The sequence below is a fragment of the Babylonia areolata genome, chromosome 2, assembly GCF_041734735.1.
Source record: "Babylonia areolata isolate BAREFJ2019XMU chromosome 2, ASM4173473v1, whole genome shotgun sequence".
Lineage (NCBI taxonomy): Eukaryota > Metazoa > Mollusca > Gastropoda > Neogastropoda > Buccinidae > Babylonia > Babylonia areolata.
Window position 1 is genome coordinate 4,105,562 of NC_134877.1, and position 72,089 is coordinate 4,177,650.

General features: G+C 40.5%; 3 protein-coding genes across 5 annotated transcripts in view; all 3 read left to right on the plus strand.

Annotated features, from left to right (window-relative positions):
- Positions 1-8,306: 8,306 nt before the first annotated feature.
- Positions 8,307-14,763, plus strand: LOC143296576 (apoptosis-enhancing nuclease-like). The gene is made up of 4 exons (XM_076608602.1): positions 8,307-9,241; positions 10,771-10,940; positions 11,721-11,886; positions 13,671-14,763. The coding sequence occupies exons 1-4, from the start codon at positions 8,551-8,553 to the stop codon at positions 13,913-13,915; spliced, it is 1,272 nt and encodes a 423-aa protein (XP_076464717.1). The 5' UTR covers positions 8,307-8,550; the 3' UTR covers positions 13,916-14,763.
- LOC143296558 (autophagy-related protein 9A-like) lies at positions 9,452-56,678 on the plus strand. Of its 2 annotated transcripts, none has more exons than XM_076608592.1 (22): positions 9,452-9,479; positions 26,823-26,974; positions 27,978-28,086; positions 29,214-29,351; positions 30,342-30,483; positions 31,127-31,229; positions 32,153-32,252; positions 32,939-32,988; positions 33,551-33,641; positions 34,727-34,826; positions 35,419-35,459; positions 36,058-36,120; positions 36,540-36,614; positions 37,495-37,604; positions 39,084-39,124; positions 39,481-39,615; positions 39,995-40,174; positions 41,842-41,934; positions 43,116-43,182; positions 45,353-45,462; positions 47,223-47,453; positions 49,190-56,678. In XM_076608592.1, the coding sequence occupies exons 2-22, from the start codon at positions 26,842-26,844 to the stop codon at positions 49,508-49,510; spliced, it is 2,433 nt and encodes an 810-aa protein (XP_076464707.1). In that variant the 5' UTR covers positions 9,452-9,479; positions 26,823-26,841; the 3' UTR covers positions 49,511-56,678. The 2 variants fall into 2 exon arrangements, with proteins under 2 accessions (XP_076464707.1, XP_076464699.1); XM_076608584.1 differs by lacking the exon at positions 9,452-9,479 and adding an exon at positions 21,847-21,998.
- Positions 56,679-63,838: 7,160 nt separating this feature from the next.
- LOC143296623 (corepressor interacting with RBPJ 1-like) overlaps positions 63,839-72,089 on the plus strand; it is a 24,793-nt gene continuing 16,542 nt past the window's right edge. For both annotated transcript variants that reach the window (XM_076608656.1, XM_076608660.1), the window contains exons 1-5: positions 63,839-64,011; positions 66,828-66,922; positions 67,840-67,918; positions 69,026-69,090; positions 69,810-69,961. In XM_076608656.1, the coding sequence (XP_076464771.1) occupies positions 63,940-64,011; positions 66,828-66,922; positions 67,840-67,918; positions 69,026-69,090; positions 69,810-69,961 (463 nt within the window). In that variant the 5' untranslated portion in view covers positions 63,839-63,939. The remainder of the gene's footprint in view (positions 64,012-66,827; positions 66,923-67,839; positions 67,919-69,025; positions 69,091-69,809; positions 69,962-72,089) is intronic.

Below are 72,089 nucleotides of genomic sequence, written 5' to 3' on the forward strand. Positions count from 1 at the left end.
GCATCTGCCTGGCAGATGTGGTGTAGCGTATATGGATTTGTCCGAACGCAGTGACGCCTCCTTGAGCTACTGAAACTGAAACTTTCATCCAAGTTACGCTGTAACTTAGAACTGACCCCCTTGACATAAGGGCTGTAGGTAAGCCAATGTCAATAACAAGCGTCTGAAGCGTCTCTGTCTTTGTGTCTCTGTCTGTCTGTCTCTCTCTTTCTGCTTTTCTTTTTTCTCCCTTCTTTCTCTCTCTCTGTGTCTGTCTCTGTGTAACTGCCTCTGCTTTGGTCTTCTTCCTCCCTCTGTGTGTGTGTGTGTGTGTGTGTGTGTGTGTCACGCTCTCTCTCTCTCTCTTCCTCTCTCTCTCTCTCTCTGTCTCTCTCTCTCTCTGACTCTCTCTCTGTGTCTCTGTCTGTCTGTCTGTCTGTCTGTCTGTCTTTCTTTCTCCTATCTATCTATCTGCTTATCTGTCTATCTGGTAATCTCTCCTATCTAACTTATCTATCTGTCTGTCTATCTATCTGTCTATGATCTGCCTGTCTTGCTTATAATTAGGTCTGACAATCTATCTTCCCCGATCGTATTGACATTTTCTGTCAAATAAACTGGTTTCATACAGAGCAGATATACATGAGGAAAATACAAATAAATCAACAAACAAACAGAGAATGATGGATGCTTCCAACTGTGTGTGACATCTAATCAGTTTCATCTTCTTCTTTTTTTTTAATTTTTCCCTTCAGTTTGGGTTTTATACCGGAACTGGCAATTTATCAAACTAATTAACAAGACATGCACGTTAATGACAGCCGATGTAGTTTGAATGTGAGGGGAAACACACAAGCACGCACAAACGCGCGCGTGAGCGCACGCACGGACGAGCATACTCACGCACACATAAACGTAAACACAGAGACACACAGACACATACAGACGCACACAGACACAGACACACACACACACAGACAGACAGACAGACACAGAGACAGAGACACGGAGAGAGAGAGAGACATACAAACAAACAAACACACACACACACACACACACACACACACATTTCTCTGTATATCCCCCTTTAAGTACCATCCCCACCACACTCCCATCTTCTACACACACACACACACACACACACACACACACACACACACACACACACACACACACACACACATGACACGTCTAATATCACTCCAATTGAAAAGACGTTAAAGTAAAGAAAGAAATTATTGAAAGAACAGAGAGAGAGAGAGAGAGAGAGAGAGAGAGAGAGAGAGAAAAGATATACGGAGAGTTATGGGGCGATACACGATTTTGCGCGTGCTCACCATTTCTATAAATGTGATATTGGATGTTATTACCAGCAACAAGTCTCTCTCTCTGTCTCTGTCTCTCTCTCTCTCTCTCTATCTATCTATCTATCTATCTATCTATCTATCTCTCTGTCTCTGTCTCTCTATCTATCTATCTATCTGTCTCTCTCCCTTTCTCTATCTGTCTCTCTGTCTGTCTGTCTCTCTGTGTTTATGTCTCTCTCTCTTTCTCTGTGTGTCTCTCTGTCTCACTCCCTTTCTCTCTCTATATATGTATATATATATATATATATATATATATATGTATATGTATATATCTGCCTCTCTCTCTCTCTCTCTCTCTCTCTCTCTCTCTCTCTCTCTCTCTCTCTCTCTCTGGCCGTGCGCGCGCGCGCGCGTGTGTGTGTGTCTGCCTCTCACTCTCTCCCTCTGGCCGTGTGTGTGTGTGTGTGTGTGTGTGTGTGTGTGTATGTACGCGCGTGCCCGTGTGTGTGTCTCTCTCTGTTCGTCTGACATTTAAAATCAACTGATTGGTTGATAATTTATTAATCTATCGATCGTTCGATTGTATACATTGGGGAAAGACGACACATCGATTCGTCGTCAACAGCAGTCTATCTATCTATGTATCTATGTATCCATGTATCTATCTATATATCTGTGTGTGTGTGTGTGTGTGTGTGTGTGTGTGTGTGTGTGTGTGTGTGTGTGTGTGTGTGTAATTATTTTTTTCTTGTTTTTAATAACAAGAAGAAAGTCCACCATGTTGGCAATGCTGTCTCTGTTTCCTGTCGACGAAACTCCAGAGAGACGGAAACGGAACTAAAAAAAAAAAAAGGAACTTCCGTCACTACCCTTTGCAAAAATCTAGCAGCGCGGGGTATCGACGGAATGATCGAACACTGCCAACGCCGCTGATGGGAAGAGAATTGCTTCAGTGGGCAGATCTGGCCTTGAGTCAACTTTTCGCCAGCTGAACACTTGTTTGCCCAAAAGCCCTGAAGAGACAAGAGTGTCTTCAGCCATGCTAGGGATCGAGTTTGATTGACATTGAGAATGGACAGGCGGCTGACTATTGAGACGGATTTCTTCAGCACACGCAAAGTGAATGGAAAAGGGGGGGAAAAAATGGAAAGGGGAGCTCCAAATGAAACAAAGATGATGCGATTCCTTAAGCTGCTCAAAGGAAAACGAAGATAATGTGATTCTTTTGGCTGTTCCAAGAAAAAAAGTAGATTATGTGATTCTTTGGGCTGCTCAAAGGAAAACGAAGATGATGTGATTCTTTGGCTGTTCCAAGGAAAAACAGATGATGTGATTCTTTTGGCTGTTCCAAGGAAAAACAGATGATGTGATTCTTTTGGCTGTTCCAAGGAAAAACAGATGATGTGATTCTTTTGGCTGTTCCAAGGAAAAACAGATGGTGTGATTCTTTTGGCTGTTCCAAGGAAAAACAGATGATGTGATTCTTTTGGCTTGCTCAAAGGAAAAAAAGCTGATGTAATTTCCTTCTCAAGGACTGACGAAAAGAAGGGTGGTTTCAGCTATGGTGTCGGTTTCATGGAAAGGGCGGAATGTCCGAGTTTGTGATTTATTTTGAGGGGGATGGAGACGTGAGTAGTGGTGACTGGGATGAATCAGATGGTGGATTGACGGGCGCAATAGCCGAGTGGTTAAAACGTTGGACTGTCAATCTGAGGGTCCCGGGTTCGAATCACGGTGACGGCGCCTGGTGGGTAAAGGGTGGAGATTTTTCCGATCTCCCAGGTCAATATATGTGCAGACCTGCTAGTGCCTGAACCCCCTTCGTGTGTATACGCAAGCAGAAGATCAAATACGCACGTTAAAGATCCTGTAATCCATGTCAGCGTTCGGTGGGTTATGGAAACAAGAACATACCCAGCATGCACACACCCCGAAAACGGAGTATGGCTGCCTACATGGCGGGGGTAAAAACGGTCATACACGTAAAAGCCCACTCGTGTGCATACGAGTGAACGCAGAAGAAGAAGAAGAAGATGGTGGATCAAATTACAACCAGTTCCACGATGGTGTTTCATCTCGTCTGTTGTTTTCTCAGGTACAGGTACAGGTACCTGTACCTCGGGGTTGTTCATAAATGGGGGATGTGGCGAGCACCGTTACCTGCACGCACCGCACGTCCATAGTTTTGTGACGATGAATAGAGAGACGTGTGAGTAGGCCGACTGATACACACACACAGACAGACAGACAGACAGGTGGATATAGACTTGGAAAAACAGACAGACAGGTTGATATAGACTCGGAAAGACAGATAGAGAGGTGGATATAGACTCGGAAAAACAGACAGATAGGTTGATATAGACTCAGAAAGACAGACAGGTGGATATAGACCCGGAAAGACAGACAGACAGACAGGTGGATATAGACCCGGAAAGACAGACAGACAGACAGGTGGATATAGACCCGGAAAGACAGACAGACAGACAGGTGGATATAGACCCGGAAAGACAGACAGACAGACAGGTGGATATAGACTCGGAAAGACAGACAGGTGGATATAGACCCGGAAAGACAGACAGACAGACAGGTGGATATAGACCCGGAAAGACAGACAGGTGGATATAGACTCGGAAAGACAGACAGATAGGTGGATATAGACTCGGAAAGACAGACAGACAGGTTGATATAGACTCGGAAAGACAGACAGACAGGTTGATATAGATTCGAAAAGACAGATAAACAGGTGGATATAGACTCGGAAAGACAGACGGACAGGTGGGTATAGACTCGGAAAGACAGACAGGTGGATATAGACTCGGAAAGACAGATAGACAGGTGGATATAGACTCGGAAAGACAGACAGACAGGTGGATATAGACTCGGAAAGACAGATAGACAGGTGGATATAGACCCGGAAAGACAGACAGACAGGTGGATATAGACTCGGAAAGACAGACAGACAGACAGACCTGTTGCGAAATGTAAGTTGCACAATTCATTCCATCTTCATTAAAATATGGAAGTTGACGAATGCGAAGATGGCTCTAATTCCAGAATTTCCAAAATAATAGATACAGGTTGAGACAGAAAGATGGGGGTGGGGAGGAGAAGAAGGAAGGTATGGAGAAAGAAGACAAGACAAGACAAGACAAGACAAGACAACATCTTCAATAACGAGGACAACAGAAAATCAATAATTGCCTGCATTTATCCCCACCACCCACCCCCACTCCAACCCCCTACTCCCCTCCCAATTTTTTTTTTTTTTTTTTTTTTTTTTTTAAATCAGAGAACTGGTATTAAACGTCAATGAACCATTTTCTTGAATTCATTCCGGCAGACATTCATTTACACACATTTCCACACATGTCCATCAAACCCAGTTTTCCAAGGGGACGTCATCATCATTACCATGATCGTCGTTATCGTCGTCGTCGTCTCTCTCTCTCTCTCTCTCTCTCTCTCTCTCTCTCTCTCTCTCTCTCTCTCTCTCTCTCTACTTTTTTTCTCTTTCAAATTTCTCTTTAGTTTTTTTTTTCAGCAATCACGATGACAAGGAATGGTTTTTTGGGGTTCTTTTTTTTTTTGTTGTTGTTGTTTTTTCAAAAACAAAAGCAACAACAAAAAACACACACACACACATAAGGGGACTTCACCCGCTTTCGGAAACATTGCGAGAGTTTTGTCTGGACACTCTAGATTAAAAAAAAAAAAAGAAATAAAAAATTTGGAGCTGATATTTTTGCATCCCCACTATGGATCACACCAATGTGTACAATACACATCAGAAGAAGAAGAAGAAGAAGAAAAAAAAATCGAGACGAAAAACATCGACGCCAGTGTTCTCGAAAACCGTTTTTGTCAGTCACTTTGACCACTGTCTTTGCTCCGGCGGAGATCTGTTCAGGCCCGGAACATCCACACGGGCTTGACCCCTGGACTGACCCCATCCCTTCCCCCCACCCCGGAACACTCCCCCTCCCCCCCACCCCCCCCCACCCCCACCCCCCTCCTCCCTCCTCCCCCCTCCCCACCAGCCCTCTTACAGTATAAATACTCCCACGTCAAGTTCTCCTGCAGTGGAAATTCTGTGCAGGAAATGTCCTCTTTTCTGTCGCCGGTTCTCCTTCTCTTTCTGGCTTTCCAACCCCTCCACACACACACCCCCCCCCCCCCACCCCGCCCCCCGGTTCTTTTTCCTGTCTCAGTTCTCCCCCTTTCCAATCTTCTGCCTCGCTGGTCCATTCAGTCAATTATGCTTTTCTTGAAAGCCTTGCCCGGAATAATCTTTGTCTGTTTTTGGACTAAAGTGATAATTGGAGAGTGTGTGTGTGTGTGTGTGTGTGTGTGTGTGTGTGTGTTGGTTGGTTTTTTTTAGTTGTTTTGGTTGTTTGTTTTGTTTTTTTAATTTCCCATCTGTTATGCGGCATTTCTACTAACACCATGTTTTATCTGTATTTAGTATTGTGTAGTGTAGTGTAGACCCTATTCAGGGCGGGGACTGGATGTAAATTAGCACACCAGTGCTTATCTGTCATCCTCGAAATAAAGAATTTTGTCTTGTCTTGTCTTGTATTTTCTTGACTGTGTGTGTATGTGTGTGCCGTAGTGACGGTGTGGCCGGTGTGTGAGTGTGTGTGTGTGTGTGTGGGTGTCGGTGTGTGTGTGTGTGTGTGTGTGTGTGTGTCAATGTGTGTGTGTGTGTGTGTGTGTGTGTGCGCGCGCGCGCGGGCGTTACCCGTTTGGGGTTTGTACAGTATTCCTGTTATAATAATTATTTATAATTACTTTAGTAAATTAGTTGTTTTTTTCGTCAGTTTTCGTTTTTCTTTTTTTTTCTTTTTTTCTTTCTTTCTTTCGGTTTTTATATATATAATTTTTATCTCTGATGAAACGAAATGGAATGTTCAAAATCAGAGGCATGTCCTAGGCCGGTTTATGTGCAGCTTACACGTACGTAATTCTACCTATCTTTTCTGTTCTAGTTTGTTGTTGTTGTTGCTGTTGTCGTTGTTTAGGGATGTGTGTGTGGTGGGGGGCTGGGGGTCGGGTTATACGGCCACGGGATTCAGTGCCTACGGTTGTTCATCCCTGATATTGCCAGTCAGTCCTCAGTGTGTGGTCGGCTAGGCCGTACTGAGAAAACAGTCAGTAAGCAACTCCGTAAAAAGATGAAAATGAATGTCACTGTTTTTATGTTTCTCACTTGTTCGTCATGATGGCAGACACAGTAGCCGGGAGCCGCGAAAACTCCAGACCCGTCTGTGAAGCGAACGGAATGAAAGCTGCCGGGATGTTGTCAGTGTCAGATGATCATCATCATCAGTAGTGGGGAAATCCCACTGATTGCCGTGACAGACAAAGCTCAACGCCCGCACGGGGCTCCGGTGTCTGAGCCCTGATAGTTACCATTGTTTGCGAACTATGTTCCTGAGCCGATTTCCTTGGGGAGTGCCGCGGATTGGCCCGGATACGTTGCTGAGCCGCTATTTGTCTTTTGTTATTTTACTTGACTCGGTGACCCCAGTAAGAAGGCCACACAGGGTCTCACGTACTATATATAGGCTTGACGTTTATCCAAAGCTTATGCCTGCTTATGGAGGAAGTCACCATCTCTAAAGACCCTCTACAGGCACATAGACACACACGCCGGCAAACACTCACACGGACGTTGGCACCCGTGACACAGAGACACAGACACACTGACAGACACACACTGACACAGACACACACACACACACACAGACACACACACACACACACACACACACACACACACACACACACACACACACACAGCGCCTACATATAAAAATAATAATAATAATTAATTAAAAACTGAAAAAAAGGTGGTAGCACGGGAGACTAATGCCGCTTGACTGATTTGATAGGGTGTTGTTTTTTTCTAGAGTTGTTTCCCGTGGACCGCTCTTCCGCTTGGACGGGACTGCAGGATCTGGTTATTCGATGTGACTTTTGAAGAAAGAAAAGAAATAGTAACGCCCGATGACGTCACTACAGCTTACCCTAGGAAAGACCGGCTGTGTAAAGCATGTGGAGTTATAGAGGATGAACTGCATTTTCTGGACAAATGTAGCCTGTGCGAACTCTGCCGGACTCAACTGACTTGAGATCAGTCTTGCCTACTAACAGTTAATTCCCAGTCTTCGAATCATTGGCCAGATGGCACTGGCAACACAATAATCCAAAGGCCGGGTTCTCTGTTACCATTAAGTTATTTCCAACCAGAACTGGCAAAATATACATATGAATGCTTCAACTGAGTTCGCAATCCATAAGTATGTCTTGTGGAATATTGTGCATGTGCTCCAACTTATTGCTTTTATTTTTTGTTTGTTTGTTGTGTTTAGTTTATAGTGTCCATAATTCCTATGATGGGTTTTACGGCAATTAAGTGAGTTCTGAGTTCACACAGCGCGCGCATTTAAGACTCAGTGAAAAAGCGAGCCGGTGATAACACGGGAGACTAACGTTGCTGGACTGATTTGATTCTGGAATTTCTAGAGTTGTTTCCCGTGGACCGTTATCACGCTTGAACAGAAGGCGAGGCTCTGATGTGACTTTTGAGAAAGAAGAAAAACAGTAGCGTGCACGTATGCACGCACGCACCCCCACACCTACCTTACACACACACGCGCACGCGCGCGCGCGCACGCGATAATTATACGATTTTATTTTTTACTAGCTGTTGGGTGAATAGGGAGAGACAACGCTCGGGAAAATGGAAACGTTATAAACGCCAACATCAAACAACTGTGTGTGTGTGTGTGTGTGTGTGTGTGTGTGTGTGTTATTGTTGTTGTTGTTGTTGTGTTTGGTGTTGTTGTTTTTTTTTTGGTTTTTTGTTTTGTTGTTTGTTTGTTGTTGTTTTTTTTTGGGGGGGGTTGTTGTTGTTGTTGTTTTATACGACATTGGATGATTTGGAGGTAACTGTAGACTGAAGAAAACCACATCTACTTTCCGAGTGAAACAATTGGCATTTCCGGTTTGGAACTTCCGTTTGTGCAAGGAGGACATGTGGCACGAAGACTACATCTGATCGTGACATAATGAGATGAAATTTCTGTGTCACGTTTTGCTTGTCAAACAGATTTACGCGCGAAACTTGTAGCATGTAATCTCCAGTCTACCGTTTTGTTTCGCATGGGCGTTTTCCAAATGTTTACAGTTGTGAGCAATGGCAGACTGAGAAGTTCTTGTGAGTTTTAACATAACCAGTTTACACACAGTAATACTAATATCGATGGATCAGGGTCTGTTTGTGATGGTCGACAGTGATATCGAGGAGGAAGAACTAATGTCTTTCATCTCCCAGAAGCGAATAAAAATGAAGAAAGCTTGCAGACAACGGACAGTGAACAAAGACAGCGAAAAGATGTCGTCTGTGTCTTCTTCTCCAGCATCATCATCACCACCACCAGAAAGCGATGATAACGCTTCAACATGTTCGTTGTCATCTACAGGTTTTGTCCCATTTCATGTGACACAGAGCAAGCTAAAAAGACAACGCATAGATGATAACAGAAATGAAACGGTACAACGCAGTAAAACAATAAGACTTGACAATATTTCATCTGCTTACTCTGACAGCAAGAACAGAGAAGTGATAAGGAAAACACCAGCCCCAAGCTCTTGGCACAGTGTGAATTCATCTCATTATATTTTCAGTGATGATGATGATGATGACGATGATGAAAATAACAGTGTGTGCAAAGTCAGTAACAGAAATTTCCTCCCAAAAAAGCACAAAACTTCGCTGAAGACTCATGGTGCTAGAAATGGTCTTCAATCATCATTGTGCTTGACTGGTTGCAAATCATGCAAAGAATATTCCTTGCCAAATGTTTCTGAACAGGAGAGCAATGAAATGGACTGTTACCTTGCTCTGGATTGTGAGTTTGTGGGTGTTGGACCCAATAATAAGAGTGCTCTTGGTGAGTGAATCAGTGGTAGTTGGTATTTTAGTTTATCACTATCAGACAGTGATTTAGTTTTGTGTCTGGACTTATGGAAGTTATGCTTAAAAATTCACTTTTTTCAATTAAGAACTGTGAGTTTAACAATAACAAACTTTTTTTTCCTGTAGTTTCATTTTCTCCGCATAGGCGGATAGTAATTTGCACAGGCAGGAAATGTCAGACCCCTGCCGGAGTCTGCACTAGTTGGGTCACGGTAAGTATGTTATTTAAACGTACTTTTAGATAGAAAATTTCCTTTTTCTTTTACAGTTTGTTTTTAGTACAAAATCAATGGATGGCATTAAAATGGGACATATATATTTGGCTGTTTAATACTTATCACTTGATAGCTCAGAGTTACATTTCAATCATCAATTGTAAATTCTTTTAAAATAAAAAATAAAAAACTCAAGGATTTGGAGGCTGTTTTCAAGTAACAAAGTTCTCATATTTTGTACACCATTTGTACAGATTTTGACCCTGTTTTGTTTTGTTTTAATAAAGATAATATACATATTTTATAGCAATAATCCTGTGACTACTTTTTTTTTTCTTTTTTTTTTTAAACTTTGAGCTTGACTTGACATTGAAACTGGCAGCTCACAAAAATGTGTGTATGATTACTTGTGGAAATTTTGACATTTTTCCATTGTTCAGATATATTCGATTTCAGTTCAGTTCAATTCAAATTACATTTTTTTCATCTCACATGAAACAATTTTACAATAACTACTATTAACTAGAAAGTAATATTAGTAGTTAGTACTGGCATAGTTTACTAGTACTACTGTGTCACATTAGTACTACATATACTGGCACTAGAACTTAATTGAAGTAAATTATTTGAGAGGTACACAGTCACCACCCCACCACCCACACACCCATGTACACAAATCATGTTATATTGCACACACATGTCAGCAAGGCAATACTATATTATAAACAAAACCACAACTGTGTCACACAGTCAGATAATGGCATATTCCTTATGCATACTGACATACTTACCTAGATATACATGCAGTGATGCATACACACAACATATATATATAATTATGATTTTATATACACATAATACACATAACAAACGCACACATTTATGTGCTTACTTATATATACCCCCTCGTTTATACAGAACACATACACACAGTGACACACACACACACACACACACACACACACACATATATATATATATATATATATATATATATATATATATATATATAATCTTTAGCTTAATCACCAGAGAAATGTGCAGATGAGATCAGATAGAAGTATAGTAATTAGTACATTTGAATTTTGATATTGTGATGTAGACAACTGACCAAGATGATTTGAACAATTGAAATGGCATAACTGATTAACTCATTAACTGATAATGATCAAGCGAACACTCATTTGTCTGTAGTGTAAACAGTGCTTAATACATGTAATATATAATTCTGAAACACTGCTCAGCAGTTATCTGTCTAAGAAAAAAAAGTGTTTTTTTTCTTTTTCAGGTCGTTGCAGCATTGTGGATCACCGAGGGCATATTTTGTTTGACCGGTTTGTGAAGCCTCCAGATAAAGTCACCGACTATCGCACACGATGGAGTGGGCTTCGTCCTCATCATATATGCTCAGGAATTCCTTTCATTGCTGCCCAAGAAATGATAGCGGCAGTCATTAAGGTAAAGCGCTGGTGGATGTTTACGTTAAAGCGCTGGTGGATGTTTACGTTAAATGTAAATTGATTTATGTGGGTCTCACTCTCACTAGTTAATATTACTGACCATTATTAGTATACATGTATTACCATGTCATTACCATGTCCAGTAATCAGTATTAGCCATGTCTTTATGTTGAATCACATTATTTATAAATATAAGACACACACACACACACACACACACACACACACACACACACACACACACACACACACACACACACAATGGGGACCTTACTTTTAAAAAAAACATCAGTTACGGTAGCCTTTCATAGAGGAAACATAAAGGCTTGTTCATTTTGAAATGCAATATTTCCACTTAATCAATCATGTTGCATACAGTAAAGTAGTTTAACTAAAGGAGTACTGGTGGTTCTGTGTTTCATCTCTTTTTTTATATATTAAAGGAAGCTGGTGTCTGTCTTGGTCTTGCTTTCAAGTTTCAATTCAATTTGAGGATGTTTTCAAATATTCTATTTCTGTATTTTCATAGTCTTGACATGAATTTTTGTTTCAAATTAAACTATATTACATTGACAGACCAATGGTTGGTAGATAGACAGATAGGACAGAGTATATATCCTAAGATATATTAAAAGAGAGAGAGAGACAGAGGTATCAAATATATATATATATAGAGAGAGAGAGAGAGAGAAAGGTAGACAGAGAGAGAGAGAGAAAGATCTATACAATGTAAGTGAAAGACATAAAATTAACACACACTGTTTTTTTTTTGTTTCAGGACAAAGTGGTGATAGGCCATGCTGTACACAATGACTTCCGAGTGATGGACTTGAAGCACCCAGTACACCTAATCCGAGACACTGCCAGTTGCAAGCTGCTCCGTGAAATGGCCAACCTGCCCAGCAATGCCTCTGCACTGAGGAAACTTACTTCGGCCTTGTTAGGTAAGTGTGAATGTCTCAGTATTGAGTTTATAAATACTTAAGAGAAATAGACATCTGTTTTAATGTCGTAAAAGCGGATTTTATAGACTCTAAGAGTAGTGTGTGTGTCATATAACACCGCAGAATTTTGGTGGAGGGTTGGGGGGGTTGGCGGTTGTTGTTTTTTTCATGCGACACGGTAATACTAGTAGGTCACAGTTTGCAAGAGACCAATGCTGAAGATATGAAAGCAGACCATATTCAACATTAGCTGAGGAATGACTCACTGTGTGTTTAAATCCACTCCCATGTCACAGTGCAACAGTTTGAGGTCACAGGTGGTGCAAAGTCCGATCAGCAGACTCAAATTCATGACAAGGAAAACAAGCTGCTTCTGTTGAGTTTGACTTTTTAAGTATCAGGATTACTATAAAACAAACTGTCGACAATGTCACAGTCTCTGAGTCAGAGACTGTCAATATATTTCCAATAAAACTTTTGAAATAGGAAGCTTGCCAAGAGGCAGGCATCACATCTTAAAAGAAAGCCATGTGCTTTTGTTTCCAGAATAACTGAAAATCACTACAGTATGTGACTATGTGGATATGTACACATATATAATGATGTATAAATTTGTATTGTATTTCAGTGTTGTATTACTCCTTTGTCACAATTGATTTCTCTGTGTGAAGTTCATGCTGCTCTCCCCAGGGAAAATGCAATGCAACAATGAGAGTGCCAACCTTTTTTTCTTTTTCTTTTTTTTTTTTACCTACAAGTGCATTTGTTTTCCTATCAAAATTAAATTTTAAATGGAATTTTACCAGGGACAGTCCTTCTGTTGCTGTGGGTTCTTTTATATGCGCTGAGTGCATGCTGCACATGAGACCTTGGTTTATCGTCTCATCCGAATGTCTAGCGTCCTGACCACCACTCAAGGTATAGTGGAGGGGGAGAAAATACTGTGGCATTTTCTTGCCGTGGGTTGTTTTACATGCACTAACTGACTGAGTGCATGCTGCACATGAGACCTTGGTTTGTCATCTCATCCAGATGACTAGCATCCAGACCACCACTCAAGGTATACTGGAGGGTGAAAAAATACTGGCGAGTGTGGGATTCTAACCAGTGTGCTCCGATTCTCTCGTTTCCTTGTTAGTGTTATCTATTGCTTGTAACTGTCTTTATCAGATTCTCAACATTGCTGTCAGTGTTATCTGATGCTTGTGTCTTTATCAGATTCTCAACATTGCTGTCAGTGTTATCTGATGCTTGTGTCTTTATCAGATTCTCAGTGTTGCGGTCAGTTTTAGCTGATGGTTGTGTCTCAGAATCCCAACATTGTCAGTGTTGTCTGACGGGCGCAATAGCCGAGTGGTTAAAGCGTTGGACTGTCAATCTGAGGGTCCCGGGTTCGAATCACGGTGACGGTGCCTGGTGGGTAAAGGGTGGAGATTTTTACGATCTCCCAGGTCAACATATGTGCAGACCTGCTTAGTGCCTGAAGCCCCTTCGTGTGTATATGCAAGCAGAAGATCAAATACGCACGTTAAAGATCCTGTAATCCATGTCAGCGTCCAGTGGGTTATGGAAACAAGAACATACCCAGCATGCACACACACACACACCCCCCTCCCCCCCCCCCCGAAAACGGAGTATGGCTGCCTACATGGCGGGGTAAAAACGGTCATACACATAAAAGCCCACTCGTGTGCATACGAGTGAACGCAGAAGAAGAAGAAGAAGAAGTCAGTGTTGTCTGATGCTTGTGTCTTTATCAGAACGCCATCGTCGTTTGTCAACAGGGCGGACAATACAGAAGAAGGAGCACTGCTCGGTGACGGATGCCCGGGCCTGTCTGGACCTGTTCCGCCTGGTTCGGACACAGTGGGAACCCACCCTCCTGGCCAAGTTCCAGCGACGGGCTGCACGCCATTCCCAGGGTGAGCCGAGGGTCACAGACCATGTCAGCAGCTCTGACCCTGAACTGTCGTCCTTCCTTGATGACCAGTATTGGCCAGATGAACTGTTTGAAGAATCTTTTGGATGATTCATAGTTTCAAGAGTTGTCAGCAATGATTTTGAGGAATGTTTCCAGATTTGTCGTCATTCTTGTTAGGTTGGGTGAGAGGGTTCAAGCAGTTAGGAGTATAAGTAGAAAAAGTACAGTGAACTATTCAACATAGTGTCACGAGTATGGATCCTTTTCTACACATACATATATTGTGCATGCATACACATGGGCGTGTAACTGATTTTCCTAGAGGGTCTTTTTTGTGTTGAAAAAGAAAGCCAGACTGAATAATAAAAACAAAGAGAAGAGCTAAAAAACAAACAACGTAAAAAAAGCAACCAAAAATGTCTGAGAATTAAGTTCTCAGCATGTGATCATTGATGGTTTACCTGTTGCTACAATATTCTTTCATTGAAACGTAAACAATTAAAGATACTTTTAGGTGTATAGCTCTTTTGGAACTTCAATGTGAAGTAAGCAGGATTATGATTATTGTGAATTACATTTTTGTTGTTGTTCAGACTGATTTAGACTGTAAAATTGTCAATGTTTTTCAAGCATCAGTTTCTTCATGGTAGGGATGCTGCAATTTACAAAATTGAACTTGAATTTAAAGAATGTTTTTGTGAGATTGATCACTTTTGTTCAGTGTTGTTTTTATTTTGGGGTTTGTGATTGTTGTTTTTACAACCTTTCTATTGGCACTTCTGCAACTCAGTGCTAATTTTGCATAGTTTGATAACTGGGTGTCTCATTATGTATGTATTTATTGTTACATCTGGAAGAAGTGTGATTGTTTGGTGATTAAAACTTTGAATGAAAATCTTTTTCTTTTTTTCTTTTTTCCAGTTAATTGTGAATGCTCTTTTTTTGATTGTTCCCAGTGAAGTTAGTGTACTCCGTTTCAACCATCGTGTTTTGGGCCACTGGTGAAAATACATGGAAATATTTTCACTCTCTGCCTTGTATTTTACATTCCGCAGTGCTATGTTTTGTGGGCTGAAAATTACGAGAACTGTTTTGCACTGTGGCAGTAGAGTTACAGTCCTTTCTTGTGCTTCACTCATTTGACACACATACGTTTTGCAGCGATAATCATCACATACCCCTGCTTGTGCCTTATACATCTTACTTTGTACCCTTTGAGAAAGGCGAAGGATACAATGTTTTTACACACCCTATTTGTTTTGTCATGAAGCTAGGCATCCTCAGGTTATTCCAAACATTGATTATCCATTTGGAACTTGAAGATCTCTTGGAATTTCAAGCACTTATGCTCCTGTAGCAAAAGAGTGGTGACTTTCTGCAGGCATCTGGTTCTGTTTTGACTCATGCCACACAGTGAGAACCCTAGATGCACATACTTTGGGGATTCTTTTCACTTTCATGCCTCATGATGATTATCATGGAATTTTGTTCCACCCCACACGGCTGCTCAGCCGAGCACAAAATCCACCTCTTTAGTTTCCGAGCAGCGTCTAGCGTCTGGGGTCAAACTTTTTTTAATGCCAGACTTTCCCACCACACTCTGCATTGGCCGGCGCTTTCACCGCGGTATTTCTGGCCCCGCGTGCCAAACCTGGACACTGCCTTCTTTGTTTCACTTGGTCCCGCAGCCCCTGCCCCACTTTTCTCACGCTTCCACAGCATCCACACATTTCCTGCAGCGATTACACTCGCCCTGCTCTCCATGCCCCTGCTGCTCACACTCACCATGCTACAGTGTGTTCCTTTAAACACTTGTTGTGCTGACAAGAAAAAATCTACTACTCAAAAGGGTGGGCTGATCTGCATGCAGGCATGCTAAATGTTCTGGTGATTTTTACGATTTCATTGTAATAAGCGTATGTTTTCTTAGAGAGGGATTTAAATTTTACGATTTTTGCGATCATGTTTCTGCTTGACCTCTTCTCTTTCTTCATGTATGTTTCAACCGTTGCCGCAACAATTGCTATGTAAGAAAATATATTGTGTTTGGAGTCAATGGAAAGCTCATTTTGCATTCTTTGTAAAAACCCACTTCTTTTGTCGTTATTTCCAATCCATCCGGGAAGATGATGCGCGAAAGAAACAAAGCAGATTTACCGCTGAACAAGCGTACAGCGAGTGCCGCTGGCACGGCCTGTTTGTCAGCCGCGTTTATTTATATCCATGCCCTACTTCCTGGGTTCATGAACTTTCGCTGGGCCAACTAAAGTGCCAGCACTGAACATCCGTGCCCAGCATATCATCATGGGTTGAAAAACACTTGACATCTTCAAAAGCTTGTAGCTCATTTGCTGTTGGACATGCATGCTTGAAATTTCAGGACGTGCTCTGATTCTTTATAGGCAGTGTATGGAATGATTTCAGATTGTTAATCATTCAACAACAACAAAAAGTAACAAATGAAGATGGGTGCAGTAGTGTTGGACTTTCAACGTGAGAGTCCTGATTCGTTCCTGGTGTTGGTGCCTGATGAGTGAAGGGCAGCGATTTTTCTGATCTCCCAGGTCGACACAGTTATGTGCCAACCTGCTCCTGCCTTTTCCCCCTTAGTGTGTATACACATGCAAAAGATCAAATTGAAAACCTACATTAACTAAGGATCCAACAATTCATGTCAGTGTTTAGTCGGGTGTGGAAACTGGAAATTATTCAGCATTACAGCCCGAAAATGGAGAATGTTTAACGAGAGGAAGGGTTAATACTGTCAGTCATGTTTCAGCCCACTTGTGGAGACAAGTGAACATGGAAGTTAAAACACTTGAATGCGGAAAAAGCAGAAAGAAAAAAAAAAACAGAGAAATGATCTGCTTAAAAAAAGTTTTTTCTCATACTTTTTTTCATTACCTTTTTTTTTTCTTTTTTTTTTTACCCACAAAATGCTGGAAGAGAAACACTAAATAATTTTTTTTCTACCCATGAAACAAACACACTGAGGCAGACCGCATACAAACTTGAATTTCACTTTCCATTTACAAAATGCCAAAGGCACATAGATACATTAGTGAAAAATGTGTTCTGCTAATTGAATTTCAAAAATGGAAGGAAGGAATTTTTGTTTAATGTCCCGTCACACATATCGGTGATTGAAGACATTTTGTAAAAGTATTTATGAATACATCTGTGTATTATCGGTTAGAAGGGGTGGGAGATGTGGATGAATGGAGGGTTGGGGGAAACTGGGCAAATGAGGGTAAAAATGTGGGTGAAATTTGAAAGAAAAACAAAACAAACAAACAAACAAACACAAAAAAAAACCCTCTAAATACAGTTACAGGAAATTACTTAAAGGACTTCATAAAAGAGAAGTCGTTAAACTGACAAGCGAAACAACTGATAATGAATGCAAAAAGTCAAAAACATCAAAGTTCTCAGTCACTTGTGAAGACACACTTTCGTGTACAAAAGGCTTCATCAAGCTACAGTGAAAAATTATATGCTCAATTGTCAGGTTATTAAAGCATATACACTTGACATTAGAACAATACTTGGTCAAAAATGGGTTCACTCACTTTATCTCCCTTGTTCCTTCCTTCCATCTGCATGGACGAACATAATTATCTTAAGCTGTGAAAGCAACAAAACCATCTTTCCAGCATGATTGATGTCAGACATCATTATTGGCTGCATTGCTCACTCTCACACTTCCTGTCCCACAAAAAGCAAACAGGGGAAAAATTACACACCTGTGCTCACACCAGTGCATACACAAACACACACACTGCTTTGAATGCCACAAATAAAGAATTGGTTGCATGTTTCAGTTTTGATACAGATGAATTTCTAACTCAAATCATATTTTTCAGTTTCTTTAGGAAGCGTCAGTGTGTTGGGATAATGCATATAATTATGCTACATCGCATCTTCTAGCCAAACGCCTAACCAGCAGCACAATTCCAACTGCTAATCATGCCTTGAATGTATGCATACATATTTGTGTATGAATTAGATTGGATTTCTTCTACAGAATTTTCACAGAGAACAATACTTATGTTACCATGGGTTCTTTTACAGTGTGCCAAGTGTGTGCTGCACACTAGACCTCAGTTTATTGTCCAATCCAAATGACAAGACATGTTCAGTTTGAATTTCCAGTCTTCTTCTTCTTCTTCTGCGTTCACTAGTATGCACACGAGTGGGCTTTTACGTGTATGACCGTTTTTACCCCGCCATGTAGGCAGCCATACTCCGTTTTCGGGGGTGTGCATGCTGGGTATGTTCTTGTTTCCATAACCCACCGAACGCAGACATGGATTACAGGATCTTTAACGTGTGTATTTGATCTTCTGCTTGCATATACACACGAAGGGGATTCAGGCACTAGCAGGTCTGCACATATGTTGACCTGGGAGATCATAAAAATCTCCACCCCTTACCCACCAGGCGCTGTCACCGTGATTCGAACCCGGGAGCCTCAGATTGAAAGTCCAACGCTTTAGCCACTCGGCTATTGCACCCGTCAAATTTCCAGTCAAATGTGGGGAAAAGGGCAAGACCAGGAATCAAACCCAGACCCTCTCATGCACCATGTTGGCAGATAAACATCTTAACCACATATTTCTTCTAATAAAAAAAAAAAATTAGTAGCGCCCAATAGGTGACACAAACCCCTGACCCTCAGATTAGATTCAAAGTTTGAATACTCTGTATTCTCCAAGCTAACCAGGCTGCCAAAAAATAACCGGCTTGTTTGAGATTCAAACCCCTGGACCAGTGAGCCAGCCAACTCCAGGTTCTCTCAAAGTGTGTAAAACTAAAAGGCATCTGGAATGGAACTCCTGAACTGACCATGGATACTTAAAGATCTGCCCCATAATGATAATAATACATAGCTTTTCTATGGTGCAATATCCAGCACCAAAGCTGCTCAAAGCGCCTTACTTAATAGTTGACTATAAACATGTCTTAAAAAACATATCAACCGCTATCTGACAATGGAAAACATCCAGTGTGTTCATATGAATGCAAAAGCACGCTAAAGATTATAAAAGCTTTGAAACAAATAAGGCTTAGATTAAAACAAAATGCATTTTATAGAACACACACACACACAGAGATATATAAATGTCCCTCCCTTACAGACACACACACACTGACATTAAATATCAACTGCACTAAAAACAAAATTGCATAAGAATTAAAATATTTCTTATTTTCTAACATAGAATTCTGTTCAGACACACTAACATGCCTACACATTTACACACGCGTACCAGAGCATTGTAACCTCACAAACGCACGCACACATGCACACACACACACACACACAGGCCCATCAAAAATAACCAGATAGAAAAAATGACATCACATCTAAGACAGAAACTACATAAAATGCACAATGCATTAAAACAGGACTATAAAAATACTAGCACAAAGATACTTGCCAACAAGCATACCTTGGTTTAACTCACTCAGTACGGCCAGTCCTTTCTTCTCCTCTACACAGACCCCTCGGATGTCCAGTGGGTGTCTGAATGACCCACCCTTTAGCTTCCGTCGTCAGAACTGTGGTATTCTTTGTCAACATTCACCTCTTCAGTATAAGAGCGTTCCGCTTGCAATATTTTGATGATGGTAATTGGGATAAAACACTGTTAACGTCGTCTCTTTCGCCGTTCGTATGGAGAGAGTTAACCATTCTGCCCAGAACAAAAATGCTTACGGAAAAGTTAAGTTTTCAGATCTGACTTAATGGAATGAATTGAAAAGAAGACGTTCATCTGTCATGATAGTTTTCTTCAGAAGGGATATTGCTTCTCTGGAAAGGTCACTTATCACCTAACCATGTTTGCCTTTTTGCAAAAATCAACGACAAAGTCAAATCAATCAAATGAAAAACAAAAGAAAAAAAAAGGAAAAAGAAACAATGGTATTTACCCTGTGACATTTTTCATAGCACAAAACATATTCAAAGGTAAATGCTTGGATTTACCAGGCACAATCACTTCACTACTGACCCCATGAAGATTTTCCTATAATGTTCTAACAAAAGTTTGTTTTCAGGTCATGAACTAAAGAAACGAACAAAACAAAAACAGAAAAGGTTTATTTGATTTTCAAAGGTAGACTTTTTCGATTCCTTGTTTTTGCTTCTATATTGTGTAGATTTTTTTTCCTATGAATTATCTGGTTTCTGAACCAGGATGACCTCTGTTGTCGACTACCACATGAACTGAAATAGCACTTGGGGGAGAGGTGTATATTCCATTGTCCCTTTTTTGTAGGCAGTCAGCGCACAACAAAATCAAGGCTTCAACTGGAAAAATGATTTTACATTTCGTATGGTAACCCTTTTCTATTTCAAGCCTTTTTTCCTCAATTGTGGGAGCTAATCTATTGAAGTGGAGATCACTAGCCCAAGATGATATATGACGCTTGAGAATATTCCTCTTAATTCAAAATGCTTTCATGAAGTGACCAAAATCAAAGGGAAAATGGCAGAGAAAAAAAAAAATCTTGATCAACCACCAAATAAACACAAAACATTCGGATCTGTTACATCTCAGAAAGGGTGCAGACAGAGATAAAAGATATGTCAGTTTTGGAGCATTAATTGTAAGAGAAGTAAAACTGTTCCACAAAATAAGTTGATGTTGTTGTTTTTTTAATTCATTTTCCAACACCGGGAATAAGTTTGAATCCATTTAATTGTCTGAGAAGTAGTATCATGTAGTTGTTTAGAAGTAATACAGATCGACAGACGAACACATCTAGAACTGGGCTTGCAGCTTAGATGTTCCATGCCAGAAGTTTTGATCATTGGACTGAACAGAAATGGCATCTGACTTTTTGAAAGATGTATGAATTCCTCAGTTTGTCTAACACCATTCAACCCCAGCAAAAGGTTTTTATGTGTGCCAACTAAAAAATAAAAATAAAAAAAATAAAAAATTCAAAGAAAAAAAGAAGAAGAGAAAAATAGAAAGAAAATCAATAAAGAAAATTTTTAAAAAACCAAAAAAAAAACCCAACAACAAAAAAAAACCACTGTCAGCAAATGATTTTCATATTACTTTTTAAAAATAAAATAAAATAAAATAAATGTTGGTACTGGTTTCAGGTCTATTACATATTTTTTTTAACAAACTGTTTTATTTTCTTTATATCCAACAAAACAACAACAACAAACAGTAGCCTAAGCTATAGCCAGTGACACGCATTAATTAATGACATGTAATGATGATGATGATAATTATTAAGAAACCAGAACAACAGTGACAACATCAATAATTTATATGCTTGTCTCAGATACATGCATATCCGGTGATTGTCATTATTTTTTTTTTTTTTATGTCAATCTAGATGACATCATCTAGACTGACATTCACCAGATATGCATGTATGTACATGCTGAAACCAGCATATAATTGTTGTCAACATGCAGTCTCTTTTTTTTTTTCTTTTTTTTATTTTTTTTTTTTATTATCTCTTGGGCCGGGGTTGGATATCAACACAATGTGAGGTTTATCGTTTAGTTATTGTTATTTTCTTTAAACCAAAATATATCAAATATCAGGTTCAGGGATTCACAAAAACAAAACAAAACCCTATGAGAATTTCACTGACAAAAATGACATTCACACACACACACACACACACAAACACATGTCATATTTTCTTTGTTGAGCCTGGTGTTCGTCGCTTAATAATAACCCGTGCCCTGTACGCATTTTACTGTTCGTTCATACTTTTGTTTTTGTCTGTGAAAACAGCGAGTTCGGCTTGTGTTCTTTGTTTCCATCCTTGCCTGCCCGAAAAAAATATTGGTCAGACACACACCACCCCTCAACCACAACAGCTGTATCAGAAATTATTATTTGTTTTAAAATTGACTCTAACGCTTTTTTGGAATGTTTTTGGAATGGTCTTTTTGTAAAATAATTGGAAAGAATAAGATTCATCGACAATCGGTTCGTCATTCTGTTTTTGTGAGTCGGTTGTCATTTATATTCATTTACTGCGGTCCAGTCCACCAGCTCCCCTAAACTTCCGACCCTGGCCATTTGTTTTGATTTCCATCCAGAGACCTTTGTCTAATATTCCACCCGAGCGTTCTGCGTTGTGTTAAGTTTTTCTGACCAAACTTCAGGAGTTCGAAATGACTTGATTGTTCAGTGTCATTTTTCCGACCCAGGTAAGTCAGTTCTTGATGTGTTGTTGCTGAATGACATGCAGATCCATCCTTTCGTTTTCGACACTGCTTGTTGCATGAATGGACCGATTGAATATAATACTGCGTCGTCAAGACTGCACAAGCACATTAATTCGTGAAATAAAGTGATATTGGTTTTTAATTATTTTGCTACTTAAATTCTTCTTGAATTATAGTTTTAAAAAGCATATAAGTTTGTAAAGTGTAAGTTTTTACTTTTTGAGTTGATTATGTCACCCCAGTACGCGTTCTCAGGAAATAGGTCAATAGTGTTTGGAGTCTGAAGAAAGAGTAAAATCTGTGGCTTTTTCGGAGCAGTCCTACCACGTGTTTACCAGTGCAACCGACGGATTCGTGTATAAGAATGGATGATTATATCAGCAGGTACTGTAAAGAATACATATTTTTACTGTTCTTGTCCACTTTGTCAAATTCAGATGCATGCATTATGGTGATTGTGTCCATAAGTATACTTTAATATCTAGCATGAATTGTGGAAATCCAAGCAGTTCACCCGCCATTTCACAAGAGTGGCATTTCTGCTTATGAAACTCATTCACTGTGTTGAGAGAGGATGTTTCTGAAGAAAGTTTTCATTCAGTGCTGGAGTTGGAGAGACAAACTGTATAGTGTATAAGGCTGAGTGCAGGTTTTGTCAAACATGTGCTCATAGGTCAAGTTTGCAGATGACTCCGGACTGATGTGACTGATTACTGATGACAATTACTATGACTACTGAAGAGAATTTGAAAAATTTGTGAACTGTTTTGATGAATATTACCTTGCACTGAATGTTGGCAAAACTAAAGAACTTGTAATTGATTTCAGGAAAAAGAAACCATGCTTAAGTGAAATCATCATTAAAATTAAATAGAAATGAAGCGGTTGAACAAGTATACTCATACAAATACCTTGGTGTGATACGATGATTATATGTGTGTTCTTTTAATACAAATACCTACATGTGTTACTCAACAGTTTGTGAATGGAAGACATAATAAATGGCTTATGAAATTTCAAAACTACCCTTTTCATGCATGCATCTCTTTCATACCCTTTTTCTTTGTCTGCATTGCATCCCATGCCTGCACCACAATAATGTATGGGATAATCCATGCATTGTGCTGAATCATTGCAGTCATTTCATCTTTGCATTTTTATGCAAGTCTGATGTGATGACATTTTGGGCAAGTATTACTGGTCTCCTCTGTAGTTTGATGCCAAGGAAACAAACAACAAACTAACTACCTAAATACTTGCACAGAAAACCAGTAAATGAGTTATAGTGCATATGAAAAGTGATCTGTCCCATTGCTTGTGTGTTAACTGCAGTGGAACACAGTGTTTCTCTCTCTCTCTCTCTGTGTGTGTGTGTGTGTGTGTGTGTGTGAGGTCTACAAAGAAGGTGGTATGGCGCTGACTGAGAAACTTCATCAGCTATTCCAGCTCATCTGGCAGCATGAGGCAGTTCCACAGGACTTCAAAGACGCTTCCATCATACACCTGTACAAGCGCAAAGGAAATGGTCAGGCCTGTGACAACCATCGTGGAATATCCCTGCTGTCCGTCGCAGGCAAGACTCTGGCCATAGTGCTACTCAACCGTCTCATAGCGCACCTTGAGCAAGGTCTCCTACCAGAGAGCCAGTCTGGCTTCCGGAAAGAATGCGGGACTATCGACATGGTGTTTGCTGCCAGGCAGCTCCAGGAGAAGTGTCAGGAACAGAACGCCGACCTTTACTCCACCTATGTCGATCTGACCAAGGCCTTCGATACTGTTAGCAGAGATGGCCTTTGGAGAATCATGGCGAAGTACGGATGTCCCAGAAAGTTCATCACCATCATACGGCAACTACACAATGGGATGCTGGCCCGAGTCCAAGACAACGGTGAGACTTCAGAACCATTCCCTGTCTCCAACGGAGTCAAGCAAGGGTGTGTTCTTGCCCCCACCCTGTTCAATCTCATGTTTTCAGCCATGCTGACAGATGCCTTCAGAGATGCTGACGTAGGCATTTGCATCGGGTACCGCACAGATGGCTCACTCTTCAACCTCAGGAGGCTTCAAGCAAAAACCAAGGTGAGGACAGACACCGTCAACGACTTCCTGTTTGCTGATGATTGCACTCTCAACGCTGCCTCCGAAGCTGACATGCAACACAGCGTTGACAAGTTCTCTGGTGCCTGTGACAAATTTGGCCTCACAATCAGCACAAAGAAGACTGAGGTGATGCACCAGCCAGCTCCAGGAAAGCCTTACGTTGAACCAAACATCTTCATCAACGGGCAACGACTGAATGCGGTGGACAAGTTCACATACCTGGGCAGTACACTCTCTTGCACAGTTGTCATTGATGACGAGGTGAATGCCAGACTTGCCAAAGCCAGCGCTGCCTTCGGCAGACTCCATAAGAACATTTGGAACAAGAGAGGCATCACCCTGGAGATGAAGCTCAAAGTATACAAGGCCATAGTTGTTACCACACTGCTCAATGGATGTGAATCATGGATGGTCTACAAACGCCACGCCAAAAAGCTGAACCACTTCCACACCACCAGCCTCAGAAAACTTCTAGGCATAAAGTGGCAAGAGAAGATCCCTGACACAGAGGTGCTCACTCGTGCAAACTTACCCAGCATCTACACCATCTTGATGCAGGCCCAGCAGCGCTGGGCAGGCCATGTAGTTTGCATTCCAGACCACCAGCTCCCCAAGAAACTGCTGTACAGAGAACTCCAGCATGGCAAACGCTCCCATGGAGGCCAAATAAGCGCTTCAAAGATACTCTGAAAGCTTCTCTGAAGGCCTTCAGAATCAGCCACGACACATGGGAGCTGAATGCAATGGAGGCACCAAAGTGGCGTTCAGCTGTCCACAAAGGCGCCAAATCCTGTGAGGCCAACAGAATCGCTGCAGCAGAGCAACGCAGACAGGCCAGGAAATGCAGTGCCAGCAAGTCTCCGACAGCCGCCACCATCCCCTGTCCACACTGCGTCAGAACCTTCCGGGCGCGGATTGGCCTGACCAGTCATCTTGCGCACCCACAGAGCCCAACCCACCCACCCCCAGGATGACTAGATGGTCCTTGTCGATCCTGACAGACGAACCACAGTGTGCGTGTGTGTGTGTGCGTGTGTGTGTGTGTGTACATGCTTAGCAGCATATTGTATCTCTCTGTGTCAAACACATGCACAACCTTATAATGCACACACGCACACACACACACACACACACACACACACACACACACACACACACACACACACTGTCACCTTGACGCACACAAACGCTGAACCAAGAAGTATCAACTCTCAGTAAACCCAAATCTACCTTGAAAACCATCCTTCCCTGACTTCCATATCACAGGAAACGTAGATTTATTAAATGGTCAACCATGAAGATGAATTTCACCAGATCACTTACTGCCCACTCCACTTTTATCACACTAGTCACAGTTTGTTTTATGCTTCCTGTATGAACACTATTTGCAGTTTGGATTATGGCTTTGCATTAGATAATGTAGTGTGATAGATATGCATACTAAAGCTTATTTATGCTTTTGTCACAACAGATTTGTCTGTATGAAATTTAGGCTGCTATCCTCTGGGAGAGCACATTGCTGTGTGTACTAGTGTAGTGCCACCCATATGTTTTCTTTTTCCTGTCTGCTGATGTATTTCTACTTACCAAAGTGAATTTTTCTGCAGAATTTAGCTTCAGACAACTGTTTTGTTGCCGTGGGTTCTTTTACATCCTCTTTTAGTGGTTAGACCTCAGTTTATCACCTCTTCCAAATGACTAGCATCCAGACCATCATGTCAAGTCAGGGAGTCAGTCAGGTCTAGTGGAGGGAGTGAAAATGCTGATGATTTTACCCATTGGGCTCAGATTATCTCGTTTCCAAGACAGACGTGCTTCTACATGGTCACTACTTTTATTTGTGGGTGCAGGTGAGAAGATGGGATTATAGGAATCTGTGCACGTGATAGACTATGTGTGTGAGTGTAGACTCTGTGTGTGTGTGTGGGGGGGGGATTGAAAATGAAATTGTTTACTGTTTCAGGGTAATTTTCCCTGGTCGAGAATAATGAATGTATGCTTGAACAGGAAATGTTTCCTTATCAGCAATCAACAGCAACAGCAACAAGAACACACACGCACGCACACACGCACATTGAGCAGAGTAGAACTGAATGCTCAACTGAAGGCTTTAATGTGTGTGGATCTGATTTGTAAAACGTGAACAGTTAGTACACAAATCTGAAGCTCATCCAAAAATTAATGAACAGAGATCATGATTTTGGTGAGTTGAAGGGCAGCTAAGAATAGACGAGAACGTGACACTCCCGGGATTGGGAAAATCCGCAAATAAGCCGCATCATTGTATAAGCCGCAGAGGTTGAAGCTGGGAGAAAAAGTCGTGGTTTATAGACCGAACTTTACGGTACATTGATGCTGTTTCAGTGTCTGAGTATCCTTCAGTTTTCTTCCTTGATATGGAGGTCCGAAAATCAGTCTTCACCCAAAACTACCAAAAACTGTTATTTTCTTCTACCTATTTGTTGGATGTATAGCAATAAAAGGAAAACAAGACTGCACAAACAAGACACTCTATACTAAACTGCAAATACAAAGTAAAGAAAGTGAAAGTAGTTTCCTTTCAAAGAACCCTCCAGAAAAAGGAGAAAATGAATTGCAGTTTCTTTCTAAGAGACTTATCTGGTGAGGAGGTTAAAGAGAATGGATACAAGTATTCCACAAATTTTGTTTTCTTGATTTGTGAATAGGTCTGTTGTTACATTGCAGCTTCATTGATCCGTGGGATATGGCCAGGTACGAGTCGGAGTATCAGGCCCTGGGACCCTATGAAGAGGAGGAGGAAGATGAGACTGATGAAAATGAACTGCCTGTGACTGAGCAGGATGTCCTCGTTCACGTCTGTCCTGAAAGCAACAAAGGTATCAACAAAAAGAACGGCTGGTGCTTTTGTTTGTTCTTTTCTTTGGGGGGGGTAGAGATTGAATGGCGGTGAAGGGGAGGGGTAATCATCAAATAAGGATGTATGTATTTTCATTGTGTTTTGATTTCTTTCCTTTTGCTCATGTTTTACTTCATTAGCTTTAGTCCCTCTTTGGGGTGAATGTTGGTTGTGAAAAAGCATGTTATTTGCTTATGTTATCTGTTACCCTTGATTATAAAGCATTTGTCTTGCCTTGTCTTGTTTTCTCTTGTCTTTTTTTTTTTTTTAATATAAATTACTAACTACTAAGACTGTAAGATTGAGAGAAGTTGCAGAAACTGCTCAGGAAGACCTAAGGGAGGGAGATTTAAAAGATGGGGAGAGTGCAGGGAGAGATGGAAGCTAGGAAAGGAATCTAGATGGAAGCTAGAATAGAAAGGAATCTAGATGGAAGCTAGGAAAGGAATTGAGGGCAGAGAGAATAGAGCATGTGAGAGGATGAAAAGAGGTTGATGATGATTTTTTGAACATTTTTTAAAAATTTGGTAATGGATGATAAGGTGCACTTTGCTGTGTACTTTGGCCACAGCTAAATTCTTTGTGTGTGTGTGTGTGCAGATATTTTGTAATTGTAATTGATTATAATCAATTCATTTTGTTGAACTGGAAATTAAGAACAGAATTAAGTTCATGTGCACTTGGATGATTGAAGTCTCTGGGAAACAATACAAGCAGTTGAGTTGACTTTCTTTGATTCCATATAAAAGAAAGAAAAACAGTGATTGTCCATTGGTTTTGATAATCTGGCATTTTAAAAAGATGAACACTTAATCTCAGAGTGCTAATAATTTCTTGTCAGGTCAGTTGAATGTCTTGATTTGTCAAGCCCATCAGTATGATGGTTTATGTTATAGTTAAAAATGAAAAATAAAAAGCTGGACAAAGCAAGGTGCTGTTGTGTTTTGATTTATCATTTTATGTCAAACAAAAATATCTTGCAGGCAACTGGAACCACATTGAAGATCTGGATGACTTCTTCACACGAGTATATAGTTATCACCAGAGGGGTGGTTTCATCTGCATGATCTTGGAAGACATCCTTCAGTTGTTGTGAGTTGTTAAAAAACAGATCTGTATATTTCCTCAGTTCCTGTCAGCCTTATATTGAAATTGTCTTCAAATGTTTCAGAAGATGACTGTTTCAGTTTCAGTTTCACTTTCTCAAGGAGGCGTCACTGCGTTCGGACAAATCCATACACGCTACACCACATCTGTTGAGCAGATGCCTGACCAGCAGCATAACCCAACGCGCTTAGTCAGGCCTTGAGTGCATGCTTACATATTTGTGTACCTATGAAAGTGGATTTCATTTTACATAATTTCGCCAGAGGACAACACTCTCGTTGCCATGGGTTCTTTTTCAGTGTGCCAAGTGCGTGCTGCACACGGGACCTCGGTTTATCGTCTCATCCGAAAGACTAGACGCTCAGTTTGATTTTCCAGTCAAACTTAGGAGAAAGGGCGAGAGCGGGATTCGAACCCACACCCTCACGGACTCTCTGTATTGGCAGCTGAGCGTCTTAACCATTCTGCCACCTTCCTCCTGATGACTGAGTGGATGACACTTTTTTTCCCATCGCAAGTTTGTTTTGTTTTGGTCATCGGTAAAGGAAAGCATGAAAAAAAAAGTTTTATCCCTTTTTTGGGATGGGAGGTTGTGTTGTTTTTGTTGTTGTTGTTGTTGTTGTTTTTCTCTTCTACATTGAAAATGGAATCATTATATCTTTGGATGAATCAAACTTTTCAGATGAATCACAAGGAAACTGAACTTTTTTTAATAAAAATATGTTTGCTGCTAAGTTGCATTCGTTTGATACTATGATCAAGGGATCGTTACTGTGGCTAGCCAGACCACCTGTTGCTTGACCTTCTTGCATTCACATATTTCACAGAGAAACTCTTCCCAGTGTTCAGCTATGGCCAGAGTGAATGGAAGAGGGTTAAGTGTTTGTGACCATGTTACGCTCATTTTGGTTTCAGCACCGGGCAATTTTTATTCCCCACTCAGAATATTTTTCTTAATTCATGCAAATCTCTATCCGAGACCTTCTCTCACAGGTTTCTTTCCACTCGACAGTTTGTTGTAATCTAGTACTTTGTGAATTCTCCTTAATTCATGTTTGAAATCGTCGGGCACTGTTCCCTGTGTTTTTAATTCTTAGAAAATTCTTTTGCAGCCAGTTTTTTTTCATCGCAACATGTGGTTACTTCATGGGCTATTGTGTGGATTACCCTGTGCTGTTCCAAGACAAGAACTCATCCCAAAAGATTCAGCTGAGTGACGCCATCCTGCCAGCTGACCAGTGCATTGCTGGGTCTGTTGCCGTTTTTAAGTGTTTTCTTCTTGTTATTGATGTTCTATTGTTTGCTTCTGATGAAATGGTCAGCACTGGCACAAAAGGTTGGGTTTCTGTACAGGAATATTTATGAAAAAGGTTTTGAAAGGTAGTCGCTGTTCAAAAGCAGTTGTAAACACTGAATTGTTCTATATTTTGTGAAAGGTTTTGTATTGTGTCCTGAATTTTTGCAGGCTGACAGTGACACAGTATCTTAGTTGATACAAATCTTAGGTATGATATACCTTTTCAAATGTTTTTTACTGGCAGTTGTGAGTCACAAGTTTTACAATATTGATGTTTTAGTTTTATGTGTTTGTTCAATATTACAATTTCACTATCATGTATGCAATATGAGATTTATGATTTATAATGATGTATTTTTGGCAGGGTTTCTTATTCAGAAATCTTTAGAACATAACACTTTTACACTTTTACTGCATATTCCTTTTTTTTTTTCTTTTTCTTTTTTCTTTTTTTTTGTACTAGACCAGTTTTTTAACCATTTGTAATGATTTTATAGAAGCACTTCATATTCTAAAATTATTTTTCAAAATTTCCACCTTATTTTGCAAAGTATGTGTGTGAGCGTGTGTGCGTGTGAGTGTGTGTGTGTGTGTGTGTGTGAGCGTGAATTCAAATAAATCTGGTGTACTTGTAGTATATCTTTTCAAATGTTGAGTGGATTTTTTTTTTTTGTATAATGTAGTTCTCAAAAAGTTACCATATAACAAGGCTTTTGTACAGCTGTTTTTTGTGTGTGTTTTTTGTATGTCATATGTGTTGAGATAATTACACATTTGGGGCTATAATCATCAAGGTTCAATCCAGCTGGAAGTTATTGAAATGCTTGATTTTAGGGTGGGATGAGGGCTACATTTAGATTTGAAATTAGAAGCAGTAGCATGTGGTGTCCAGTTGTTTTTATTGTTGTTGTTTTTTTGTTTTTTTTCTATTCTCATGTTTCAGATTGGGTTCAGCCTGGTACATTGTCTGCCTCACCATCATCTTTTGTTGCTTCAGTTTGTTCTACTGTGCCAGGGTTGTGCTGAACATCATCAAGTATTCCTACATCAGAAATTTCTACATCAATGCCCTGAAGATCAGCTCGGTCAGTTCTTATCCTTTCACATGTGACATATCTTGTTCAAACAATTTTTTTTCCATTGAAAAAAAAAAAAAAAGGAAATGTGAGCACGAACCTAGAAATAAAAAAAAATAAGTTGAGAAGATAAATAGTTTTGAGTTGGGTCTGAATCAAAAGCTTTAATGACAGTGTTGTTTTCAGTCTTTTTTTTTCTTTTTTTTCCTCCTTTTTCTTTTTTCTGTTAATCTGTAATTCAGACTTACCTCTTGCTTTATGTGTCAGTTGATGAATTAGGATAAAACTAGAAAATGATGTGTGTAGCTGTTTGTACATATATAGAGATGTATATATGGGTGTATGTGTGTTGGCTGTTAGATGAGAAGTCTGCACACTTTTAAAGCCTTTTTAATTACACATACTTAACTGTGACCCAACTAGTGCAGACTCCGGCAGGGGTCTGACATTCCTGTCCTGTGCAAACTACTATCCGCCTGTGCGGAGAAAACGAAAGCAACTACGGCCGATAACCTGTTGATATGCATGCATTCAAGACCTGACTGAGCACATCCGGTTGTGCTGCTGGTCAGGCATTCGCCCTGCAGATATGGATATGTATGAATGCAGTCAGGTCTCTGTGTGAAACTGAAACTGAAACTGTTGGGCTCAGGGGCAGCTGCCGAACATGACGTGGCATGAGGTGCAGGCCCGACTGCTGGAGGTGCAGAAGGAGCATCAGATGTGTGTCCACAAGAGGGAGCTCACACAGCTGGGTACTGTTGTTGATTTTGTTTGTTTGTTTTTCTTTTCTGGAAAGGATAGATCTTCAAGAATATGTGCCATAGCAAGATTTCTTGATAAATAGATAGATGAATAAAATGAAAGTTTGAAAAACTAGGTATTGGCTTCCAAGTTTAGTTCAATTCAGAATAATAATAATAATAATGGATACTTATATAGCACACTATCCAGAAATCTGCTCTAGGTGCTTTACAAAAACGCTTTTGTTAATATAAAACATTATATCTATGTTACATACACACACCAAAATGTGACCACACACACACGCACACACACACACACACTGCATACATACATTTTAACATACCTGTGTATCTAACAGCTACCCTAACACATACGCACACATAGGCAGGCACAAACTTACATAAACACACACACACACAATACACATTCATTTACATGCATGTAGTTATGTACACATACATATGCATACACACATAGTCAAGCACAGCTAACGCAAAGAATCGCTTAATTGAACCCAAGGGGCAGGTATCTGCAGGAGAACCAGCAGAGCTACGTACTCATTCCACTGTCTCCGTTTTGCTCTTATTGAAGGGGCTCATTTTCACTGTAAATATGTTGTTCCCATCAAATAAACTGCACCACTGTTAGTGTTAGTATTCACAAAAGGTACCTTTTGAGCCAGTTATTCATTTAACGGTCTCCATGTATATTTCTTGATAAAGAGGTACATAATTCAGGATCTGGAAGAGAGAGCTTTTGCATCTTGATCTTCATTCACTGTCTTCATACTTTAAAAAAAAAAAAAATTGGGGGGGTGGGGGTGGGGGTGGAGGGGGGTTAATATTGCATAATGTTTGAAGGTTGAAGAATTTATTTTATGACATTGAATAGGTAATCTTCAGAGTAATAAGTCTAGATCATTTTCATGCAGACATCTACCACCGGATTCTGCGATTCAAGAACTATATGGTTGCAATGGTGAACGTCAACACTCTACCTCTGAAGTATAATCTCCCATTCGTTGGAGAATAGTAAGTAACAAGAGCATTTTTGTTGTTGTGTTTGTTGATGTTGTTTCCTGTTTGTTATCTGTTTTTTAAGCAGATTTCTTTTTTTCTTTTTTTTTCTTTTTTTTTTTCAGTCATGAGAACTGTGATGCTTTGTTGACTTGATATTTATCATCAGGATCACTGTTCTTTTACCCAGACTTTCATGTATTTTGTGCAAGCAAAACATGTGGAAACTGTAGTCTGAATTCCAGCTTCTTGGGGAAGAGTTCAATGCAATGGAATGCAGCATAATCTGGCTTAATTGGGAAAGAAAATGAGTGTAGACTTAAAACTTGATGAGACAATATTTACATACGAAGATAGGCATAAATTTTCTTTTGTGTTTCCCTGTCTCTGTCATGTCGGTCTCTTTTTTGTTCTTTCTTTTCCTTTTCTGTCTTTTCCGCTTGCTGTTTCTTTTTCTTCTCTGTCAGTCTTGTGAGAATTCATGTCACTTATGAGATCATATGTTTATTGTACGAAACCATAAATTTGTGTAGTTTGAGCGAAAAGTCTGTGTTTTACTCACCATTAGTACTATTAAAATTCAGACTAAAAAAAAAAAAAAAAGGATAAACGCACTAGATAGAATTGCTACAGAAAAGTTGAAAACAAATAAAATGTTTTTGTTGATTTGTCTCATTTTTCTTTCACCCTCTTTGTTTCAGTGCCTATCTCAGCTTTGCCCTGAAGTACAATTTGGATCTCATCTTGTTCTGTAAGTATTGGAGAATACTGGCCATGGTCATGAAATTTTGGCTCCTGGTTTTGACAGATAATACGAATGTACCTGACATGCCAATCTGACACACTGGCAGTATTAATTTTGTAATGACTTGCAAGAGAGTTTGAGAATGTATCCCACTTTTGTTGGCCACATTTTGTTAAAAAAAAAACACCAAAGTTTTTTTTAAAGTTTCTTTTGTTTATTCACACTGGCAAGAGGTTAGATAAGCTATTGTACTGTTGTAAACCATACAATTTTAAACCCATTTTTTTTCTTCTTTTTTTTTGTTGTTGTTTATTTACACTTTAATCTTATGAGTTAGAATTATCCTTTTGCTAACTTTTATCATTACTGGGCTGCCCAAGAAGATGCGCAATAATAATTATGAATCTTTGAAATGAAAAGAAAAAAGGTTTTTAGGTTAGAGTGAGTGGCTGGCTGCTGATTGACTGGATGGTTAGAGAGTGAGTGCTGATAACTGTGTGGGAACACTTGATTCTTTGAATGTGTCACTAAATGAGATATTGATTGATTTATTGATTGATTGACCCAGGGCACTGGGGGATTGGGGCTCCCTTTGAGAACAACTGGCATCTGCAAAACGAGTACCGGAATGCCAGGAACAAAACTCAGGCAACCAAAAAGTAAGTAGCAGTGGACTGTTGAGCTCCAACATGTGGGGGCTGTGCTGAAAGTAGGATCTTTCACATTTCCCAAATTCAGCAGAGATTAACACGGTGGGAGAGCATTTTGTTCTTCTGATGTACAAACGTGGAATTCAGCACCTTTTTCAGTCGTTCAGAACCATTCTAAAAGCATTTCTTTTTAGTTGTCTCTGTGAAATAAAGGCCTTCCAGGCCAGTGGCTGTGTTCTGTGGATACCCGTCTGCTCCTCCCTTGCATGAGTGTGTGAGTGTGTGTATGTATTTTGTATTTTTGTATTTCTTTTTATCACAACAGATTTCTCTGTGTGAAATTCAGGCTGCTCTCCCCAGGGAGAGTGCGACGCTATACTACAGCGCCACCCAATTTTTTAAAAAATTTTTCCTGCGTGCAGTTTTATTTGTTTTTCCTATTGACGTGGGTTTTTCTACAGAATTTTGCCAGGAACAACCCTTTTGTTGCCATGGGTTCTTTTACGTGCGCTAAGTGCGTGCTGCACATGGGACCTCGGTTTATCGTCTCATCCGAATGACTAGCGTCCAGACCACCACTCAAGGTCTAGTGGAGGGGGAGAAAATATCGGCGGCTGAGCCGTGATTGGAACCAGCGCGCTCAGATTCTCTCGCTTCCTAGGCGGACGCGCTACCTCTAGGCCATCACTCCACTGTGTGTGTGTTTTGTGTTTCACTGACATATTGTAAAGTGTCTGGAGCTGGTTGAAAGTGCTATGTTGATGTACCTTAATTTTTGTTGAATGTATTAACTTCAGTGACCAGATCTGAGTTTCAAAATTCTGAAATTTATGTTTGTCTTCATGGACATATTTGTTCTTGTAAAATGTGGCTGTAAATCATGTGCTGTTTTGTTTGGTTAAATCACAGAATACTTGTTGAACAGTACCACTGAATTTTGTGTTAGGGTTATGAAGTGATTCTTACATATTAGTCCAGAAAATATTGTTTTTCAGTTGTTTGGAATAGTATGGTTTTTGTTTTATTTTTTTGAGTGAGAGTGTAAGCAAATGAAAAAAAAAATTTTTATCTTTACTTCTTTTTTTTCTTTTCAGGCTTGAAAGCAGGATTTTCTGGTTTGGCATGGTCAACCTGATTTTCTCCCCGCTGATAATCATCTGGAACTGTCTCTACTTCTTTTTCAGATATGCTGAGGTGAGCCATACTGCTCATGAAAAAAAAAGAGCACCAAGATAGAAGTTTTGTATGCATGCACACCACATCAGCATCCTGTGGCTGTCATCAGCAGATTCACAAACGTTTCTGTTTTATTAGTGTACACAGTTAACCTGAAGGAGAAGGAAAAGCCAATACTTTATATAACCATGATGTTCAGTTACTCCTGAAAAGGCTTTCAGAATGCTTTTGTGACACTGATGAAGAAAAGGCAAAAGCTCAGTGATTCTTAAGTCTTCTCGGAATGAAATTCATGTTATTTCAGATAGAGAAATGGAGTGTGTGTTTGTATGTGTGTGCTTGCGCACATGTGTTTTGTGTGTGTGTGTGTGTGTGAGTGTGTGTGTGTGTTAGATCTTCAGTTTAATGTCTATTCACTATAAGTGTTAGACGGAAAGAAGAGAAGTAGTGGATGAAAGAAAGGGAATGCATGTGAATATTAGTGTAAGAAGGTGTGTGTGTGTGTGTGTGTGCTGCTTATGTAAGCTCATGTAAAATTATGCAGATTCTGATTGTTTGATCTTGCTCATGCCCGCAATCTTTTGAGAGTGTGTTCTCTTCGTCTTTTCAGCTGGTGAAGCGCAATCCAGGCGTCTTTGGAGCAAGGAGATGGTATGTTGTAAATAAAGAACCCCCGAAAGCGGAGTATGGCTGCCTACATGGCGGGGTAAAAACGGTCATACACGTAAAAGCCCACTCATGTGCGTACGAGTGAACGTGGGAGTTGCAGCCCACGAATGAAGAAGAAGAAGAAGTGAATAAAGGGAATGGAGGACTTACGTTTGCTTTTCCCTTGTACTTGCTTTTTAGTACTGTTTATGTTTGTTTGCATTTCTTTGAATCATATATGATTAAAGTTCCTTAGTATTTCTTTAAATCATGTTGTGATGTACGTACGTTTGCATTTCTTTACATCATGCATGATTTTGGTTTGTTTGCATAACTTAAAATTATATGTGAAAATCGGTCAGGCTCTTGGCTTTCATGTAGACCAGCACATTGTCCGGTATATTTAGCAGGTGAAAAGCTGATTAACTCTGCATTTTGACTGCACTCATGGACACATTGTGCTTTTTTTTTTCTTCAAGAAACAAACAGTGAGAAAATGCAACAACTTGGTACCAAATCTGTTTGTTTGTTAGTTTATCAAATAAACCTCAGAAAACTTATTTTCTTTTTTATTTTTTTTATTTTTTTATATTCTTTACAGGTCCAATTACAGCCGGCTGTACTTGAGGCATTTCAATGAACTTGACCATGAATTGAATGTCAGGTAAAAACCTCTTCTTTAAAATCAGTTAACGATTTTCATTGTGTGTTTGTGTTTGTTGCTACTGACTGCTTCTTCAAGATCAAAAAGTAAAACGTTTCTTTTCTGCTTGTTGCTCCTCAGAATCTGCATAACTGGCTTCACTGCTAGCAGAAAGATAATGATTCAAACATGAGTGTCCAAACATAATCCTTATGTTTTCCAAGTGAACTGGATCCAAGACACAGTGTTTTGACAGGGTTTGACATAAACAGCAGTGGCTTCTCTAGAGTGTGATCTCTTTCAAGGTCATAGAGTGTGGCTTTTTTCATCTTTGTCTTCTGCTAAGCTATGAAAGGGTAGAGTAAAATGTTTTGTACTTCTCAGGGTAAAAATATGGTTTGACCACCTGTTTGTTTGTTTTTTGTTGTTGTTTTTTTCAGGTTGAACAAAGGTTACCAGCCTGTTTGTGACTACTTGAACATATTTAATTCAACTCTTGGAATTATACTTGCTAAGTAAGTGTCTCTTGCTTTCTGTTCATAGATATTCTTACAGTGAGTAAGTCACGAAGCGTGAGTGTATGACTGACAACATTAAAAAAAAAAAAAAATGTTGCTGAAAATATTTACATATGACATAAATCACTGAAAGTCATCACTAGATTGTAAGTCTACTATCATGGTTGTGTATGTGTCTGTGTGTATACATGTATCAGCAACTACGTGTCATGGTTTGATATCAGTACAGCATGCTTGTGTTTCAGTTAGTGTCATATTCAGATTACGAGAAAAATAAGATAAATGCGAGAAAAACATTGTCTTCAGGTGTGACAGACAACTAAGGAGTCTGGAAGAAGAAAACATGTTTTAATCACACGTACTTAACCGTGACCCAACTAGTGCAGACTCCGGCAAGGGGTGACATGTTTTTAGCACTTTGCTTCTGTGCTGTCATTTTATACAGAACATTTCTTGAAGAAAATGTGCAGTATTAAATGCTGGAATGGTTTATTTTACATTGCAGACATGTCTGGATAATTCTTGTATGTACCAGTGTACAATTAAATATGCTGTATACTCTTCATTGTTTGTGAAAGGCCTAGAGTCACCAGGTTAGGATTTTCAAAATGTATCATTATCGTTATATTATTTTTTGGTTTTGAATGTGTGTGTGTGTATGTTGTGGATGTGCATGCTGATGTGCATTCACTGAAACCTTTATATGTAAAATATTGCTGTTTTGTTAATCAGATATACCCTTCTATTGTGTCCCACTTCATTTGTCAGTGTGCGTGTTGTTTTTCCTTTGATGTCCATGTATGAGAACATATCCTTCATGAAAATGTACTGAAATATACAAAAGATAACAGTAAAAGCTCTGTTGGATGTTACACAGGCATGTGGTGTTTATGGCTGGCTCTGTGGTGGCTATCCTGATCATTCTGACGGTGATTGATGAAGACGTCCTGAATGTGCATCACGTGCTGTCCTTGATCACTGGTCTAGGTAGGTCAGGGGGCTTCCTGCATTAAGGCCAGACATTTTGACCAAAATCATAATTTTTTGTGATTTTCGTTTTTTCGCATAATTTGCTTCTTCAACATCTAATCTTTATAGTCCGTTTTACCTGGGTACTATATTCACTTAAATAAAACTTCAAACATCATCAACATGCGTGATTTCTTGTGAGTACAAGCACATCTCTTTCTTTCCCTGTTTTCTCAGTTTTGTGTTTTGTCTTCGTAATACCATTTTTCAAAATGCTAATGCTCAAAAGCTTTAAAAGATAGCATGTTCAAACTTGGTACTTTCTTTCTTTCTGTATTCATCTTTATTATAGTGTAGTGGTTTGTATAATACTAGTAAAAGAATGAATATACACTCATTTGAAAAACATTATGTCAAGGAATTTATACACATTTCAACAAAAAAATAATAATAAATGTATTTATTCAGATTCCAAAATACCACTGCACTATAATAAAGAACAAATACAAACAAATCAAATGAAACAAACAGAAATAACATATCTATAAAGGTACCGAAGTTTTAAGCTTTTAATTTTTTTGTTTGTCGGCCATTTTGGATTCGTTTCCATGGAAACAGTCACTACAAATTGCACAAAATGACCTTTTTAGACATGTTTAGTCCAATATCTTTGCATACAATGTCACAGAAAGCCATAAACTTCAAGTTTGTTTCATTCGTTTTTGTACTACCATGTCTGGCCTTAAGGGTTCAGCTGTGTCAGCACCAGTTGGGTACGTTGCATGAGGGGTTGATGCGGTCAGTTGTTCAGATGTGTAAGACCACTGAGAGAGAGGTGCCCAACATGCACACTCTGGTACAAGGGCATGTGACACCCAGACATAAGAGCACATGACTCTCGGGCACAAGGGTACGTAGCACCAAAGCACAAAGGTACTTTACACCTGGGTACATGGGTACACAGCACAAGGATATATGGTACCCAAGCACAAGGATACATGACACCCTATGGAACTCTAGCGCAAGGGCATATGGCATCTAAGCAGAAGGGTACACGGCACATGAGTTTATATAAGAGTACATGGCACCTTGCACAAGGGTACATAGCACCCAAGCAGATGGATACATGGCACACAAGGACAAGGGTACACAACACACAAACAAGGGTGCATAGCACCCAAGCACAAGGGTACACAACACACAAAAACAAGGGTGCATAGCACCCAAGCACAAGGGTACATGGCACCCAAACATGAGGGTACTTAGCACCCAAGCACAAGGGTACACAGTCACAAACATACAAAGCACCCAAGCATTTATTACAAGTTCGCAGGTGGTTTATTACAGTTTTAGGTTTACCATAAGAACATGCTTATTGTCATTGGACGATGATGAGGTTGGTACAGAAAAGTGGAGAGAAGTTGGGAGTGGAGAGAATCTGTGATTGCACATTTGTAGCACTTCAGGCTGATGAGACGTTTTGTTTGTCAATTACAGGTGTTGTGACTGCTGCTGCCAAGAATCTTATCCCACAAGAGGTAAGGTGAACCAGAAAACTTTGTTTAGTGTATACTGATAGCTGATAAAAAAAAATCTGAAATATTCAGCAGAGTACTTTGATCAAAAGGTTCACAGGTCTGATGGTGACGTTAGTGTTTGGAATGGTTTAAAAATCTGAATGCAGTCAGGGAAATAAAAATGTCTAATGTCTCATAACATTTTTTGACTCCATATTAAAAAAAAAAAAAGATTTGTTTCAAAGAATAAATCAGTCCTGTGTGAGAGTAACAATTATCGTTATTTATGAGTTATTTTAAAATGCTTCATTTTCTTTCCCCATAACAATAATTAATATCTTCATTTCAAAAATCCTCTCTTTGTATTGTTCTCCTAGCACACAGTTCACAGCCCGGAAATGCTGCTGCGAAACGTTGCGATGGCCATTCACTACATGCCGGAGAACTGGGCAGGCTACGCTCACACCACCAAGATAAGAGATGCATTCTCCACCCTCTTCCAGTTCAAGTTTGTGAGTATCTGCTGTGGTGTTATGACTCTTCCTCCTTTCCCCAACCTCTGTCAAAAGAAAGAATAGCCAACTCGTGTCACTCTAACGTTAAAAGAAACACACACACACACACACACACACACACACACACACACACACACACACACACACACACTACCACACACACACACACACACAAATTCAGCTGTGCAAAAAGATCTTGTTTTTAATTCAGCACAACGCATACAGGTATGAAAAATTTTGAGCAATGTTACTGTAAGCGAGTGAGAGAGTTCACAAATGTGACAGCTGAGTGTTCTTTCTTGCGCCACTGTTTTATGTACACCAGTATCCCTCAGTTTTCATCTCAGTGCAGTAATGACGTACCTGACTTTTCCAGACATACATAATGGAGGAACTGCTGAGTCCCATCATCACGCCCTTCATTCTGCTGTTCTACGTGCGTCCCCGTGCATCCAACATCGTGGACTTCCTGAGGATGTTCACTGTGGAGGTGGTCGGGGTGGGGGACATCTGCTCTTTCGCACAGATGGACGTGAGGAAGCACGGCAACTCTAAGGTGAGTAGGCATGGCGAGGCAAGTTTAGGGGACGGGTGTGACTGGCGAGAATAGAGAGCATTGGACTGTTTGAATCCTGGGCGCGGCACCTTGTAGGATAAGGGTGGAATCAGTGTTTCCGTGTGTGTGGATATTCTAGTACCTAACCCCCTTTGTGAAATACACAAGGAACACGCACATTAAAGATACTGCAGTTTAAGTCTGTATTTCAAGGATTGTTGGAACAGGAACATCCCCATACCCAGCATGTGCACCTTCGAAAAATTAAGCATGGCTTCATAAGTCATAGCACTGTTCAGAGGCATTTACATTTCATTCCAGGAATCGCATCCTAGTCTGCAGTCTGCCTTTGTATTATCTACAAACAAATTTTGAAAAAATGAATTTAGAGCTTCTTTTCCTTGCAAGACTCAGCTTATCTTCCTGGTCAGCATATATGTAATGTTATGCATTCTGATTCTATAGACCCTCTTTAATTCCTGATTTTCTGCCTGATATGTTTGCACTGCTAAACAGAGCAGACATTTTCTCTGCTATCAGAGGCCATGATATTATCAGTAGTGAAAGGAAGGTATCACAGCTAAATGAAAATGATTGTGTTTTCAGGACTGGACTGGATCACATCGGGTGTGTCTGTACATATTTGCAGGTGTACATGCGTGCGAGTGTGTTTGTGTAGGTGCGTAAGAGGAAACAGATGTCAGAACCAAAAACAGATCTAGGGGAAAACATTTGAATTAAATTAATAACTAGAAGTCAGAATTGTTTGATCAAAATAATGATTCAATTGGTGGTAATTTGATACAGTTGATGGTCCACTATGGAGTGATGGCCTAGAGGTAACGCGTCCGCCTAGGAAGCGAGAGAATCTGAGCACGCTGGTTCGAATCCCCCTCCACTAGACCTTGAGTGGTGGTCTGGACGCTAGTCATTCGGATAAGACAATAAACCGAGGTACCGTGTGAAGCATGCACTTAGTGCACGTAAAAGAACCCACGGCAACAAAAGGGTTGTTCCTGGCAAAATTCTGTAGAAAAATCCACATCGAAAGGAAAAACAAATAAAACTGCATGCAGGAAAAAATACAAAAAAAAAGGGTGGCGCTGTAGTGTAGCGACGCGCTCTCCCTGGGGAGAGCAGCCCGAATTTCACACAGAGAAATCTGTTGTGATAAAAAGAAATACAAATACAAAAGGTCTCTGATTTTCCTCAGCAGTTTCAGATCAAAGGATGATGATGTGGGAGTGCTCAGTGCAGGTGATGTTTGTCATAGCAGAAACGTATTGGACTGCTCAGTGCAGGTGATGTTTGTCACAGCAGAAGCGTATTGGACTGCTCAGTGCAGGTGATGTTTGTCACAGCAGAAGCGTATTGGACTGCTCAGTGCAGGTGATGTTTGTCACAGCAGAAGCGTATTGGACTGCTCAGTGCAGGTGATGTTTGTCACAGCAGAAGTGTATTGGACTGCTCAGTGCAGGTGATGTTTGTCACAGCAGAAACGTATTGGACTGCTCAGTGCAGGTGATGTTTGTCACAGCAGAAACGTATTGGACTGCTCAGTGCAGGTGATGTTTGTCACAGCAGAAACGTATTGGACTGCTCAGTGCAGGTGATGTTTGTCACAGCAGAAACAGTCTGAGGCTGATGGCGTGTTGTTTCTGTTCCAGTGGCAGGTCCCAGGCCAGAGCTCACAGTCCACGGCACCGAAGAATCACCAGGCTGAGAATGGAAAAACGGAGATGTCTCTGATGCATTTCCATGTAGGTTCCACTTACAGATGATTGTTGAATTAGTGAACGGCAAACTTTTTCTAGAGTTGTACTAACTTTTTGAATTCCACCAAATAAGTGGTCTGCTTCTGGAAAGGAATTTAAAATTGTGCGTGTATTTGTGTGTGTTTGAACATGTTGTATTACTTCGTTCATGAGAAATTATTGTTCCTATGTTGACTGAAGAATGCCACGATGTAACCATCTTGTAAAGAAGAAATAAAAAGAAATGAATGCACATACACATATTGCACAGAAAAGATTATACAGTACCTGCTTTATATATCTGCACAGGGACATTGTATGATAGAATTTACAATCTTTGTTAGAGTATAATGTGAAGGAATTGTATTGTAAGGGATATATAGCCTACCTTTTTCAGTCATTTCCATGAACAATATTAAAATGATTTGAAGGGAAACTATTATAAAAGATATATAGTCATCTACTTTTTCAATCGTCCCAAGAACAAGAACAAAACCTAAACACATGTCGCATACATTCCCAAACATTTTAGGTGTTTTGGGTTGGTTTGTTTTTTTGTTTGTTTTTTGTTTGTTTGTTTGTTTTACACTTTACTAACAGTTTGCTCCACTGGGTCTGTTACATACTTACTGTGCTTTAACTGAAGGTTTTCAGTGATGATTACAGGTGTGCAAATCTGTTCTATGCTGGACGGGCGCAATAGCCGAATGGTTAAAGCGTTGGACTTTCAATCTGAGGGTCCCGGGTTCGAATCTCGGTGATGGCGCCTGGTGGGTAAAGGGTGGAGATTTTTACGATCTCCCAGGTCAACATGTGTGCAGACCTGCTAGTGCCTGAACCCCCTTCGTGTGTACACGCAAGCAAAAGATCAAATACGCACATTAAAGATTCTGTAATCCATGTCAGCGTTCGGTGGGTTATGGAAACAAGTAAATACCCAGCATGCACACCCCCGAAAGCGGAGTATGGCTGCCTACATGGCGGGGTAAAAACGGTCATACACGTAAATGCCCACTTGTGTACATACGAGTGAATGTGGGAGTTGCAGAAGAAGAAGAAGAAGAGAGAACGCAGTTCCATGACGCATGTACTGTAACTGAAGATTGTCAGTGATGATTTCAGGTGACCCAATTTAGATGTTTCGTACTGCCTGTGCTTTAACTGAAGGTTTTCAGTAATGATTTCAGATGACCAACCCAGAGTGGAAGCCAGATGCTGATGGCAGTGTGTTCATCAACAATCTCAGGAGTCAAGGTATGACCCAAAAAATATTAAGTTTTAGCATTTGGCATTCTTCACACTTGTAGCATCACACACACATACAGAAGTCTTGTTAAAAGTATGACTTGATTGACACACGCTTACGCTGCATTTCGCTCTTCCCCCCTGCCAAAATTCATACCACTCGAGCAACCACACACATGCGCATGCACGCATGCCTACACCCACATGCATGTGTGAGCACACATGCGTCAGTTTTTGTTGGTGTTGTTTGTTTTTTGTTTTTTTGTTGGTTTTATATTTCAATTCAGAGGTCAATTTAGATGGTTTTTTTGGGGGGTGGGGGTTGCTTTTGTTTTTCTGTCTTTGTAGGCATTTGATTATGAAAATTTGAATCTGAGTTGTTTTTTGTGGGTTTTTTTTGTTTGTTTGTTTTTTTGGTTTTTTTTTAAAGAATTGTCTGTCACTGGAATTGTGACAGCACTCTGACTCACTGAATAGTCGACTTTTGCCCTCCACTTTCTTCCGCTGACCTGTTTTCTCTTCAGCATTAACATTACAACAGTATCTTTCAAAAGCCACCAGTTTTCATTCCCACCCTGTTCTTTTTCTAGAAGTTCTTTTCTATTCAGTCACCATGTTGTAGCGAAAGGGAGGCGCATTGGCTGACAAAGAAACGAAAAAAGCGAATCGACAAAACGTTGCATGAAGAAATACACTGAAAAGTATTGTTGCATTGTGACATGAGCTGTAAGTCAGTATCATGCTTGCTTTGCTGAGTGCTGTCTGGATATAAACCATGTTATATAAAGGGATCTGTGATTTTAAGCACCACATGAGAAACATGATAATTCCAGCAGTACACAACTGTTAACAGCGTAACCGTGAACTTTTCTGTTATGTTGTACTTCTGAAATATTCTGTTTGAAACAATCCGCAAATGAAAATGATAGGATTTGCAACAAATTAAAATGTTTAAAATCAAACTTGACGGGCGCAATAGCCGAGTGTTTAAAGCGTTGGACTGTCAATCTGTAGGTCCCGGGTTCGAATCACGGTGACGGCGCCTGGTGGGTAAAGGGTGGAGATTTTTACGATCTCCCAGGTCAACATATGTGCAGACCTGCTAGTGCCTGAACCCCCTTCGTGTGTAAACGCATGCAGAAGATCAAATACGCACGTTAAAGATCCTGTAATCCATGTCAGCGTTAGGTGGGTTATGGAAGCAAGAACATACCCAGCATGCATACCCCCGAAAGCGGAGTATGACTGCCTACATGGCGGGGTAAAAACGGTCATGCACGTAAAAGCCCACTCGTGTACATGCAAGTGAACGTGGCAGTTGCAGCCCACGAATGCAGAAGAAGAAGAAACTAGAAGTTTGTTTATCTGGGCACTAGATAGTTACTAAAGATGTGCAGCCAGCCTCTTACTGAGCAGCAGGCTTCTTCTGATTGCTGGGACCTGCATGATATCAGGCATATTCTGTGGCTGGCACCATACACTGGATGAGAGAAATTTATGTCTACAACTTGAATTTTACATGGTCTAAGGCATAGGTTGTTGTTGAGACCTTTTTACAGTCTTAGTATCTGTTAACATGGTTTCTTCTTCTTCTTCTTCTGCGTTCACTCGTATGCACATGAGTGGGCTTTTACGTGTATCACTGTTTTTACCCCGCCATGTAGGCAGCCATACTCCGCTTTCTGGGGTGTGCATGCTGGGTATGTTCTTGTTTCCATAACCCACCGAACGCTGACATGGATTACGGGATCTTTAACGTGCGTATTTGATCTTCTGCTTGCATATACACACGAAGGGGGTTCAGGCACTGGCAGGTCTGCACATATGTTGACCTGGGAGATCGTAAAAATCTCCACCCTTTACCCACCAGGCGCCGTCACCGTGATTCAAACCCGGGACCCTCAGATTGAAAGTCCAACACTTTAACCATTCGGCTATTGCGCCCGTCAACATGGTTTCAGTTTTTCATGAATCGAATAAGAACAGGGTGAATTGGTTGTTTTAATCCAGCTTTCAATATTATTTTGTGTTCTTTGACTGGTTTTAAGAACAGATGAGTGATTAGCCCTGAATTCAATGGCCTGTTTGTGGTTGGATGGACTATAAGCAACATGATTTGATTTGGTTTTGTAACTGAAGATGGATGTGGACAAGTGTGGTACGTGTTGTTTGTGAACAGTGCACCGGGACTTCCAGGCGCGTAGCATGCTGACAATTGATCCCCAGCAACACAGCATGGTCAGCCCTTCCATGATGCTGCCCAGTCTGGTCACCTTGCAGCCTGTTGGGGTGAGTTTGGGGCTGACCTCTTTTGGGGTGGACACGAGTTCAAACAATTCCAGTGACAGAGAGGAAACGTACACACACACACACACACACACACACATCCCTTAGCTGCCTGGTGCACTATACACAGTTTAAAAAAAGTTCTTTGGTCCACTAGCTGCAGCCATACACAGTTTAACCCACTTACCCCCAGCACTAATCACCTGTGAAATCCCATGCCAGGCAAGTTAACAAACTCCTTCCAATTCTCGACATCAGGTAATTGTAAAAAAATGATTACAAATGTAATTTTCTTCTTCTTCTGTTGCACAAAGTTATTTTTCTTCTCGACCCTTTACCAGCCTAGTGCGATGACCGGGAAGAAGAACCTGAGACCTTCTGATTGAAAGTCCAACACTTTAACCACTCGGCTGTTGCGCCCATCGAAACGCAGTTTGAAAAAATACTTTTGGTGCATGTCCTGCAGCATAGACATTTTAAAAAATCACTTGTGGTCCTTGTCCTGCACCATACACAGTTTTAAAAAAATCACTTTTGGTCCATGTCCTGCATCATACACAGTTTAAAAAATCACTTTTGGTCTATGTCCTGCACTATACACTAGTTTTCAAAAACATTTTTGGTCTGTGTTCTGCAGCAATACACAGATTAAAAATACACTTTAATTACACATACTTAACCGTGACCCAACTAGTGCAGACTCTGGCAGGGGTCTGACATTCCTGTCCTGTGCAAACTACTATCCGCCTATGCGGAGAAAACGAAAGCAACTACGGCCGATAACCTCCCGGAAGTAGGTAACCTCCCCTTTGTCCTGCCAGCTAGCACCCTCTTTTTCCGGCAGCCATCATGACTACTGTTCCTGTGCTCTTCGTACGGCTAAGTTTTTTTGTATTTTCTGCCTGTCTGTCGATTCTCTGGCGTTCTTGTTTGTTGTCAAATTATGTCTCCAACCAGGTCACATAATTATGTAGCTCGATTGGGGAATCGTGCTAATATTAAAGCGCGATCGCAATCGATTCGCTGACACTCTGGGCCCTCTACTCCTGGCCCTCTCATCAACGCCAACCCGCCGCCTCCTCCACTTCCTCCGCTCCCTCTGGTCGACTCCAGACCTCCACCACTGTATTTTTGGTCCACGTCTTGCACCATACACAGTTTCAAAACACTTTTGATCCATGTCCTGCAGCCATACACAGTTTCAAATTGATAAACACTTGTTTTTGTCCATGTCATACAACCATACACACACTCACGCATACACACACATACACACACACAATTTACATGATCTTCTTGTTCAGCAGCCGGCTACACATAAGAAAAGAAAAAAATAAGACAAAACACATTTTAGATTATCTCCTTGTCCTGCAGCCACACACATGAAAAAACAAAAAATTAAAAAAAACAAAGCCTGCACATATTAACCACAATTAAAAAAAAAAAAAAAGTTTTGCTCTTTCTCCTGCAACTATACACAATTTTGTATAAAAAGAAGAAAAAAATGATAAAAAAAACCACAAAATGTGCAGGCATACACTAAAAAAAAAACCCCGACAACAACAAAAAACAGTTTGTTCTATGTCATACATACATACACAATAAAACAAACAAAGAAACAAACAAGACAAAGAAACCAACCCCACTTAATCTTTTTTACACAATCAATCACCAAACAAACAAAGAAAAAAAAAAACCCACCCAAACTAATCTTTCTTTGGAACATTGTCCTCCGTCATGCCCCGTGCCACGGCGTGGTGCAGCCCTACACCAGCATGATGTCGAGCCTGAACGGGCCCCTGGTGCCCCCCAGCTCCGCCAACCAGCCGCACGGCATCCGGCTGAAGGGGGGCGTGTCCCACATCGAGGGGCCCCTGCTGCGCCCGGCCAACACCAGCCTCTTCGGCAGCATGCACACCACCCTCAGCAGCTCTGAAGGCTTGACCGAGGGCTCCGGGGTGCACGCGTCTCTCACGCCAGGCGCCGTCCGAGAGGTTTGGTCACTTTGGCTTGTTAATGAATGCTTTGTTCTTGTTTTTGCTCTGCTCTGCTGTTGGTTGAGGGTTGGGGTTTGGGTGGGTGAGGGTTGGGGTTTGGGTGGGTGAGGGTTGGGGTTTGGGTTTGGGTGGGTGAGGGTTGGGGTTTGGGTGGGTGAGGGTTGGTGGGAGGGGGCTGTGTCGTTGGGTTGGGTATGGTGAATTTTTTTTTAGGGGGGAAGATTTAGTGGGGGTTTGGGGGTGGTGGTTGAGGCTGGTTATTGTGGTTTTTGTTGACTCACTTGTGTAAACAGAGTGAGTCTATGTTTTAACCCGGTGTTCGGTTGTCTGTGTGTGTGTGTCTGTGTGTCCTTGGTAAACATTGACATTTTCTCTGCAAATACTTTGTCAGTTGACACCAAATTTGGCATTAAAATAGCAAAAATTCAGTTCTTTCCAGTCATCTTGTTTAAAACAATTTTGCACCTCTGGGATGGGCACAAAAAAAAAAAAAAAAAAGAAGCCTAATTATATGCAAACTGCATTTACTGTTATATTTATATTTTTTGTATTCTCTAAACTTGGCACTTTGACCTCTTATTCTGACACAACAACAAGAGGAGTCATTATTATCATTTTTTGTTCAAACAGGAACTTCTTTTGCTAAGCATGGAATTTTTTTTTTTTTTTTTTTGCAAACATTTTTGGTGCAGATAGTAAAAAAGGCAAATTACTCTGTAATTAATGCTAGGGGACTTAATTTATCACAAGTGAGTCTTGAAGGCCTTGCCTCTCTTGTTTTTGTTTTTGCTCTGTTCTGCTCTTGATTGAGGGTTGGGGTTTGGGTGGGTGTGGGTTGGTGGGTTGGGGCTGTGTCGTTGGGTGTGGTGAATTTTTTTTTAGGGGGGAAGATTTAGTGGGGTTTTGGGGGCGGTGGGGGGGTGGTTGAGGCTGGTTATTGTGGGTTTTTGTTGTTGTTGTTGTTGTTAATCTGTATGTGGTGGTGGTTGAGCAGTTACAGAGGGTATTGGCTGACTGGTTTTGACATGTGTGGTGTGCATGTTTTTTTGTTGTTGTGTTTTTTTGGGGTTTTTTTGTTTTGTTTTCTCCAATTGCAGTGATGGTTTCTGTGGTTAAAAGAGGGTATTGCCTGATTGGTTTTGCCATGTGTGTTGTTAATGTGTTTTTGTTTTTTTTCTGTCCTTATGGGGTGATGGTTACAGTATCAGCAGATTTGTTTTTTCCACATTGGTGGAATGAGTAGTTTGTTGAGTAAGAATGATAGTAATAATGATGCCATTTGCTACCAGTTTGTGCAAAGAAAAATCAGTGACTCATGATAGAGTATTGTCTGATTGGTTTGCCAAATGTGGTGTCCATGTTTTTCATGCATGGTGGTAGAATAATAATGCAGTTTGTTGAATGATAACAACAGTGATAATGATAATAACAATGATACTGAAGATGATAATGATGCAGTTTGTTGATCAGTGTGTGCAAAAAAACAAGACCAAAAAAATCAATGATTTTTTTATAAAGTATTTATTGGTTTTACCATGTGCAGTATACATGTTTTTCTTATGCGGTGGTGGAATAATAATGCAGTTATTTGAATGATAATGATGATGGTGATAATGCAGTTTGTTGATCAGTGTGTGCAAAACAAAAATCAACAATTGTTGATAAACTTTTTTCTTTTCTTTTTTTTTTTATATATTTTTTTTATTTATATTTATATATTTTTAATATCAAAGGTGGATGAGTGCACGAGAGAGCTGATGACCAATGAGATGAACATCAACGCCCTCTTCATGCACGAACTGCGCTGGAGGCGGAACACCAGCGACTACCTGTCGTTGGAAGACTACACCCGCGCCATCTGGCAGTCCTCTGACGGGAGCGCGGTGGGGAGCGCGTACTGCCCGGCAGGAGGGCAGCAGGGTCACAGCGTGATGCCGGGCATCACAGAGGAAGGGTCTGCGGACGACGAGAGGGAGGTGGACACGTCTCGCCTGTCCCCCCTTCCCCCTCCTCCCCCTCCCCACCTTCCCAGCTCCAGCCAGCTGCCTTTGTGATGGCGGGAGAAAGCTGGTGACTAGACCTTTTTCTTTTTCTTTCCCCCCCTCCCCCCCCACCCCCCCGGCCCCCACCTACAGCCTCCCAGCCTCACTCCACCTTCCCTCCAGGTACAGCCTAGTGCACAAATCGTGTTGCTGCTTTGAGGTGGTCTGTACAAATTTATCTTCAGTTCAAGAACAGTCATATTTAGCTTTGCTTCAGGAACGGTTGGAGGTGATCTTTTATGATGTGGATTTGCGTAGGTAGAAAATCCAAAATGGCGAAGCCCTGCCTTTTCTCTTTTCTTTTTTTTTTTCTTTTTTTTTTTTATAATTCATTTGATATACCTTGAAAACAGTTAAGGTATTCTCAACTCCCTACCGTACATCTGCTTTGTATTGTTGTGTTTTAATCATAGTCATTGTACTGGTGTGTATCTTGAACCAGTGAAAGGATGTTTTCGTTGGTTGTGCATGCTAGATGTGGTTTTGATGTGGTTTCTTATCCTTGCCTTGTCCCTCTCTCTGTTCTTTTGGTTGGGTTCAGATTGACCCGTGGCTTCAGTCTGGGCATTGATCTTTGTATGTGTGTGTCACTGTGTGTGTATCGCTGTATGTGAGAGAACAAGAAAAGAGTGCATGTCTGATTTAAACACAAGCGTATCATCAGGGACTTTTAATGTGGTTATTTCAGTGGTTTGTGAAAAAAATGATGTGCTGAAATTTTTCTCCTAATATCATTGGTTGATGCTTCTCTCTTAGTTTTTTTTTTTTTTTTTTTTCGTTTTTTTTTTTTTCTTTTTGGTCTGTTCTTTGTTCCTCATTCCTGTCTTGGTTCCCACTGGCTCATTATTCACTTTTATATAGTAGTAGTAGGCCTCCTTCAGTCATGGCTGACCATGGATAGAGTATACCCGACCTAATGTCTAATTGGGCTGTCTGCTTGGACCAAGCAGCGTCGCCTGTGACTGTAGAGACTGATGCGAGAGAGACAGTCTCTGTCGCAGCGGTCACATGTGTAAGCTGATGCTGGTCTGTCGGCTGCCGTCCCTTTTCTGCGAGCTTGCTTTTCTGCTGCAGCAGCTGACAGTTTGTCCTCACCAATCCGTAGCTGATTCTTGAGAGTGCTTCTCCATCTGTTGCAGTCATCTGCAAGGCCCTCCCAGGAATCAGTGTTGATCTCAAGTGCCTTCATGTCAAGTGAAGGCACTTGAGATCAACACTTTTATATATGGCATGGTAAATGCTAACACTGTTATTGATTTCTTGATATTTCATATGGGCTGCAGGATTCTTTCAGTGTGCCAGTTGCTGTGGATGTGCTTGCTGCTGTAAACAACAACAACAACAAAAAACAAGCAAGAAAAAAAATTGAAACCAGAATTTATCTGAACACTGCATTTGTTGTCGTTGCTTTGTGACATAGCTTTCTGACTTCAACTAAACCTTCACACAGATGTGGTGTTTGTTTGTTCCAAGGGTGAGGCAGATGTCACTGGCCATTGATAGCAATGAGGGTTACAGGGTCTTCTAATGTTTCATTTGGATGTCTTGGGAATTATGAGCTCTTATTCATTCTGTTTGTAGACTTATATTTATTGATGTACATTTATATATATTTTTATATCTGCAGTTTTACGAATTAGTCTTTTTCACTCTTCTTTCATATTTTATAAAGTCTCATTGTACATTTTCTTTCACTATCTTGAAGTCTTTATCATATTCAGCTTTTGTAGCATTCTGTTTTATTCTTAAAGGGATTTTTTTACCGGTATTTAATTTCGGTTGATCATACGTCAGTAATTTGGTCACATTGGCCAAGCGTTAAGATCAAGGACTTTGTACAGGCAGTATGATGTTTCCATTGATGTGTGTGTTTTATTTTGGGATTTTAACTTGTTCATGATGTGTGTTTACACTAAAAACTGCTGTAAATCTAAAGTCATTTGCTCTGATGTAGTTTTGCTCCAGGTTTGCGTTTTACTGTGTGGGAACAGTGTGTGTGTGTGTGTGTGTGTGTGTGTGTGTGTGTGTGTGTGTGTGTGTGTGTGTGCAGGTATCAAGTGCATGTGAGAAAGCGACAGGTTGCCTGTGTGTGTGAGAGTGTATGTGTGCGTGAGTGTGTGTGTATGTGTGTTTGTGTGCATGTGTATTAGTGTTTATGTGTACTCACACACTCATGCATTTGTTTTCTCCTCCATATTCCATTACGTTGTTCATGTCTGATATTGTAGAACAATTGAATAAACATGATTATTTGGAAAACAAAAAGGAGGGTTTAGTCCTTCAAACGTACTTTGTTCCAGCTGGTTGTAAAACTAAACACACAGTTTCTGTATTAGTTATAACTGTAGCTTAGACTATGTGAGCACATATATTTTTGGTCTCGTAAGCTGCAGTCATAATATTAAATATGGTAATTATGTGTTCATTTATAAAAGTCCAAAGATATTAAAGAGGACAGAAAGTGATACAAGTAAATGTAATTCCCACATGTTTCATCAGTTTGAACTTTTGCTTTTTACAGTATGAAAGCACAAGATATTGGACTAATTTCAAAATAAAGCTTTTTAGAGGTCAGTCTTGATATTTTGTCTGTGTGGGCATTGAATTCATACTTTTTTTTAAAATTCAGAAGTGCGAAAATGTGAACGAGGCTTTCAAAACCAAGTAATATTTCTCATAGGTCTGGTTCTGTATAGTGCTTTTTTGTGAAATTTTGCTATCAGTATGGAACGGTTTTTGGTTGTTTTTTTTCTCTGTTTGAAAGCAAAGAATCTTTGGTGCATGGCATGATAGTGTGAAGAACGCACTACAAAGAAGTAGCTGGTGATTTGATTGATTGTGTGTTGAACCCCAGCAAGTCTTCAGCATCATCCGCTGTGTGACCTTTTTCTCTAAAACTCCTATACTGTTCAGCACATGTACAGTCATATGACACGGCTGTGTACAAATTTATCCTTGCCTTGATGTCCAGCATATTCTTATGTTGTAGAAAGTCACGTGTATGTATGTATGTATGTATATGTGTATACTAGATGGATTTGTATTTTACCACAATTATCTCTTTCATCATGACATGTGGCACATAATTTTTAACGATGTATCTAAAAGTTTTGTTGTGATCTGGTTGTTGCTAGACTATGGTTTAATGTGGTTGAATTTTTCATGTGTTGTGTGTGCATGTGTGTGTGTGTGTGTGTGTGTGTGTGTGTGTGTTTAGATGCTTGAAGCATGGAAAAGGGTTTTTTGAATAACCATATAGGAACGAAAGAAAAAAAACAAGCCAGAAACCACTAGGAATCTGTTGAGCTTTCTGCATCATGATGCTTTGATCTCTGTCTTTACAAGTTCTGTTTGCAGCCCAGTGAAGGAAGGGAAAGTGAAACCATAAATGTTGCCTCATGTGAAGGGTCTGTCAGAAAGAAGAAACTAAGAGCCTCTTGATGCAGAACTGCTGTGTAAACTGTTCAATACACTCAGGTCCTGTTGGGTCTGCTAAAAGGACAAAACCACTAACCAATTGATAGTATGGTTACTTTTAACAAAAATTCCATAGTTCAAGTTCTCCTGTGACAAAAGTAACTCTGGCCACACAGGGAACTTAGAAATTGTATACAGCATCAGAATCTGTAAACCTTTGAAGTAGATATATCGAAGGACAGAACATTGGTCAGGAATATCATTAGGACTCTGAACAGAAAACGCACATGAGCGCGCGTGCGCGCGCGCACACACACACACACACACAATCTTGATAATGCATGATGGGCTTTGTCACAGAATCCAACACTTTCCATAATTTCACCATGATTGTGGATCATGCAAGAAATAGTTTGTGATCTCTTCATCAGTGGTCCATATCACTGAATAAAAAAAATATATGAAAATTAATCAAGCGCAAGTTGAGAAGTACACAGAAAAATACAAACAACAGACAAGCCACCATAGTGACATTCATTCGGCAGAAGCAATGTACGCCTTCAGTACAGATAACTTACGAGTAACAATGTTGGCAGCAGGACAGCGTCACATAAATGAGGTGGAATCGAGCACAGATGCAACATTCCCTTTTGGTACAAGTAATGCAGAAAAAATGTCACAAATCGTGTCCAACAAGTCTTCTGATAAGGATACCATTTTCTGTGGAAGAAATCAGTACTTTTCAGAAAGAGTGGACAAAGGCTTTGCGGATAACAGCTGGAAGTTTTCCTTGAAATGAGAGGTTGGGTCACACCGTGCAACAAGAGGACAAGCCTTTATGTTGCGCTGAAAGTCACAAGCTTGTTGAGTCTGTACCTGAAGAAGGTTCTGTGAAGATAGGAAAGCGTCTGATGCCAAAAGTTTCACAGATTCTGTGATTATTTGTTGTTGTTGTATTATTTGTTTTTTTTGTTTTTTTCTCATTGTTATCAGCCTGTTTTTTTCTCATTGTTATCAGCCTCTGGTGGGTTTTTTTAAAATTTTTTATATATCTCATTTATATCAGCCTCATTGTGGAATGAAACACTTTGAAATTCATTGTGCACAAAGGCAACCTTTTTATTTTGATTTTTAGTATGAATGCGGTTGATAGAGGTAGATGGTGTACCGAGAACAACATCTCATGTTACAAGTAAACAAACTTGGGAGTCGGACTTTCTGTTTTCTTTTTGTTTTCCTTATGGGTTTTTTTCTTCTTATGTTTGCTGTTGATTCGTCGTATCATTTCTTTTTTTTACTTTTTTTTTCCCTCTTTGTGTGTGTGTGGAACCATAGTTGGGATGGTGAGTTTATTTTCAAGCTTCAGTGTCTTATCTGTATGTTTGCGGTTGTTTGCGTGTCTGTTTGTCTTGTTACGTTGTTTAATAAAGCAAGCGCATACAAAACAAAACAAACAGTGGAAAGGCTACCAGGCACACCAAGATCTCATCAGGACACTGGAGAGAAGACACCAGACTACCATCTACCGCCTTCGCACAGGACACTGCGGCCTCCGAGCACACCTGAAGAGTATTGGAGTGGCAGCCACATCCCTATATGATTGCGGCCAGGCTGACCAGACCCCATCCCATATTCTCCAAGACTGCCCCCTGTATGAGAAGATGCGGCAGCAGTCCTGGCCTGGGGGTGCTGACCTCAACACCAAGCTCTTGGGGACGGCAGGCGATCTTCACCGGACGTCCGAGTTTGTGGCATCCCTCGGACTTCGACCCTGACTGCGTAGCTGTCGAACGCAAAGAAGAAGAGGAGGAGGAGGAGTAGAAAGGAAGGCACATAAAGAAGTATATGTCTGGAACTACTAGAATTATGTTACTTGTTAATGCTTGAGAGTGTTTTTTTTTGTGTGGTGTTTATTTTTTAATTTCAGTCTCAGATATCACGCATCATAAGACACTTCAACATGCACTGTTTGAGTGGATCATGTCATCAAGTTCTATTTTAATGTAGGGTTGTTTTTTTGTGTGTGTGTTTTTTGTTTTTTTATGGACAAAAATCATACTGCTCAGACTAAAAACAACAAACGAACGAAACTGGGAACAGTAATCACGCAGAAATAAATATTCAGTTAAACCAAATGAATAAACATTCCTGGTTTTTGTCAAGGATATTTCAAAGACAGAAAAACCGTAATGAACCTTTTTTTTAATGGGGGAGGGGCATTTCTGTCAAGAAAGGGTACTTCCATTACAGAACAGCAACAACAAAAAAACAACAACAACAACAACAAAAGAACAAAGAAACTGCAGTTGTCGAGGCTGATTTCTGTTGTCTTCCAGAGAGCTTCTTCAGGTCAGGTTGCCTGATCCAAGGAAAACACGCTGCTGGAAGAAACCACACTGTTGATATGTTATGTTATGTTCATTGGCAGTGTTGGATCCCACACACACACACCAACAAGATAACTTGTCCCCTTCATGCATGGTCATGAATGGTGACTACAAAGCAGCAGATGGTGGAAATTATATGGGCAATGTTTGTTTCTTAGTTGTTGCCTGAAACAAAACAGCAAGGAATATTGAATGTGAGTGTTGGGGAAAGTGCAATGTAGTTTTTTGGTTTTTTTTTTTTTTTCTCTTTCTTTTTTTCAGTTTTGCATTGATGTTGGTAACATACCGGAAACACAGTGTAGCATGCTGTCAGCTTTGCATTAGTCCTAGTAACACACAAAAAGTACCGTGTAGCATTTTCTCTCTAACTTTGCATCAATGATTCAAAATGGCACGATTTTACAAAATTAATATTATTAAAGAATATTCTCTACAGAATGAAAGATGCTGTAGCGAGAGGTAGACAAGAGCAGGCAAAAGTTTCTTAATGGGACGTTTTGGGGTCCTTATTCAGATCATTGCATGTAAGGGGGGAACGGGAGGATTCAAGGGAATGTGAACCAGATGCCAGGAGCTGTCTGCCTGCTGTTGCTTGTGGTTTTGCTAGATAAACAACCATGTTTTATTTGGTGTCATTGTGTGTATTATTTATCTTCAGTTGGAAGCTGTGATACCATGTAATATGAGATGTCACAGATGGAGCCAGTTATCGATTTGTGTTGCATTTTCTTCACAAAACTTCTTATAACAGATGACAGTAAACTTTCTGTGTTCAGACTGAATGAACTGATGAACTGTTATGTCAAAGGCATGGAAAAAAAAATTATTCTCAGCTGCCATAGTCAAGGCATGTTTGGCATGTAGGTACTTTTCCAAGGACATAAGATATTAGCGAACAAGTTTAGTTTATTTCTGTATCGTTTCCCCTTAGCTTCTCTCTCTGTCTCTCTCTGCCTCTTTCACACACTCATACACACACACACACACACACACACACACACCACACACACACATACACACACACACACACACACACACACACACACACACACAGAGCTGAATATTGAAAACAAACTGAAAATTAAAAAGAGGAGCATGTACTGAAAGAGCATACATCAGCCAGCCATTAGTTTGAAAGACTATGGTTCTTGAAGGATTCCTCTAAGGTGATGATGAAGTCTGCTTTGTTAGTGTTATATAAATTATAGCTTCTTTACACTGGCTTCAAATAGTGTTGCTTAAAAAACGAATGAAAGCCTGAAAACAATTTTGATCAGCTTGTCTCATGAGTATATATTATATATAATATATATATATATATATATTGTGAGACATTTCAGCAGTTGATTCAGCTTGCGCCAAAATAAACCTTGATGTCATCATTTCAGTTTGAAGTGTATGGATGTATGTGTCTGAGAGGGTATGGTAGTATAAGTATGCATGTGAGAATCTATTCTATTTAAACTCCAACCGAACAAACTTGACCTTAAGGGTGTAGGCACCAATAGGTAGTTAAACTCCAATAGAACTGAACTATTATATTGTGAGCCTCAGACAAAAGTTGTGTCTTTGAGTTGTCATTCATAAAACAACTTTTATAAACTCGATTCTGAAAGAGGAAACAAGAACAGGAATTCTATTCTTCATTCAACATCAAAAATGCAGAACAGAGAGAAGGTGATCAAATTCAGAACAGAAAAACTATTTGAGGAAATTTTCATGGACAGACTCTTTGGAATGTCAAATTTCTGACAAATCTGAATGCAAATTTGACACCCATTCAGCTAGCCCTGAGGAGGAACACTGTCACAGCTTCTGAAGTCACATTCTGAAAGAAATGATTGTTTTTTGTTTTGCTTTTTTTTTTTCCTCTTCATGTGTCCATGTTTTTTGGAGCTTTTGAAATTTGGCTCTGTGCGTATGTGTGAGGGAAACTGCATGGAACAGAAAAAAAAATGTTTGGTTTGTATCCTCCTCAACCTCAACCTCAGGCCCATAACTACAAAGTAGTCGTTGGGGGAAGCCTGAGGACCGCAGACGCAACCTCCCTTCTCCATCTGTCTCTGTCGGCAGCCGCTGGCAGCAGCTCACGTGTGTGGAGTCCGGTCCATTGTTTGATGTTCTCATGTCAGTTCTTCCGCTGTCTTCCTCTTCTTCTCCCGCCCTCGATGGTGCCTTGCATGATTGTTTTGGACAGACTGGTGTGTCGAGTGTTGTGTCCAAACCATATCAGCTTGCGTCTCTTCACAGTTGAAAGGAGAGGTTCCTGAGGTCCAGCAAGGTTCTCAGTTCTGCTCCGTACATGTTCATTGGTCCTGTGCTCGATCCAGGGAATTTGAAGGAGCTTCCTCAGGCATTTGTTCTGAAAGGCCTGGATCTTCCTTTCAGTTTCGGCCATCAGTGTATTGTATCATCAGACACTTAAAGCCTGAACCGGACTATAAATGGCGGGCGATTTGAATCAAGCCAGTTTCTCACCAGAGTCTGACACTGTGACGTCGGTGAAGGTTTATTCAAAATAAAAGCCTAATAAAGCTACGGTTTGGCTTCATTTATGGCAGAGAGCGAGATTTGCCTAGCAGCTTCCAATCTAGACCTGAATTGACTTTGGAAAGTACAAAATGTGTCAGCTACACGTAATACAAAATTTGAATGCAGAGAAAAGGGGCGGAGCTAGAGCCGTTTGTGTTTGCGCTAGACGTGTCTGTCAGATAAAAATAGCACCAGCACGTGGTACTGTCCGGTGAGAATTGGAAAGCATGCAGACAGCCCCTCGACGTTGGCAACCGTAAACGACCACATTGTGTGGCAGGAGTACACGGATATCTTTCTCCGCTAACAGTGAGTCGGTCTTTGTTTTGCTTTCACCTCCCACATGTTTACATTTCTACCGGACACGTGCTCGCGCTTTTTATAGATAAACTCCGCCCCTTTCCCTTTTATGGATAGGCTCTAGTGCGCATGCGCAACCGAAACCTTGCTCTCGGAAGTTAAGACTTTAAAAAAAATTTTTTTAGTTTGTATCATCAGACACTTAAAAGAATTATACATATTGCGGATTTTTTTTCACTTTATCCTTTCTCCCCCTCTCTTGTTCTCCACTGTATAGGATGCTAACCTGAAACTTAAATTCAGTTGAGATGTTGATATTTCAACTTTGCTGATATTTCGAGTTCCTGTACACAAAAATTCTGTTCAAAATACCCGTTGCATGGATTTTTTTTGATTTTTTTTTTTTTTAATAAATATTTTAAATAACATCATTTATGGAATGAATCCATAAATAAAAACTGAACTATAGATCATGTTACATTTTGAGAACAATGTATATTATTTGTCCCCAAAACAGTTTTGAAATGTTAATGATCATATGAATATTGTTTAGGTGTCATATACTGTACCATGTCAAACTGACGCAAACTAGGCCAATCGGTTTGCTCTGCCTGGCCAAATTTTATGTGGCTAACAGTGAAAAGACGACCCGTTATTGTGTCAGTACCAAACATAAGAACCCAGGATTTCCTGAATGACAGTTTATTGAAAGACTTTCTTTTCTGCATCCTCATCTTCTGCGGCCTAACAGTACCTGGCATTACTGTCACATCTCTTCTTCCTCCTCCTTCTGCGTTCACTCGTATGCACACGAGTGGGCTTTTACGTGTATAACCGTTTTTACCCCGCCATGTAGGCAGCCATACTCTGTTTTCGGGGGTGTGCATGCTGGGTATGTTCTTGTTTCCATAACCCACCGAACGCTGACATGGATTACAGGATCTTTAACGTGCGTATTTGATCTTCTGCTTGCATATGCACACGAAGGGGGTTCAGGCACTAGCAGGTCTGCACATATGTTGACCTGGGAGATCGTAAAAATCTCCACCCTTTACCCACCAGGCGCCATCACCGTGATTCGAACCCGGGACCCTCAGATTGACAGTCCAACGCTTTAACCACTCGGCTATTGCGCCCGTCTATCTCTTCTTCCAAATCCCACATTTGTTGCCACACCCAGGCTCGTTCTGCCACAGTCACTGCCTGCAGTCCACTGGGTGATATGAATGCCTGGCTAAACACCAGAGAAGGCCCTGTACTGGCGTCGAGTTGTGTCAGTAGTATCTGTTCTGTTTCAACATCAATATGCATGATGCAACTGGCTAAATCCTCTAATGGAAACTTGCTTCAACCAGGAATCAGATTGTCGTCTCTCTTAAGTACACTGAGTTAGCATTCTCTCAATGGAAACATGAAAGTAGGGCACATTAGGGCCACATAATTTGATAAAAGTTTTTTGTTTTTTTTTCTCCATTTTCTTTTCATGATGCTTGGTGAGGATGACAATGTTCAAAAGGAGGTCCATTGACGGCTGCAATAGCTGGGTGGTAAAAGAATTGGGACTTTCAATCTGGGGATCCCAGGTTTGAATCCTGGACACAGCCTCTGGTGGGTAAAGGGTGGAGATTTTTCTTGTCTCCCAGGTCAACAGATGTGCAGACCTGCTAGTGTCTGAGCCTCCTTCATGTGAATATGCATGCCGAATATCAAATACATACTTTTAAAGATCCCATAATCCGTGTTAAAGTCGATGGGTTATGGAAACAAGAAGATGCCCTGCATGCACCCCCTGAAAACGGAGTATTACTGGGACGGGCGCAATAGCCGAGTGGTTAAAGCGTTGGACTGTCAATCTGAGGGTCCCGGGTTTGAATCACGGTGACGGCGCCTGGTGGGTGAAGGGTGGAGATTTTTACGATCTCCCAACATATGTGCAGACCTGCTAGTGCCTGAACCCCCTTCGTGTGTATACGCAAGCAGAAGATCAAATACGCACGTTAAAGATCCTGTAATCCATGTCAGCGTTCGGTGGGTTATGGAAACAAAAATCAGGTCAGGTCAGGTCATTAGATCTGCTACTGGTAACCTGTAATCCAGTACAACCTGTTCAGGGTCGGGTTGCCGGCGACTAAACCGGCACTCCCACCGCTCCCTTCCGGGACTGGTGAGGCGGGTGGCTAGACACCCTTATGGAGATCCATAAAAGGGCGTTGGCTCAGGAGAGCCACCGACGGCTATCTAGCTCCACTGTGCTGTGTGCATGCCACACGCAGTTGGCCCCCGGGGTGTGTCTACCCATGCATGCGAAGGCTGGATCCGGCAGAATCTGCGGAAGAAACCTATCGGTTCAACGGAGAGGAAGGCGGTTACAGCAATGCACTGTGGAGTGCAGAGAGCAAGATGAGACACCGAAAGGATATCTTGGTCATCCACTGCATCCGTGCTCATCCTCCAGTCGTCTCGACTTAGTCTTGCCACTGGAAATTGGTTGACCCGGACGAGAGAGTGAGGTTGACGTTGCGCAACTCCTCTTCACTTTAAACAAACTCATCGCGCAAGTCATCAGTCATCCAAAATGACCTTTCATCCTTCATCATTTCATCACCCCCAAGTCCTGTGGCGACAGGCGAGCGACGAAACGACAGGTGTGGGTACACTGGCAGTCGCAGTCGCAGACCTGCACGCAGGCGGCTCAGGCCAGCTGAACCACTTCCACACAACATGCCTCAGGAAGCTACTAAACATCAAGTGGCAAGACAAGACCCCGGACACAGAGGTGCTCGCAAAAGCCACCCTTCCCAGCATCTTCACCATCCTGATGCAGTCCCAGCTTCGCTGGGCTGGACATGTGGCGCACATGCCAGACCATCGGCTGCCCAAAAGGCTCTTCTATGGCGAGCTGCAACAAGGGAAGAGATCACACGGAGGTCAGAAGAAGCGCTTCAGAGATACTCTGAAAGTCTCTCTGAAAGTGTTTGATATCAACCCTGACTCCTGGGAGGAATCTGCAGTGGACCGTGACAAATGGCACGCTGCTGTGCACAAAGGCGCCAAGTTGTGCAAGGCCAACAGGACTGCTGCAGCTGTTCAGAAGAGGCAGGCCAGAAAGTCACGGGCAAACAAGCTCCCTGACAATGGTATGCCTGTCTTTGTCTGCCCCAACTGTCAGCGAACATTTCGTGCGCAGATTGGACTATTCAGCCATCTGCGCATTCACAGATAGATTCATGAGCATCCTCCCCCCCACCCCACCACCACCCTCCCCCCATCCCCCAGCTGGATGACAACGATGGTCGTCATCGATCTCGATGGACACACACCATGGAAACTCGTGTACATACGAGTGAACGTGGGAGTTGCAGCCCATGAACGCAGGAGTATTACTGCCTACATGGAGGGGGGAAAAATTGTTATACAAACCCACTAGTGTATATGAGTGAATGTGGGAGTCACAGCCCACAAACAAGGAGGAAGAAGAAGGAGGTACATTTATTTTTTAACTCACTCAGTACGGCCAGTCCTCTCTTCTCCTCTACACAGACCCCTCGGATGTCCAGTGGGTGTCTGAATGACCCAACCTTTAGCTTCCGTTGTAAGAATTGTGGTATTCTTTGTCAGCATTCACCTCTTCAGTATAAGAGCCTTCCTCTTGCAATATTTTGATGATGGTAATTGGGGTGAAACGCTGTTAACGTTGTCTCTTTCGCCGTTCGTATGGAGAGAGTTAAACTACACATGTCAAGGTTGTGGACATGAATGTGAGAAATGGTTGGTTTGTGATGTTTTTTAAGGGTATTAAAACAGGTCATTTCTCAGTGATGCTCCAATGATAATAATAATAATGATAGAGGGAGGCTATCTTGTGAAGAGGTGGGTTTTTAGGCCAGACTTGAAAGAGCTGAGTGCGGAGACCAACAATCCTCTTTAAGTGCCCAACACCTCTCTTCCAATATGAGATCACCACAACTGTTTTAAGATTTTACGTTTTATCTGATTAAAATTAAAAATTAAAAAAAGGGTGGTGGGGATAGGGGGGAGGGGGGATGCTTTCTGACTGACAACACAAAAAAAAGGATACCATACGCAACTCTCCTGCAGAATCTCTCACTTGGCCACTATGATAGTATCTCCATTTTTTAGTCTTTGCCTCCATTACAAATAAGATGTGAACAATGAAATTGTACTGTGACATGAAACAGTGTTGTTTGAAAGAAAACTGAAAAAAAAAAAAAAAAAAAAAAAAGGGGGGGGGGGGGGGGGGGGGTGGGGTGGGGGGGGGGGGGGGGGGGGATGAAAGTTAAATTATTGTAGTTTCAGGATCAGCTGCATGAGAGTAATGTTATAAAGAATGGGCAGAAAAGAGTAAATTGACCATCTCCACATACAGAAAATAGAAAAAATGAAATGTGTTTTACATCATATGTAATCAGATTGTGTAATTTAGACAAAAAATGTATTTTGAAGCTTATATCAAATGGATCGACTGACTGCATAGTTTGGCAACATTTATAAATTACTGGATAGCATCCATTTCTTTAAAAAAAAAAAAAATTAATTAAGAAAAAAAAGCAAGAACACAACGGGTTTCTCCAGAAAAGCACAAATAATATCTTACTGTAAAAAATATTTTTGAAATGTAAAAACTGTTCAAAATGTATTAAATACTGTGATGAGTTGGGTGTTTCTGAGCAAAAGATGAGCTTACAGTGTATAATTCAAATCTCTCTCTCTCTCTCTCTCTCTCTCTCTCTCTCTCTCCCTCTCTCTCTCTCTCTCCCTCCCTCTCTCTCTCTCTCCCTCCCTCCCTCCCTCCCTCCCTCTCTAGCTCTGTCTCTGTCTCTGTCTCTCTCTCTCTCTCTCTCTCTATATATATATATATATATATATACATATATATATATATATTAACACACACATGCACACACACATATTCATATATATACACATGCATGTAAGCACCAGGCACACACACACACAGACACACACACACCACACGCGTGCGCCCGCACGCACACGCACACACACAACTTGACCTGACTTCATTTATTGTCATGAAACCCCAAAAGGATTAATAAGCTCAAGGAAAGAACAAAAGGAACAAACAAATAGTCATCTAAGATGCATGCACTCAAATACATATTTGGAAGAAATGTTACTAAGAATGGGCAGAAAACAATGATTACGTTGACTTGATCTCCACATACAGAAAACAAAAAAATGAAACCATATTTTACATCATTGGTAAACAAAAGTACAAAACACTCTCACTCTCAGAAATAGAAACAACATATTCACACAAGATGGAATGAAGATACATAGGCTGTTAACGAACAATGAAACGCAAACATACAAAACATTGTAACAAATGAACACATATGTACAATTCAACTGGCTGTGGAGTTATACATTAAAAAAAAAAGAAGAAGAAAAAAAAGACACTTGCCAAATGTACATGAATATGCATCTGCATGGCTGGTACTAAAAAGCTTAAGCCCTACCCTTGGTTAGCATCAGTGCCAGGTTTAATAAAAATTGTATGTTTCGTCTGTATTTCATAAGTAAAATAATGTATATTTTGATTTCTTTTTAAGTTCAGCTGATCCGTATGTCCTTTTTCTTCTCCACTGTGCCTTCCATGTCAAGGTTGCTTTGCGTTATGTGTGATTTCGGCCTTCAGTCACTAGACTCACGGGAGTGTGAAAAACCGGAAGTAACGCAAAGCCTTCGTTTCAGCTGAACACAATATTTTGTCTCTCGAACTTTTATTTTTGGACTGCCTTTCTGAAGGGACTGAAATAAGCAACCATGGGGAAAGGATTCAACAACTATATGACGAAGAAGTTCTTCCATCCAGCAAGCAAAGACAACATCAAGAGGGTACAGAAAACTTACCTTTAGAAAGTAAACCTCATTGCAATGACTGAATATGCACAACCACCTTTAGAAAAGAATTTAAATTCGAAAGCAGCTTTATATTATTTGAAAAGCATCTAAACTTTGGACATGTCGAGCTTAAGTCATATAATGTTTAATTAAGTTTATTTTTCGTGTGTGACTTATAAAAGCTCTGGTTAGACCCATTATTGAATATGGAAATTCAGTATGGTGCCCTTACCTTAAAACGCACATAAATATGATTGAAGGAGTTCAACGCAGATTTACCAAGTGTATAACTAGTAATACTAATAGTACTCGTGATCTTAGTTATGAGGAGCGCCTGGCTCTTTTTAATATGCCTTGCCTTGAGTTTAGGTGATCTCATTGAAGTATATAAGATCATGCACAATATTTATGATCCTTGCACCACCTCTTCCTTGTTTACTATGGCTAACTACGATAAAACTTGAGGGCACAACTTCAAAATAAACAAAACTAATTTCTTAACTAACCAGTTCCGCAAGTTCTTTACTAACCGTATCATAAATCTGTGGAATAACCTTTCCTATGACACCATCAATGCACCATTGGTAAATGCCTTCCAAAATCACATTGACAAAAAGTTTAAGAACCATGTATTTTCCACAGAGTTAAATCTTTATTGGGCTGTAGATAAATATAGTATACACTATGCCAGATTTAAACAAGGGTCTGTTCACAACAAGTGATCCAAAGCACATAAATGGACACTGATTATGAGGGCAAAAGGCTTTTAGCCTATAGCCAAACATTTCTGTGATTCTGTGATAAAGTTAAATTTAGCGTTGATATGTCAGTTTGTGTTTATTCGAAGGTCAGGCAACTCCCTTGGTTAAACTGAAACTGATGCTTTGAAGTAAATCCATGATTAAAAATATCAGCACGAAAGCACATCCTTAGAAGATCTGGGTCTCTTGGTGATTGTGATATTTGATTTTGAAACTAGAAATCAGTGTTATGGGTAATGTGCACATACACACACACATGCAAACACATATGTGCGCACACACATAGACCAGACATACATACCCACACAGGCGTGCTCTCTCTCTCTCTCACACATACACACACACACACACACACACACACTTGCATGCACACAGTGACACACTCGCATAGTCATGTGTGTACACACACATTCACATTTCAACAGTTTAATCCAGGAATTAATTATGAACAATATATAGTGACACAGTACAGTTCAAAATGGCAAATGGTTACATGCACGGTTACTCTTGTAAATCATTTGCAGAATACTTTTGCCATAGAAAAATGAAGGTTAACAATAATAACATTTGGCCAACCGCTTTATTGCTTACTACTGCACACAAAGTTATGTATGCAGGTCTGGTAGAACTCTTTGATGTATGTTGCCCAGACTGCCATCTCAAGCACTATAGACATGCAGGAACATTTTTTTTTTTTTTAAGTGTATTTCCAGACGAAATGGGAAGTACTTGTTGAACTTTGTAATGTAGCAGATTACCATGAACACATCACACACTAACACAGCCACCTCAACAAGGGAAACCTAGCGACTAGTGAGGTTGGTGATGGTGATGTCTGGTCTGTTGGCATTGGTGACAACAGCATCAGAATCTATGTCAGACCATTGGGCACCTATCTTTGATAACATGGACTGATGAAGTGCATTATGAATAGACAATGTGAGACTATGACAGCAACCTGGCTGTTGTGTCAGGCTTGGTTGTGTAGGTGGTACAAAGTAACAAAGACATAGACTGTGCAGCCATTGAAATTTAGCATATTATGTGGCAGGCTCGTTTCTGCTGGGTGATTGCACAGAGTTCATTGAATTTATTCATCTGGTACGTACACACACACACCCTCCCTCTTGTACACTTGAAACAAAGTTCTCATCAGCAGATTCATGGGGGGGGGGTTGTTGTTTGAGGGGCGTGGTGGCGGTCTCCACTCTGGGAGGGACGCTCACTCAGTCTGGCTCCGCAACTAAGCCATTATTGTCTTTAATAGGGGGCTTAGTAGGTGGTGTCCAAAGTACGTTAAAACAGAACAGGCACCACTGAACACCACCGAAGTGACTCAGCAGCAGTGCAGGGTCTCCTCTGGTGTGTGGCCTCCTGGTGACCTAACATCGATGGTTCCCTGTGGACTGCCGATGCTGGAACTGCGATGGACGAACCCGGGTGTGGCCGTGTATGGGGGAATCTAAATGAGCGGCGTGGGAGTAATCTGTAATGCCACTGAAATGGTGCAGATGTTGGGGCAGCAAAAAAAACAAAAAAAGTTCTCATCAGCAGTTGATTTCACCACCAAGTTTCTGTCTGAAAAATGCTCCCCAGTACCAAATATTTTAGATATAATGCTCTTTCACAGGCTTCAGTTCATCACTTCATGTCATCGGTGGTCTAGTGGTAGAATACTCGCCTGCCACGCGGGTGACCCGGGTTCGATTCCCGGTCGATGCACACTTTTCTAAGCGCGTTGGGTTACGCTGCTGGTCAGGCATCTGCTTGGCAGATGTGGTGTAGCGTATATGGATTTGTCCGAACGCAGTGACGCCTCCTTGAGCTACTGAAACTGAAACTTCATGTCAAAACAACACAATGGACTAGTTCACTTCAGACTCGGCAAAGGGGTCAAAGGTTAGTCATTATTCTATTGGTGATAGTCGCCTTTGGTGGTGAAAGAGTTTTAACTAAGCAAATTAATGAGAATATTCCATTGAAAATTCCACAGAATATATGGTTATGAATGTATTATTGATAATAAAGTCAGTGTGTGTGTGTGTGCAGGTATGGATGGCAAAGCAGAAAACTGATTTTGAAAAGAAGAAACAAGAAGATCTGATGACGCAGTACCAAAGAGAGCAAGAAATGCTAAGCAACAGGTAAGCAGTTCTGAAAACATCCAAAATGATATAATATCAATAAGGTAGATAAAATGGACTAAAGTAATTTGTAAATGTTAAGAATTTATCAGGTGGTGTCCATTTTCATTTTTGCTTCATTTGCACAATAATTTTCTTATTCTTTAAACAACTGATAAAGTCCTCTTTATTCAGATTGCAGTGGAGTGATAATCTCACCCCCATCCACATAATGCACAAATTGGTAGCATGGAACTGGATATTGTATTGACTTTTTCTTTCAGTGTGGTAGGTGCACAGTAGATCATATATACACAGTCACATAAAATCTTGGTTTTGTGCTTGATGAGGGGTTGAAGGTAGATGAAAATGTGTCAGAGCTCAGTTTCATGGAGGGGGTGTGGGGGGCAGGGTTGAGTTTTTGTTTGTTTGTTTGTTTTTGGGGTTTTTTGTTCGCAATACAGACTTCCTTGAATTTAAAAAAAAAAAAAAAAAAAGGTGTTGAAATAAATAAACATTTCAGAACTTTCCTTTCCTTGGGTGATGATACTCACAATGGAATTTGGAAAATATAGTTTTGAATATGAATAATGGGTATAACTCAGTTTTTCATCTTTTCAAATAATATATTTGTTTATTTGGTTTTTTTTTAATTGATTTATTTAGTCCATCTATTTGGTGTATCTTTTAAAAGGATATATTTATTTATATATCTAGATATTTATTATCTATCCATCTACCTATTTTGTGTAGCCACCTTGTATTTAAATAAAAAGTTTTTACTTGTTAGTGGCATGTCTCAGAACTGAGCAGTGTCTGTATTTGGTCAAAAAATTTTTATCATCACATTTTCAGCTCTCTCTCAAGTTCAAGATGTTGAAGTGGTGCTAGTGAATGCATAATTTCTGTATATGATAATGTTATTATATTTTTTCCAGAGCTTTGCTTGGAGATGAAAAAGCCAAAATGGGTTTGAGTTTTCTGTATGACGCCCCACCAGGGATGAAAACCAAAGAGGTCAGTGGAAGATTACCATGAGACTTGTGTTGAATGTAACATGAATCCAGAAAACAATGGTGATCAGATCTTCACTCGCACTGTTTTGTGAATGTTGTTTTGTGAATGTTGTTGTTTTTAGGAGGCAGTCAATAGTATGGTGAAATCCTTATTTGCATGACAAAATTAAATCATTGGTGTCATTATTTCAAGAAGCAGTATTAAGATAAAGTGGTGACTATACTTACACCCCTTTCCATTCTCTCGTTTCTGCTGAAAATATCCTTTGAGTCCCCAGAACCTCTTCATCAATATTTGGCCAGTATCAAGCCCCTTCTGTCTGGAATTCTCTTCCTCTGGATCTGTGTCAGTTCCCAACACTGCCCTCTTTCAAAACAAACTGTTCAGACAGGCCTTTGGGTGTGATGAAGTATGGCTAATTGTCTGAATTCTGCCTCCACCTACTCACCCCACTTTACCCTCTACTGAAATCATCATGTGGTGTGTGTGTGTCTGTGGGCGGGTGTTTGTGCAGGAGCATGTGTTTGTGTGCGAGTGAATATATGCATGTGGGGGGGCATTTTTTGTCATTAGTGTGTGTGTGTGTGTGTGTGTTGTTCATATCTGCAATTTGCAGTGTTGTCTTAGTGTATAGAACCAGATACACATATATTATAAATTATGTGTTTTTTCATGTGCAGAGGTATGTTATTATTCACTATGTATAGTTTCATGTGAGGCGCTTTGAGGCCATTATAAGGGGAGTTTGCGGCATATAAGTACTATCTATTAAAATTAGATGTGCAAGTGTATTTGTTTTTTTGTGTGTGACCATGTTCCACACATTTGAACTGACTTTTTTTCCCCTCCTGTGACATACTGTTATTTCCTGTCTCTAAGGAGACACAGTACAGGATCAGTTCTCTTGTTAACATTTCTTGTGTTATAAGTTTGCTTGCCTGCCTACTAACACCTACTACACCTGATGTATTTTTCTTACCGTCTGCTTAACTTTAACTTTATCTGTTTTCTCGGTTACCAATGAAATAGGTAGTACATGTATAGTGTACACAGTATCTTTTCCACCAAAAGTGTGATTCAAATGAATTACTGTTTTGTTTTTTTCAGAAAGAAGATGATGAACCAGAGTTTAAATTTGAATGGCAGCGCAAGTACAATGCCCCACGTGAAGCGTAAGTACTTTTCCTGGACATCTCTCTCCCTGCCCCCTCCCCTGTGAGGTTTTTAATCATTCAGAAGTCCTGACATAGGTATGTACATATGTCTACCTTCATTGTATTCTGTATTATCTGTAGTCAAAGTCATAGCAGTGAATGTGGCGTTGTTGAGAGGGCCAGGAGTAGAGGGCCCAGAGTGTCAGCGAATCGATTGCGATCGCGCCTTAATTTTAGCACGATTCCCCAATCGAGCTACATAATTATGTGACCTGGTTGGAGACATAATTTGACAACAAACAAGAACGCCAGAGAATCGACAGACAGGCAGAAAATACGAAAAAACTTAGCCGTATGAAGAGCACAGGAACAGGAGTCATGATGGCTGCCGGAAAAAGAGGGCGCTAGCCAGCGGGACAAAGGGGAGGTTACCTACTTCCGGGAGGTTATCGGCCGTAGTTTCGTTTTCTCCGCATAGGCGGATAGTAGTTTGCACAGGACAGGAATGTCAGACCCCTGCCGGAGTCTGCACTAGTTGGGTCACGGTAGTATGTTATTTAAACGTAATTTTAGATAGAAAATTTCCTTTTCAGAATGATTTGGTGCCAAGGGAAATAAAAGCGCAGGATAAGGAAAACCATTAATTTATTAAGATTAAGAATAAAAATTGAAAATGAAAAACACAGGTATTCGGTACTTCTTGCTGGAATCTGACAGACTTGTCTGCCCTGTCGTAGGTATGCCAAAGGGGACGACACCATCAGTGATCAGCCCTTTGGAATCGAGGTGCGCAACATTCGCTGCATCAAGTGCCGACAGTGGGGCCACGTCAACACAGACAAAATCTGCCCTCTCTTCGGAAAGAACCTCACTGCCGAGCCACCACAGCGTAAGCATCAGCATTCTTCTTCTTCTTCTTCTTCTTCTGCGTTCACTCGTATGCACACGAGTGGGCTTTTATGTGTATGAACGTTTTTACCCCGCCATGTAGGCAGCCATACTCTGTTTTTCGGGGGTGTGCATGCTGGGTATGTTCTTGTTTCCATAACCCACCGAACTCTGACATGGATTACAGGATCTTCAACGTGCGTATTTGATCTTCTGCTTGCATATACACACGAAGGGGGTTCAGGCACTAGCAGGTCTGCACATATGTTGACCTGGGAGATCGTAAAAATCTCCACCCTTCACCCACCAGGCACCTTCACCGTGATTCGAACCCGGGACCCTCAGATTGACCGTCCAACGCTTTAACCACTCGGCTATTGCGCCCGTCCATCAGCATTCACATGTTGGGAATTTACACCTTTTTCCCTTCTTTCTTTCAGACCTCCTTTTATTCTTCTTTATTTCATTGAGTGTCTTTCCATTACAGTGATTTTGTACAAACTTAAACAAATTTTTAAAGTGGGGGATGGGGTGTGGATGACAATCATGATAGCTCAAAAGAAAATGGCAAAGGCTTGGGTAGGATGGTGGCAGTGGGGTTAACTCACTCGGGACGACAAGTTTTCTCCCTTGCTTTTCCCCACAGACGGCCCATTTGTAAGGGTTTGGAAAAAAAATTACAAAAAATACAAAATACTGTGTAAGAAAATGAAACTTTCAGAACTGGTTTATTACGTGTTGAGCTATTACATATAACAAAATCAAATTTCTCATCTTATTTTTACAGTTTTGCCATATGTAGAAAATACTGCCAATTTTTCACCCCGAATCACCATACCCATGCTCGCTTTCTGCATTAAATTCGCAGCGAGACAGGCCACACATCCCAGGCTGACCAGTCATACTGTTCGATTGTGGAGTGACCCAGAATAGCGCACTCTGCTTGGCTAATCACAAAATCACGTGTACAGCGCATGATGGAATTTTACTTTCGGAGAATGCTATTCCATTCCTTCGTCCGAATCCGAATACGTTTTGTGTAGGAATGCGTGAGCATTCCTTCGTCCGGAGAGAGTTAAGTATATCTACAAGGAATCATCACCTGTTGCTTCCACCATTGTGTGGGACAGTTTCCAGTGACTGTAATCCAGCCCTTAGCACCAAGAACGGTCCAAATTACCTTGCCTCAAATGATCTTTCGTTCAGTATTTTCATGGCAGATGAAGAATTTTCACGAGTGTTATTGTTAGCAATACAGAAGTGAAATAAAGGAATTTTCGTTACATTATTAGAACAGTTAAAGATGTATTTAGAAGGTTTGTATATTGTTTGTTGCCAGTAATTTTTCAAGATTATTAGCGGCAGATGATGGAATTTCTCTCTCTCTCTCTCTCTCTCTCTCTCTCTCTCTCTCTCTCTTTCCTTGCTACAGGAATGTAGTTTTTGTTTTTTTATGATGTTAATTGTTATGATGTGAAGAGAGTGTGTGTGTGCGCTTGCGTGTGAGCATGTGTGTGTGCATGCAAAATGGTCAACATGGTGTTACTTTCGATTTGATTGAACTGTTTGTTTTACTTTTTGCTGACGACATGATTCTGCTGTCTATAACAACAGTTGGTTTACAGCGACAACTTAACAGTTTATACACTGCTGCAACTAATTTACAGCTAAAAGTAAATATGGATAAAACAAATATTGTTGTTTTTCGTAAGGGAGGGTATTTGGCAAGAAATGAAAGATGGTCATATTGAAGTGAAAGAATAACTGTCGTAAATGCATATAAATACCTTGGGATTTATTTTTCAACAAGACTCAGTTTCAACTTTGCATGTCAAGACATTGCTAATAAAGCAAAAAAAAGCAGTTATTTTGATTCTTCATATTTTGTATAAAGTAGACTGTAGTTCTTTTAGTGTATTTGTTAGATTATTTGATTCGCAAGTTCAGCCAATATTACAGTATGGAGCAGAAATCTGGGGACTGGAAAATAGGATAGTAACAGAAAAAGTGCACTTGTTTGCATTGAAACGTTTTCTTAATGTAGACAATCAAACTCCAAATGATCTTGTTTATGGCGAACTGGGGAGATACCCTATTTATCTAAATTCTTATATCAAATGTATTAAATA

Excerpts from the sequence above, each read along its gene's own strand:
- LOC143296558 (XM_076608592.1), top strand. The coding sequence starts at position 26,842 with ATGGCCAGGTACGAGTCGGAGTATCAGGCCCTGGGACCCTATGAAGAG. Across the intron at positions 35,460-36,057 it reads GTCTTTGGAGCAAGGAGATG|GTCCAATTACAGCCGGCTGT; the intron begins GTATGTTGTAAA and ends TATTCTTTACAG. Across the intron at positions 45,463-47,222 it reads TCACCTTGCAGCCTGTTGGG|CCCTACACCAGCATGATGTC; the intron begins GTGAGTTTGGGG and ends GGCGTGGTGCAG.
- LOC143296576 (XM_076608602.1), top strand. The coding sequence starts at position 8,551 with ATGGATCAGGGTCTGTTTGTGATGGTCGACAGTGATATCGAGGAGGAA. Across the intron at positions 9,242-10,770 it reads CAATAATAAGAGTGCTCTTG|GTCGTTGCAGCATTGTGGAT; the intron begins GTGAGTGAATCA and ends TTTCTTTTTCAG. Across the intron at positions 10,941-11,720 it reads TGATAGCGGCAGTCATTAAG|GACAAAGTGGTGATAGGCCA; the intron begins GTAAAGCGCTGG and ends TTTTTGTTTCAG.